This window comes from Cyphomyrmex costatus, unplaced genomic scaffold, assembly GCF_001594065.2.
Source record: "Cyphomyrmex costatus isolate MS0001 unplaced genomic scaffold, Ccosl1.0 scaffold26, whole genome shotgun sequence".
Lineage (NCBI taxonomy): Eukaryota > Metazoa > Arthropoda > Insecta > Hymenoptera > Formicidae > Cyphomyrmex > Cyphomyrmex costatus.
The window spans coordinates 1,084,686-1,156,774 of record NW_017276692.1 but is presented as its reverse complement, the minus strand read 5'-3'; the positions used below and the strand labels follow the sequence as shown (position 1 = coordinate 1,156,774).

General features: G+C 33.1%; 1 protein-coding gene across 1 annotated transcript; it reads left to right on the top strand.

Moving 5' to 3' along the window:
• The first annotated feature begins 26,068 nt into the window (after positions 1-26,068).
• On the top strand, positions 26,069-51,768 carry LOC108774546 (limbic system-associated membrane protein). The gene is made up of 5 exons (XM_018540686.1): positions 26,069-26,126; positions 30,310-30,482; positions 45,127-45,282; positions 46,526-46,862; positions 51,004-51,768. Exons 1-5 carry the CDS (start codon positions 26,069-26,071, stop codon positions 51,141-51,143), a joined length of 864 nt encoding a protein of 287 aa, XP_018396188.1. The 3' UTR covers positions 51,144-51,768.
• Positions 51,769-72,089: the final 20,321 nt, after the last annotated feature.

The following is a 72,089-nucleotide window of genomic DNA, read 5'->3' as shown; positions in this document are numbered from 1 at the left end:
CGATTACTTTTGTCTGTAAAAGTATGATTGTTACAGAGATTATAATTCTTCTCTTTTACATAATAAACAATTAAGAGAGATAATTACGTTGATAACTAGGTGACAGTCATATTGATATCTTGTTTAGAAGTCTGTAATTAATGATTCCATATTTCAAGATTATAGCTGACATCAATAGAACAAGAGAAAGGGTGGGGAGAGAAAGAAAGAGAGAGAGAGGGAGAACATTTAATTAATCAAAATTATTCTTAATTAGCAAGCAAGTTCAATTAAAATTTTAGTCCGATTAAGAAACATACATCAATATAGATCAACAATTGGTAACAACGTTAAACATTTGCCTCATGCGAGTGATAAATAGATGTTGCTATTAATCAATTATCCTCTCTATAATGGCTTATCAATGTCGAAAGCGATTGATTGCAACATGTTATCGATAGCAATTAGTTTAAGATTGATTAACGTATTGTTAAAGTCGATAATATGGAATAGATTTACTTTAATAATTGTAAAGGATTTACTTTACTTTAATTGCAAAGTTCTCATCAAATTTCTCTATGCTTGCTGTTTGCAAAATTAGATTGGACTAATTTGTGTAACGTTCACATTTCAAGTTACTATTAAATTGAATATGAACTATAGAATCTAACAATCAATGTGCTATGCTTAGCAAATATGAGAGAAAGCTGTAATAATAATTCATCAGGTATTCTAGCAGTTATGCTGCGCTGTATCAGGAAGTTCGAAAGTTTGAAAATTGCTGGATTGCATGTTCCCAACAGGAAATATTTTTTATAGTTACAATAATGTTCCTTTAACAATGTTAAAGTAACATTTAGTATCATTATATGTGTGTGTATTTTATTACACATATATATACTACATATCAATAGACTTTGTATATTATAGCGAAGTTCAAATAAGTTAAAAAGAAACAGAGGAGAATAAAGAGTTACCTCTTGAAATCTGAAGATGTTCAGGATCGACAATTAAAGAAAGTTAAAGCTTTTGGGAAGCAATATATAAAGATAAATTTGCTTTGTCGTGATACAAAAGTCAATTTTATCTTGTAATAGAAAATATTGAGCTATCAGCGAAGATCTCGGAGCCGTTTTGCGAAGAACGTGCGGCTTATGGGCATCGCTTTGGCGGACAGCCTCACGCGCGTACATAGATGGATGTTCCATGCATGTGCAGGTACAGGAAATAGTGTACGAGATTGCGAGAGGCGGTTCTCGATACTCGATTACGATACAATCTCATCTCTTCTACCTTCGTACAATCGGTCGCGGTCTGCATCGTTGCCGATGTATACACTGTCTGTCCTTAGTCAAGCTTCATCGTCGGATGCGAGCGTAGGTATTGCGGGAAATGCGATGATTAATAACGACGGTGGATGACCGATTATTGTACCCTCGCTGGGCCGCGGCGGCGCTGACCCTTCATTCTCGGATGGTAGCTGAGGGATGCAATAAAACCTATTAGAGCTTCTAGCGTCTATAGAACACCGATGTAACCCGCGATGACCTGCATATCCGCCTCCGTTCTTGATCCTATCAATCCGGCTATGCGTTCGTTCGATCGCACCTCCCTTAGTCTCCGGTGGCGCGATACAATGGCACGGGATAAAGACTTCAGTCGATGGATTATGAGGGAACTGGAATTTGAAATATCGGGGGAAAGTGTCGTCGACAGTAAAGGGAACACAAGGGAACGCTTCAAGCCGCGACACGATGAAGATCGTCATAGAGCATCGCGTAATATTATGCCGTTCGCTCTAATAAATTTCAGGAACGATGCCGTTGAAATTTGATTAATATTAGATGCTATGAGAATAAATCACATCTTAAATTTTACTTTAACATAGGAGATTTGCGAATAAGATTTTTATTATCAGTTACATTAAGAAAAAGATTGTTATTTAATATATAGTTATAATTGCATAGTAAAGTAATTATGGTCAGGTGTTTTATTTTTATAGTTAATATGCTTTAATGTTAATAATAATAATTATGTTTATGCTTTTAAATAAAAAAAATATGTTTTCCTTTTATATTGTACTTCAAAAATGATACAACTCCAAAATATGATTTTTAAATTATTACTATATGAATGAGTTAAGTAAAGATTATTATTCCATGAGTCATCAAAAGTAAACTAATTTAACTTCACAGCTGTTCATCCGCCAAATAGCACACATGATGTCATTCTGGGGAGTTTTTAAAGAGATTATATATAATAACTTTCATTCAAAAGAATGAAATATTTTGGCATCGTTTTTGTAGGTAAAATAAAGTCTTCTACACAGAAAACATTTACAATTATAATCATAAGTCATAAATACGAAACACTTTTCTCTCATCATCAGTGTATGGTTCTGAGAGGCAAAAGGAACGATGACAAATTCCGATTCTATCCTTGTAGGTCCTTTTACGAGAAATTATCTAAAAATATTGAGCGGATTTAACTGCAGAACGAAGAAACGTAGATAGAAATACCGCGCGATGTCCGCAATGACTATATTTCGAATAGCCTCGAATAGGCGAGTGTATTATACCGCCTCGTTACATCTCTGAGTTAAATTACGCTGTAAAAAGAAGCGTAATAAACCATGCGCTTTCCGTAAAACGTCATACGACGCTTTCTGTGCCCGGGTCGGGAATTGGCAACGCTTTCTGTGCACTCGCGCGCGAATACCTACCTCTTTCAAAGAATATCGTTTGATTACCTGTGCTGCATCAGCTTGCCGTATTCCGCGCATTTCAGTATACCTGTTTACAAATGCAAATTCGTAATAACGAGCCCCTATATCGTCAATTGTAATGCACCAACGTCGAATTAGGCAACACATTTGCGACCTGCGAAAGAGTAATGCAGATTCGTTGCGTTCTCTGATGCGCGGTAAATGCAAGCCCCATAAGGCAATTTCCACAATTTTCTTCATCTGCAAGTAATGTATAAACTAGCACTGTTGAAATATCAAAAGTGTCTGAGGTGGTCGTTTTGAAAGGGCAAAATTAAATAATTATAAGATTCGTATCGTGACGGTAAATTGAGCGATTGAGGTAAAGTGGAGCTATATAATGTATAGCTCGGCTTATATATATATATATATATAATTTGCGCAGCACTATTTTCTACCCCTATCCTTAAGCACAACAATGAGAAAGTGATTTATTTATTCTATGAACTAGAGCTAGGTCTTCGACAATTTTTCAGGACAGCGTTCATCGTTCTAAGGTCGTAAAAGCACGCGAATCACACCTAGCTATCGCTCTCGAATTATCCAGACATCGGTTATACGCGATCATCGTGAAAGATCAACGGACAGCATGATTTCAAGTGCGTTACACAGCGGCGATGGCCATCGCAAAGTTCACGCGATCGCCGGCCGACCATGCGAATGCGATATTCGTTTTTGCGTGTGTATACACATGACCTCGCAGCACCTCCTTTATAATGGATGAATTGCGCCGAGAAGTTGCTCAAATACTAGTTGAAGTATACGACCTGGTTTTTGAGAAGTTGAAATTTACCAAACGTGACTGGCAATCAAATTCGACATCGCGCAAGTGTAATTTGGCGACCGTCGTCTCAACAGCCGTCTGTGTTTCATCGTCGCGAGAGTTCTGCGATCGTGGAGTAGATATTTTTCCAAATGCTCTACGCTGAATTAAATGGAAAAGATAGAAAATGAATGCAGACTATATCTAAATAAATAACACGAAATATAAATTATTCTTATTAATAAGATATTGGAAATTATCGGATTTAAATAATAATTATCTACATACTTTTATTTTTAGAATAAAAATTCAAAGATAAGAAGATATTAATTAATAATAAATCAGTTAATAACTTTTTCGTCGCGCTTGACTCTCTAAATTAATGTTTATTAATTATTAAATTCTTGACGTTCTATTTTTATCATTGAAAAGTGATTTGGTAACATCTAAAAATATAATAATAGCAAGTAATATACTTTTTTATTTTACGTATATTTCCGTCGTTACGTTTGCTGAAATTTTTAAACGACATTATTTTTCACTATTATTTACGAATGTCAATTTGTGGATTAATAACAGGTTTGAAACGAGTTATTCGACAGAACGTCGTTTCTACAAAGCGAAATGTGAAAAATACCATCAGAATACAGTGCTTTATCAGCACCAGAATTTCATAAAGCTGATATTAAATAAAGCGTGTATGTTACAGTGCGAGGATCACAAGGAAATTATTATTTAAAAAAAGGCTTTTTCACCTGGTTATATTAAAGATTTTTTCATACGTATATTTAATGAAATCTCTGACAGCGCTTTTGATGTCTCTATCATTTGTTCGCTTGCATCAGCATGTTACATAAAAATACGCATTATAAAATGTCTCGTTTGCCTAAAAGGGTTGACAGGCATTTTATTCTGTCGCAATTTATCTATAAAGTCGTATAGGAAAGAAAAATCCTGTAAAAATATTTAAGTTTAAATTCCATCTAATAATTTATATGGATTTATTAAAGTATTGCAAAAAAAAAATGTACGACGTAAATGCATATTCTTTATTACCGTGTATTTCTCATTACAAATTTCACGATGAAACTGTCTGCGCTTGATATGTGCGGTTTTGTATTCCGACATCGCGATCGATATCTTTCGATGGAAAAACTGCCGTCAAATCTTGCGCGGTGAAAGAGTTTGCGCTTTACAATAAAGTTGCAGATTCATATCACGCAGAATACATTACATGCATTCACCGCACGGCACGTTTTCATGTGCCACGAAGAGAAAATATCAATACACTCAATGTATCGGCTGCAAGCATCGTGTACGTGCGCGCTGCTAACATTTCTAACTGATTTACACAAGAATCGCACGATAAAGGGTTTGTTATCATTTCTTTTAACCTTTTTGTATGCCATTAGTGAAAGAATTACTCGTCGTACGCAATGCTTGTGTGTCTTTTGAAAAATTATCGCTTTATTTAAAATATCTATAATACGACCTTTTTTTATAATTTAATATAATAGTATTATTTATATAAATCGTATTTCTATGTAAAAAAACAAAAAAAAACAGTAATAAAAATAAAATTATTTGTTTATTTAATTCTTTTTATTATAGAACTTAATAAAATTTCTGCAGAGGCAAAAATGTGTTTGATATTGATCACGAAAAAAATAATTTTGTTGAACCATTAAAATAATTTTACGCAATGCAAAAAATGTTGATATTCTAGTAACCAATTTGAGTGTCCTACATAATTATTTTAACAGTTCAACAATATTATTTTCAGATCTGTATCTACACTAGAAAGACTGTATGTGGTTGCATTAATTAGTTAGAGTTTTGGAAATGGACAAATCAGAATTTTGTGGTTGAATCTATTACTATAATATACTTTATTAATTTAAATTGAGATAGAATTCTGATTGATATAATCTTCTGGTTTGTTAAGGTTCAAAAATTTTTCTCAGTGTAGCTAAATTTTCAGATGCTTCAGAGCCAAATCATTTTTTCTGTGACATTACATTTTTGAACAAATATTTTAATTTTCCTTTTCAGACAATATATTCTAAAGATTGCGATAATTGGATATCAAAAGATGAATGATTAAAAATATCTTTTACTATGTAACGTTTTGCTGTATGTATATAACATCGGTGAGATTTTCGAAAATAGCTTTTTCGGTATTTTTTGATGTCCTGCACCACTTTGTGGCAACGTCATAAAGTGCAGAGTGCCCGACAACCACGGGAAGTTATTATAGCTATGGACGGGTTAAGCAGGACGGACCTCGCCTCGGTAGTGTAATCTTAACCTGTATGGGAAGGTTTACTCAGCCGTATATGTATATGTCGCTCGTATGTCGCAAATGCAAATCAGTTAATCCGCGTTCCGCGTACATCAGTCATACCGCGACAATTAAAAGGGATTTTTTAATCACGCGCGGTTTAGAATTGCTTAAAATGGAAATTTCGTCAGGCCACAGGGTCGCGTGCAGAGCTATCCTCTTCTCTTTCGGGTAATAGAGCTTTTACGAGCTCGTAAAGTAACGCTCGCAACGATGAATTTCATCGTGACTGCAATACGTTCCCTGGCTGTTGTTCATCTCGGTTATACTCCCCCTATCATCCACTTGTTAAGTCTAATTCCTAGGATGCAATCATTTCTCTTATCATCCGTTGATTGTTCGGAAGAATTTGAAAGAGCATTTATCCTCTCTCTTATTTACATAATTATAAGTGAAAATTAAACCAATAAGAATAAATCAAATAAACAGAATTCCTTTCAATCGGCGCGAATCTTGGTCCTAATAATATTCCTATGTAGATTTATAATATATTTCTTACATGTTCTGTAAATTTCACAATAAGTTTTTTGCAGTAATTTTCAGCTTCAGTTTATGATTACGTTTCAAGACCAAATAGAATCAATGAGCGGCTTATAGAATTGGAACAATGTTTGTAATTATAATATATTGTGATTCACTGAAGATTGTTGGGAAAGAAGCCGAAACTGATAATTTGATTCTTGTATTAATTAAAAAGAATACATCAAATAATTAATTTACGCTCCAATTATATCGTGTGCTTGACTTTTATTCGTGCTATTTCCCTTTATTTTTCATTTCAAAGAATTATTATGGACATTATTAGTATTTTAACTTATTTACGCATTTCTCGAAGGTAAATATAGATAGTCCCAAAAATTGTTATTTTGCGAAATTCTATATGACTGACACACTGATGTCAAATCTTTCATGGCTAGAAACAAAATTGCATTTCAACTGAACTTAAATACATTTTTTATCCATCAGAATAGAATTGCGAGATCGTATTTCTAAAGGCTATTTTGTACAGCATTGCCCTTTTGTAGATACAGACTTGCGAAACACGTAAAGCGATTATGACGGCATATCACCGTACAGAGTTGCACGCGGTTGATTGTCACATGTCGCGGGTGACACGCGACACTGGAAACGCGATATGAGCCTTGTAAACGTTCCGCACAGGCGACGGGCGAATGCTCGACAGCTTCTCTCCCGGAAAACACCAGCAGACATTCTGCTTTGCGGCTGGGCTGTGCTTTTGCCGGCGGCTTGGCGAGAATGCGCCGTCAAGTAACATATATGCAGCTTCCCGGTTTGTAATTAGTCCGCGAGATATCTGCGCCGCGTCGGTCTGAGAGCGCGGCAGCGAGAACATTACACACTGGAAACGCGCGTCGTACACATAACGTGTGTCATACACGCGCACACACAACGGTACGACATTTGTATATTCGAGATTATCGTACGAGCAGATAAAAGGCGAAAGAGCAGCAAGCGTCATGCGGTGTAAAATGTTTAAAATCTTTTGCAACGCAAGTCTTAGATTCCATTTCACATCTGTTCTTAAAAAGATGGATTTTAAATGTTCTAATGGTATTGATCTACTCTCATTGTAACTGTTAGTAGCGAGAATATTCTTAATTTTTTTATAACAAGATATAGATAACAGAGTAACAACATGCATTTTTATTTTTAAGCATATTTTCTTTCATTGCTACTTTATATATTCTTTTAGTAGCACACGATGAATACTGCTTTTTAACACATCTTTCCGTTTTATTTTATTTATCCTTTTGAGTTCACACATATTTTTTGTTTATTATTAGTACTGTTTTGAACAATGTGCCAAAAATTATTATTTATAATAGATACAAGGAATTTTAAGGATTACACACATTTTTTAATAAAATAAAGAATTATGAAAAAATATTATAGATTTTTCAATATTGTATTTAAAAATAATACAAAAAGTTTCGGCAACGATTTAGAATCTGGATTAAAAATTATTTAATAAAAATATGTTTTTAAAAAATAATTAAAGTGAAAAAATTCCATTTATAAAAAATTATATTATTAAATATAAATATTGATTTCATTGAACAGTTTTATATGTAGAAATATAATATATCTTTTTATAAGGAAAGAGTAAAAATTTTCTATAATATTTCAGTCATGTTTTGCAGAGATTATACATTTGATTATATACTTTTAAAACATATACATTAGAATTATTATTCTTTTATACGCAGACTTAAAATTAATTTCTCGTTAGACAGAAAAATTGTACCGTTTTTATACTCAAGTTTGTTGAAGATAACGTAAATAAATTAGAAGACTTCACGGGATATTTCGGACGTACTTTTTGAGTACAAAACTTTTTCTTACAAATCAAGATTTAAAAACTTGATATCTTCTTTTCCCATCAACAGTTGTCTCGGGAATAAAACGTCAATTAATTTCCTGCTATCGTTTGTTGCAAGAAACTCGAGACAATGCGCTGTTCACTGAGGCCCCAAGAGGCTCGCTTGTTATTTCCTGTTTTCATTCGTATTTCGTATTCTTTCGTCAAATCTTGGATGTCTCAAGATTAATTTCTACGAAGAATCGAAGAAACTGGTTTTCTCGTTAATGACAGATTAATCTGGAAAATGTTCGGATTCGCGCTCTATGACTACGGCAAACAAATAATGCAAAAATCGATCGATAATAGTCATCGTGCAGGAATAGTGCAGGACAAAGTTTCTCAAAGCATGCTTGAACGAACAAGGAATCCAATAGACGTCTTTCGAGTGTAGTATAGACGCTCTTGAGTATCGACGCGTCTTATAAGGACAGGCGAATTGTTGTCTGCTGAGTTGCTTAAAATTGTTTCGCCATTTATCTATGCCCATTTTCTCGCAACTGGGGAAAAATAAATGCAGCGGCATACTTTCGATGCAAGGCAGACAATTTGTCGATAGCACTTGAAATAATTCCGGAATTAATTAAATTCGCGCGTCTTTCGTCTCTTCTTTCTTAGTTCGGCCACCGGAAGGAAGACTCGCTTCGAAGTTCGTGGAGTACAACGTCCGCAAACTCTTTGCTTTCAATTCGCCACATTTTGTTTCCTCGCGGAAACTTGTCCCTTTAATTACGGGAAGCGGGGACGGGGCGGAGGGGAAGGGGAACCGAACGCAAAGTTCCCCGCAATTTCGAAGTCGCGGAAGCTCGGGCAAAGGTTCATCAGCTTGAGATTAATAGCCCATCTGTTTGTTTTACTTCGCCGACTCGCTCAAGTACGATAAAGTTCTTCCGTGATTAATCGTGCCCGAGTCCGCGAATTTAAAACCCCCGAAGCGCCTCGCCGACGACATTCCAGTTGTTTCAATGGTACTGAAGGGCGTACGGCATTAACGTAGCCTTAACGAATTTTCCACGGGGGAAGATAACGAATTCAGGGCTTGTTCGGAGAACCCGGTTGGCCCTTAAGTCCCCGAAGGATACTTAAAAGTTTCCAGCGCGCGCAACGAGAAGTTTGTCCTATTTGCAATAGCATTTTGATTCTCCTGCAGGTTCATCTACGAAGAACAAACATTGAGGATATATAAGTTCCGTAGCAGCTCGCACTTTCACGGTTCATCAGGATTTAGGACGAAGTTGTATTCTTATTTCGCGGCTACAATATTCAGCAAGAGAGATGAAGTTCAAATTCTGTATACTTTTTTTGTTGAATAATAGCGGTGTAGAGAATTTTGAGGAAAATGAATTTATCAAATAAAATCTAGCACCACGGACTAGATGTTTAATTAATAATTAGCAATTATGATAATTGTATAGTAATTGAATGTTATTTTACATATGGATTAATATGTATGATAATATATTATATATATATAATATATTAATATATAACAGTAATATATACACAATATAACATAACATAGTATTAACATATAATTAATTATATTTAATTACTCGTATTTCTATTGAGAAAGAAATACAATATTATTTTTAATAACAGAACTTTGAACTACGAATGTACAAGATAAAAGTAGAAGATATGGAAATAAATAGAGGTAGAGATGTTATTTACTGTTAAGATGAAACAATAAATATCTATCATAAGTTAGAAGCAGCTAGTGAGGTAAAAAACTGCACCAACTGCGCCCCTGTTGCGTTCAATAGTTTGTTGGCTTTTTTTCCTCTTTATTTACCTTTCCTCGTAATATGTTACGTCAATTTGATCGAGTCGAGTTTACGTAGTTCTATATGTTATATTTTCTACTTTATCTTCAAAATAGTTAGAGTCTGAGAAATAGAAATTTTCATAAACAAGATTTTCATAAATCTAATATTTACAAATTAATAATATATAAATAATTATTTTATGCTTTTCAGTCATTTGAGTTCTCTAATAAAGAAAATTAAAGTAAATCTTATTTTAGGGATCTTTAGGATCACTGAATTCGATTCTGTCCTTAAAATTCTAAATTTTAATTTAAAAAAATAATCTAACTGTTGTTTAAAAAAAAAGTCGGTTTCAGGAGATTTTTAGATTAAATAAGGATTACTTGAATAGGAAAGTATCTTGAAAATACCGAATTTCAAAAAGATATACAATAAGATATGTAAAAGATTATAGTAAAAGATATAAAAGTAATTTAATTGAAACAAAATTGCAGTTTCAAAACTTGATGCTATTCTGTTCATTAAAATTCTGTCTATCATATTAAATTCACCATTTTGAATTTATTTTTGATTTTAATTCGAATAAAGCATATTTATTATATTAAGCATATTATTCCATAAGCTGAACTTCAAAATAATCGAACGAGTAATTTGAGAAATAAAAAGGGATGATCCCAAATGGAGTCGTCCGTCCACAATGAATTATTCTTTAATAAAATATACAAATCACTTCAAACATACAAATAGACTTCGAATTTAAAATTATCAAAGGATACTGATTATCGTGAAATTTGACAAGATTTTCATTAAGAATTATTACATATTATAAAATATACAATATATTTGACATCATATGTCAAATTTTTTCTTGTAAAGATTTTTTTATCTACGTTTTTTAAATACTTACTTTATTACAGTCACGTAACAAATTGCAGCAATTTATCTTAATAGCTATTAAACATCTAGTTGTAAAAATGAAGCCATCTGTGTAATTCTTCTCTCTCTTTCTCCCTCCATCTCTCTCTCTCTCTCCCTCCCTCTCTCTCTCTCTCTCTCTCTCTTTCATGTGATAAATCAGCGTGATTTCCTCGCATTAGGAACTTCCTGAGGAAGCTCTCGGCCTTTTCGCTTCGATTTTCATGCAACTCGGAACGGGATTAAATCTACACGCTATCGCGCAGATTACACGCGGCCGGATACGATAATTCTCGGCAAAAATTGCAGATACGCATCGTATTCAAGCGTGGAGAATCTCGCGCCATGTAGTGTAGAAAGACGGTCATAAACAAGAGATTATCTGTAGTCGTATAAATCCTCTGATATCCTCCCCTTCATCTCATTGCGTTGATTCCACCGTGTATTTCAATCTTATCGAATCTAATCGTAGGATATAGGGAAAACGCGCATCCATCTGACTTCTCTAATCTATTAAAGCACATCCCTGAATTTTAGCTTTACCATGTTTCTCCCCACAAGTGTCAGCCACTTCACTCATGCGAGGTCATCCGATAACTTTATCAACTCACAGCTTGCGGTGCATAAGTTGTATCTTGTTTATGACTTCGCAGCGAAATCCATAATATACTCTCCGGCCTGTTTTCCTAGGACGTCGGTCATTACCAATTTCCATGTGTTTGGTCGTTGTGTAAAATCAGTATGATAATGTTAGTGAAACGAGAAAATTTCGCTTGCAAGAAACAATTTTCCGCGAATTTTACGCGTTTTCCATGTTGAAGCGTTTTAAATAGGAAATTGGTGCTTAGACTGGAAAAGAGTTTCGCAGTAGTACCGCTCAATTATCGTTTAGCGCACTCAGCTAAAAACAGCGCTCTACATGCACACGATGTTTGTGCAACGATTGCGTCGGGCTCGTCATAGGCCAGTAATATCCGCTGCAAAATTGTATTTTACGTGACTAGCTGGCGTGAATTGTTTGCTCTTTATAAGCTACGTAAAGGCAATATCTTTCTGATGGTTGTTAACACGAAGGTATACTTATCCTCTTATATTAATACTTAATCTTCATGCTAAAAACCATCTATTAATTTCTTTTATATATATTATATACATATATATATATATGTCAATATTCGATTTTTAATTTTATTTAAAATAGTTTAGAAAGTGGCCAAATTTTTCTTATCACTGATTATTCTATTTCATCTTCCTTAAAAGATATTTTATCTGTACAATATCAGTTAAAAAATTCATTCAAAGAGCCAATATTAGCCAAAAAAAGTTTTGAATACGCTTTAAAACTAATTGCAAAAAAATAAAACAAACAATTTGGCTTATAATGGCTTACGTTATTTTGCTACAGTATATAGATAAATAATTTTTAAGTGAGTAAGTGGATTCGAATAAACTTTTACACGAACATTTATGAGAGTTAATGTGTATGAAAAATTGATGCATAAAATTTGATTTAATTTATAATACTACACCCTTATCAAATTTGTAAATAAATACTACAAATTGATTGATTTTACATAGCAGTCGAGGCAAACAAAAATTTTTAATAATTTTTAATTTTTTTATGGAGATAATCTCCATGAATGATAAGAGAATTATGAACAACAAAGGTAATAAATGGCAATAAGAGTCAAAAGGAAATACTTAAATGTACAAAAATTGAGATAAAAGAAAAATTATTTTTTTAAATTAAACAAACAAAATAAATAAGTAATTAAAATATTACATGTTTGTTTAAAAAATTAAAAAAAATTAGTTTTCCTATATCTCATTTTTTGTACATTTAAGTAATTTCATTTGATTTTTATTACCATTTATTACCTTTGTTGTTTTTAACATTAAGAGTCCTGTATTTCTGTTCAAGAGAATCATGCTCAAATTTTGTACAGATATTTAGAAATGTAATAATAAAAGAGAGAATCTATAAAACTTTTATATTTTTAATAATATTTTTCAAAATGTGACACATACTTCCTTAATTTGCATTGTCACACTATAAATATCATCTAAAAGTAGTTAAATCATTTTTCATATAAGAGACTTTTCACAAGTTTCTACAAAAAGTTTGACATTTGCAGAGATAAAAGTTTCTGAATGAACGTGACATTTTGGGAAGATTTGAATTCCCGATTGTAGAAAGTGGGGCAAACAAATGCAGGTTCAAGACGTGCTATTTCAGCGATTTTGGGTATATGTAATTAACAAGAATAAATTTTGCACTTTATCTGTATCTAGCGTATGTAAAGAGAATTCAGGATACTGTTCATCGCTAAATAATATTAAAGCGCGCACGCAATTGTAACAAACGATAATTATAAGAGAGGTAATGATTGCGTAGCTTAGTTTGCGTCACCGCGCTGCGCTGAAGTCACGTAATTTCGGATGCCGTCTAGATTGTGTCGAGATACGTATAAACACGTAATTCAGAATTTCGTATATCTAGCGCGCGAAACGGCGGGTTACACCACAAGCAAGTACAAATTTAATTAGCTCGCAAGAAGCGATGAAAGCGCGACTGGTGTATAAAGCTTAATTACATTGAAACCGTGTTCTTCACGCTTTGCACGCGCTGGTACTCGTGAGAGAGAGTGAGACACATTCGAATATTTTAAATTGAATTCTTCTTTCAAAATTTTACACGACGCTAGCAGGTCTGTATTAATCACGAGGAGCACGCCGTGCGAATTATTATCGAATATTTTGCAGATAGTCGCATAGGAACGCTCTTATTCCGATCAATTTAGTACGGATGTGTAAACACACACACACACACACACGTACACACACACACACACATATATATATGTATAAATATATACACATATTCATATACGCACTTGATGTAACCTATCAATTTCTAAATTATATCTTTTGGGAAATTCAATCAAGGAAATTCAATTCAATTCTATTTAATTTTCGTCATATAAAGAATTAAAAAATTTTTGAAAATAAGAGTGGAGGGTGGGGGTATATAATAAATAAATAGTTCAAAAAAATTTTTTATTATATAGTTGTAAAGTACTCTTGTAACCATTCAATTTTTATTCTAGAAATTTTTTTCTATCTCTTATAGTTTTAAAGATATTCGCTTCGAAAGAAAAAAAAAAACGATTTTCTTCAAGGGAGGATTTCATCCCTTTAACATGCGACTCCGCACGTATAAAAAAATACGTGTCTCTTATTTTTGTCTATAGAACAACATACTAAAAGTTCATTTTAATCGGAGAGATACAACTGGTTGTGTTCCCTTTAGTTTATTATTTATTAACAGTAAGTGCATACGTTAATATATATGTTGCTTACTATTTTTTTCAAACAATTACAGAAATGAATACATCTTAAAATACATGAAAATCAAAAATAATAAAATGTTATTTGATTTAAGGTATTGGGTTACCATTGCTTCTTCGACATTTAACAATGTAAATCAATGAATATGTCGACACTTAAAAAGTAATAGCAATTATAATATTTCGTAATGAAAATTTATCAGAGTTATTATTGTATTATATTCTTCGTAATATGCGAATGTACGCCAAACAAGTTTGAAATTTATTATCTTCATTTCAATTTATATATTTGCATTTGTTCTACCTTTTAAATAAAAGTGGAAGCTTTTATTATCACAATTTGAATGGGTACAACGTAAATACAATTATAATATACACAATTAGTATAAATTAAAAATTTATATATAAATTTTTATTGAGAATGTTTATTAATAGATTGTTTGAACAGCATTAGGAATATGATTTTATGTATGAATTTATATATCGAGTTTGTTGGTTAATGGAATACCAGTAATGCGTGAACTTATTACAGTTAGTGATTTATTATTCATAATGCATATCGCTATAAGCGGATCTGTAAATCATTTGCACGTTCTATAGTCATAGAACCGGCGGGATATATCGCGGAAACACGCAATTATGGCAAAAATAGAGCACTCTCGCGATATTGCCTTATATAAAATACATTGTGCGAATCCGCAGCTAATACTCGGTTTGCACTTCCGTAGTTAAACGTAGTTAAACGCCTATTGCTTTATCGGGTTTTGGTTTTAATCTCCTATATATGTATATGTAACTGTATATATACCACAAAACTGCATGTATTTATATCTCGCAAAAGTTACATCGGCCTATATAGAATTAATATTTCCTCCGCTGTACCTCGCGCGATATCTGACGTTTTCTATAACATCGAGAAGATATATCTGTCAGGATTATTTAGGGATACTTATCACGAGAAAGATCTGACAAGGGCGGGTAATGGAGCCATCATGGTGGTAGCACAGCGAACATGATGTCGATGCGCGGAAACCACACAAAAACCGCGACGAGGTCGGGCGAAAGAGAGAGAGAGGGAGAGATTAACGTAATCCTACCTAACTGATGACGGTCGTTCCAAAGGTTTCAACAGATTAATTGGAAGATCGATCGACACTTGCGCTTCTTACCGTGACAAAAAAAGAATGTCGTGCTGTCGTGGTAATGTCGACGGAGATGCGGCATAACGTTGCTTCTCGAAGGCATTACAGTTACCGCACATGAACGGCAAACTTGCGTAATTTTTCGTTTCGCTTCTCAATTTTTTTTTTCTACTCCGGCTTTCATCGCGACGTTGTAAAATAACGATTACATGCTCATTATTACATTTGTATGCATAATGTAATAATATACATTGTATATGATGTACATTTATCTTTGTATACGTTTTAAAAAAAACATAGTTGAATTATATATACACATAAAAAAAAAACTGACAGAAAAAAATGATTGCAATTATAACGGAGCAGTAATTTATATTCATTTTCTTAATACCAACTTTTGACTGTAAAAAGTTTCCGACCAATTAGTAGGGAGTTTGGTGAAAGTTTCAAATGTTGAAAATCTACTTAGTTAATCATTTTGGATCAATTTTGATATGCTCCTTTTTTTGGTATATTATTTAGTTTAGAATTATAAGCATAATTACTATTATTAACACATTACAGCAATTATAAAAATATCCTCGTTTAATCATTTTACCAAACAACTATAATCACAAATACCAAACATTTTTCTCTCAGTGCACATTGATAACATTTATGTAATCTATCTTGAAATAATTATATATACAACAGAATTGCTTCAAATATAGTGTGAAATATTCCTCGAAATTACATAGCATAGAAGCATTGTACGCATGTGTACATGTCATTCATGCGATAATTGTCTTCTATGGAATCAACAGAAAAAGATGGAGAAAGCAATTTACTAAGCAGAGCGAGAGCATATTGTGGGCTAATGACAGTGCCGTGCTATTGTGGCAACGCGGTATAAGCGTCAGAACGTGATTTATGGATAATAATACTATGTTACTTGGACGTTTCGTCTGGAAAAAGGAGGGTAGATAAAGCGAGCGAATGCAAGCTCTGTTATAATCCTTGTCGTCGTGGCCTAATCGGTTTAAATGCTTGACTAATTTCGCATTCTATCACTTTCGTGGCCCAATGTAAAAAGACTGATCTATTGATAAAAGTATATCAATGCACTTACAATATTAATTACTTTTAATGTTGGTAAAATGAAAATATTATATATATAGAAAAATATATATAATAAAATAAAATAAAATTATGATAAGAAGAAAAGAGACTAGAGGAGCAGATTGTTACACTGATTATAATTATCATGAAATTCATCGCAATGATTAATAAAGCACGCCCTGCTACATTCTAACATTAGTATACTTAAATCTCAATTATTTATGTTGTAATATTATATAAAATATATAATAATTATATAATAATACAATAAGAGGACATAACAAAATAAATAATATAAGTATTGCTATTAATTGTCTTTATAAAATTATTTTAAAAAGATATAAGCTTAGTCATAAAATTGTTATATAATAATATATAATAAAATAAATATATATAAGTACTGTTTTTTTATTAATCGTACTGATAAGTTTTTCATAAGTTTAAAGAGAAATAAATTAAGTCATAATCGGTAGCCGCTATCACAGCAATGGATGGATAAAGAGGCATTCCGAGATATATTTATCTTCACAGCAATTAGATTTAAATGTTAGTCATCAAATATTTACAGTAACTTCGCCATTTCCTCCCCAATTGTTTTTCCGACAGGCTGGTGTTCTTAAAGTACATCACCTTCAGTGAAACTTCATTCCGCGCTCCTTATATACGCGCTTCCCTTAAATTATTCAGAGGGCGCGAAAAACCCACGGAGAGAGGGAGGGCTAATCCGAGGGCGAGAGAATTGCGGGGCTGCATCTGCACGCGTTTAAGGCGGCGGAAAAAGGGTGCGCGAATCGTTTAGCCCGAAATCAGCTTAGCGCGTTCTCTCGCGTCTCCGCGTTTCCGCGTTCGTCCTGCGAATCCCCCAGTCATTCATCCCTCCGCGGATAGATTTTATTATACATACGCTGCAAAATCGACGCCGTTCGTTCCGCTCTTCTCCTCTTCCTCGTCTTCTCTCTGTTCGTCTCTTCTCTCGCAAGGTAGTGATTACAGCAACTTCCGGTGTAATGTTTCATATCAGCATGCGAGCAACGTACTGGGGCGAAATGTCGGTGGAAGCCGCACGACTGCTCTGCTACAAGAGTTCCCTCGCGTTCGGCTCGCTCGATTTGGTGCCCCTGTTTGTACGCGCATGCATTATTCCCGACATTGTTTAAAATTTCGATGGCAAAGTGCGCGAGGCTGAGGCACGAAGCTATAAATCCCCGTCACTATCGCACACGCACTGAAAGTAATTTGGAAATAGTGCATCAAATTTTAAGCGCGATAGACACAGACGCCACAATCACCGTGCCAATTTTATGTCAGCCGCTCGCAATCTATTATCGCAAATTCCATTGTATAAATAATGAAATTTTTTAAAATGCACATAATGTACTTTGTAATTTTAATTAAAAGAGGACCTTTTCGTTATAGACTACAATAAAATTATAGCGACAACAGAGCAACACATATTATTTTACTTTACAATGCAAGCAACATACAATCCTTTGTTTTTTTTTTTAAAGAAAAATAATAACCTTGTAAAGTAGTCTCTCATGGAGCGTATTATTCGAAATAAAACTTGAAAAAAAAAAACAAGTGAGAAGGCGAAATAATCAGACAATTGTCATAACTTCGCGCTATTCTAATTTAGATCACGCAAATTACACTCTAGTATATTCAGATCTCGAGACCGTGAAGAACGGTAATTTACTAATTTGGAGATTTATGCTCCTGAATGCGTTCAAATAAAATATAGCAAGCCGACGAAAACATAATTAACGTAGTTATGACGACGCGCGACATCGTGATACGAAAGGATACGAAGGCAGAATAATCACCAGGTCTACGATGTTATATCGAGCGAAAAAATAATGAGTCGTGAATACGCGACTCGGGATCGAGCGATAGGAACGACGGGAAAAATGGAATATGTAGGAAACGACAATAAAACCTGGTAGTGGCAATATCCAGACTGTTAACGGGTGATGAGAAAAGAGACGAAATAGCCGGAGGATTCCACGATTAAGCTATATAGAGCATGAAAATTATTTTGTCTCTTTATTACACGAGAAATGTAACGCATGCATTTGATAAAGTGTATATATATATATTGGTTTAACATTGGGATATATGACGTAAATAGCGTGTTGATTTACCATTTAACGTTGGCGTCGATGATAACATTAATTATCATTACCCTCATTCCGAGAGATACATAACGGGTGGAATATTTGAAATATGTCGCGGTTCAATAGTTCCTGAATAGGGACAGTTGAAGTTGATTATCCACAATCTACCACTCCTGCGAGAATTGGAGCGCATAGAACGTGGGTAACATTTCATTCGACCTATTTTGCAATTCCCAAGGTTCTTAAACGAAGGGAGCGCGTTCAGTCAGACGATGCGCATTCTTTCAATGTACGTTTGGTTCTGAATAACGTAACAGACATTCTCCAGAGTCCTCATTGCAAGTACTGTTAAAAATGTCTGATTCGTTCGGTTCAATAAAAAATGTACGTGGTTTCCAAAAGTTTCTGATCAATAAGTAATTTCATTGTATCTATAAAATTGCTCAGATAAAGAATCTTTACAAATAAAGATCTATAGTATATAAGTATAATTTAATATATTCGAGTACTTGAAATATGATATTTTTCGTAATAAATTAATTAGTGTTTTAAGGATGCTTATTAGTATATTAGTAATATTAAATTGCTCGTCAAATTGTGATGTTACTTTAGTTTTAATCTAAGACTATTTCAAGACCAATAAATATATATAATAAATTGATGCGCAATTTGCTTGAATTGGAAATTGAAAAAATTTACACAAAAATATTGAGCAAAAAGAACCGATCATCTTCTTTACTCATTTGTATTAAACACATCTCAGTTCATTTTCATTTAATATTGATAAAATATCGTGTTATTAATCTTTAGAGGAAGTCCATTTTTAATATTTTACACACAGCTTTTCCTCGAATAAGATTGTTATAATTCATAATTCATTATTTCATTGTATTCTTTGCCTGTATTCTTGCTAAAAATATAATATAATAATACTGTTTTAACCTGCTTACACAAGTTGATTATAACAAGAATTTTATTCACTTATAATAAAAACTGAACAGACTAACAAAAATTATCGTAAAATTATATACGTAAATATATTGGAAACTTTCGGCAGCCATTGTATGTATACATGTGCATTAAAAATAAAAAGAAACTTGTGAAAGAAAGTTTTGCTTTTCTTACGCAATATCTAAAATACCTGTCGCACCTCGGTCGATGAATTTCCATTTAAAAGATCTCAATCAGCGATGTGTCGGCTGTTCATTGAATACCGTCCATTGAAGCGCCACGTACTCCGTTCGTGCCAAGCTGTCTATTTGCATACGGCTCTCGCCCCTTTTCTTGAAGTCATTCTTATGCGCAATCTTACTTGCTTCTCGCGCTTTTCATTGTCGATTGTCCTCGCGTATCTTCTTCTGAGTCGCCACGTCGGAAAAAAAAAAACGTAGAAATAGTACTTTTTGATTCAGAAGTCGAGCGAGAACTTATTCCACCACAATGTGCATAAAATCCACAAATTGAATTTTATTGTGTTCCATGTCTTTTCGTATGGAAGTAAATACACGTTTTTATCGAGCGGTTCTTTTGCCACCTCATCGCATAAATTTTATTATGTACACCGATATTATCATTTAGAACGTCAATCATCAGAAAGGAATCATATTTCTCTGCAACCGTAAAAATATTACCTTTCAAGTTAACATGAAGAAAATTAATATTTATTACAATTTTTGACAATATTAGGCTTTCCTTCAAAATTTTCAATCTTTAAACTGATCTTTTCTGTTGCAGTATTTTTTCATCATTTTAAGTATGTAATTTTACATCTTTTTATCTCTATTTTAATATTTTTCAAGTCTGATTTTTTTTATAGCAAAAAACTTCGCACTAATTAAATGGAAAGTTACGTCTCTCAGTAAAATTAATTAGTTTTTACGTATAATGTAATTTATATAATAAGTAAATAAAAAATATCTCAGGACTTAATAACTGATAATCTTTAAATTATGATATATCAAAGGTGCTTTTAAGCATAAGTTTCATACACCTTAGTTCACAAACTATTTATTGAGCCTTGTGATGTCTATAATATTTTTGCTCACCACATTACAAGCTACATTATATGTAAAAAGTAACCCATTTTCTCGGTACCTAATTTTCCGTATAATTAGTGCGGAGTTCTCTAAAAGAGGAACATATTTCCCTCATATGCAGATTCTATATGTATGTAGATTTGTTCTACTAAAATTTTTTTCTTCTTAATAGTATTAATCTAGAAAATAAACGACATGATGACTTCAGCAATTTTACACAACACTTATGCATAGCGTTTCACGACTACAATTGATATAAGAATTTATGACATAATTTCAGAAAAATCTAGATCCATATAATGTCTCTCTTTCAGTCGTACTAAATTTTAATAGATTTAATGTATATTCCAAGTAATTTTAGCACACATAATGAGTATTTCGATTAAATTAACTCGAACACGAAACGCGCAAAGCAGATATTCGTTACGATTTTTGTTGACTAGTCATCGCAGGATTGACGCGTCGTTACATGTAAATGCCATCAGACCAGTTCGAATAATCACGCACGGTACGTTGGGCAGTACCGGCTCGTCCGAGGCACGCGATTGCCTCTTGGAACGTCCTGTTAAATATTTAAATGCTAGTGCGGAAACAAGCCGCTTATTTCTCAAGACGAAAGATTGTTTTAGACGAGAGAATTTATAAGATTTCCCATCTGCCGTGAGCTCGCGTGACTTCCTTTGCGAATCCGGTCCTTTGGCATGGAGGAGGAAGATGTCACGTTCCATAAATCCTTTATCGATTATCGCTTTAGGCACAAGCACAATCGTTAATCTAACTCGTCTAAATAATGGACGTCTTAGTATGACAGGAAATAAAGTGTATAATGCGGTCATTTGTCTACGAGTAGCGCGTCGTAAGTAAAACACGCATGGGAGAGTAGAAACGTGGTCTCTTACTCGGCATTGAAACTAAGGCAGTTTTACGAATGAGAAAAGGAAAACATTTGTCTTCATGTTTCACAGTTACCTTCCTTAATTTCTATTCCACAAGAATGTATATTGAATAATTAGAAGAAAATAATTGATACAACCATAAATGGAAAATTGTGACAATCTTTATTAAAGTCAAAATTATTAAAAATTATTCCAATAAGAGATTATATAATTTTATTATTATTGTACATTCTTCAAAAAATTATTTATAATATGTATATTTAAATAAATAAATAAAATAAATATTGTAAATACTAAATTATTAATTAATGTCTAATATTTGTATAAATTTATCTGCTATAATATTTGTATAAAGCTAATAAATTATTATATGTATTTAATACATTATTTTTGAAAAAGCAGCGTAATTATTATACTATGTTGATTTTGAGTGATATGATATTACAGAATTCAGCTAAATAGAGAATTTCAAAATATTTCTCGTTTGTTGGTAGGAAAAAGCGTGAGCGTGGTGGTTGCTTTGAAAATTTTAACATATACGCCGGTTGAGAACATATGGCGCTCGTGGTTGGCCTACAAATGGCCGAATCACAATCTGCGAGAAGCGTAACGTATCGCGGGTCTGGCGTGGCGGAAGAAAAACACGAATATCAAATATCCCTCATAAATTAGAAAATCCGAAAATTCGATTTTCGTAAATCTAATATAGATTTAGCACAGAGTATCGACAGTTTCTCATTATATAAAATGTTAATCAAACGTTTAAATTTATAAAATGCCAACCAAAAAATCATTTTATCATATCTTTAAATTGTTTTTTTTAACATTACTTTTAGATAATCTTTTTATTTAAAATAATATATTACACGTTTCTAAAAGATTGCATACATTTCTAAAAGAAGTATATACATTTTTCAAAGATAATTATATTTTATATATATAGGCATTCGTGAATTTTAAGAAAAGAAATCTTATAAGTTATTATTACAAGAGATGTTTTTTCTGTGATTGCTGTATATAACATTAAACAATTTTTAAAAAATTATCTTGACTGTGGGACTCTTTCTATACATGAATTTTATAATATGTTCAAGTGAGAGAAATCGTTAACCGCTAAGCTATGCATTCAGTGATTATCAGGAAGTTCAATCTATTATGTTGAAAGTGTTATAACCCGAATGGCTATCACTTATTTTATTAATTATTTTATTTCAACCGGCATAGCAACCAGCACCGGAAATGCAAGTCTGCACATTCTTTAATCACGCGATCGCGCCTCTAGCGCGACGAATATTACCATATATGGTCCGATCGAAGACCAAAAGCGACATCATCAAACTCAATATAAGCGACCGCCTAAATGCCGAGCGCAGAGTCTTGTCTTGAAATCTAAACGTAACGATACGTTACGCGCGTCGCGAGAACCGAGTCAAGTAACATCCGCGATACCGTCGCCGACCGGTTTACTCATAAGTCACGAGCGATAACTTTAAAATATATTCATTTAACTAAACAACTGTATTAATTAAATGAAAGTTACAGTTACTAAAAAGCATTGTAATCTTTAGTAATAAATAATTATATAAATAAGGGGGTACAACATTTGTAATCAACTATCAAATTGTTAAATAAAAAGGGTTATTTTAAATAGAAGTGTGGTGAAGTGAGTGTTTGTTCAACGACCTTTTACTATCCTCGTCTTTCCTCGTGGGTTCCAACCCTTTGAGCGGATCGAATCCCAAAATAATATCTTGTTGCACCGAGAGGTACAACAAAAGGTAAATTATGTACTAGGACAAGCAGAGACGAGTTTCTAGAAACTTAAATCATTATGTATTATTTTGATGGTCAGTATTATAACAGAAAGCATGATAAGTGATTTAAATTTTGAAGCTGTTTGATGTTATTATAAATATTTATTCATAAATATTATAAGTGGATATATTATATCATACTTTATATCAAGATTACTCTGCTTCTTTTTTTCTTTTAAATTAATAATTAGATTAATTATGTTTAGAAAGATCTAGATTATAAATGTTTTTTCATTAAAGTGTGAAATGTATAAAAATTTGTTATATTAATTAAAAATGGCACACCTATTTCCTTCTATGTAAAATTTAAATATCGATAGTAATAATGTAAGTACCACTCAATATTAATGGCATTTCAGAGTTAAATAATAAAAATTTTATAGCTAAAAAATTGTAACAAATTTGAAATCATTTTAATTTGCGCGCATATGAGAGAAATTAGCATACTTTTTCTTTTTTTTTTTTCTAGAAATAATTGTGAAAGAAATAGCTCTAAATATACCAGTAAAACTGCATACATAGTACTGTCGTTAATATACGTATGAAACTATTTAATATTCTGTATATAATGATGTCGAGGATCAATAAGTATCTCAACAAGAGATACATTTTGTATCAGATTTATGTCAAAGGTTATTTCTTATCACAGCTGCACGTCTGTTACAAGTATCGATACCAGTAGACAGAATAACGAGTAGTCGGAAATCTTAATGGCGATCGCGATTTCCAGTTTCTATTTCGGTATTCGAAATGCACACAACCGATATTGTATTCGTTTTTTTTTTTTACGAATAACTTTGTATCTTTTCGTTATACACAAAATCCCTGGTCGGCAATTATGCGAATATATATACGTGAACCATCTAGGAATGCTCTTACTTCGCCGATCTCAAGAGACTGCGCCAAATCGCGATACGAATAATATTCGAGGCGAATATTTATCAGACTGACAAGATCTTCAGCTTTTCTCGGCGAAATATTATCACACTCGTTCAACCATTGCTTTGTCTTGGGAATTCGTCGAATACTCTTGAGGTTTTCGCCGGCGCATCTTCCGCATGATCGCGAATCTGCATTTTGAAGAACCTTGTTTCGATATCTGTTTCTCCATGGATTCCCAGGAAATGTTCAATATTTCCATGTTCTTAGTTTTTATATAGAGAGAAAGGCCATGTTACTGACAGCATTCGTATTACTGTCAATTAAAATTCAGATGCTTTTTAGAAAATAAATATTAATATATATTTTGTCATTTTTAAAATTTTAATATTTTTTTTTAAATATTAAAAAATTTATTTATCATTTTTCGAGTTTTTAATTTTTTAAATTCTTGTATTATTATAATAGTCTTTTATTGTAATTTTTACATTAAAATTTAATTTTTTCAATTCTTTAAATATCTACATATATTTGATTCCACGTTTTTGAACCTTTATATAGTCTTTATGTAGCTTTTTCATTTTCTATTTTTTTATACAATATTTATGTACGCGTTATATGAAGGACAAAAAAGATTATAATATCATTAAGAGGAGTTGTGCGAAACAAAGGGACAAAAATGGACAACAGCCTAGGGCAAAAGAATGTTATCCGTGTCCCTATCGATCTCACTCGATTCAACAAAAATGCTACATCTGCAAGCTAGCAAGCGTAGTTTTAAGAAAAACTTGCACGTACTCGCAAAAAAAGTTAACACTTTTTATTCGACGAAACTAGTTAATACCACGTTAGGGGCACCTTGTGCGTAGTTTTGGAACACGATCCAGTAGTACTCTCGTCCTACGTACGTTTTAGTCGTAATTCCTTTTTTTACTTTTCCTTTTCCAAAGGTATATATGGTCTTGCAAAATGAACGCACCGAGTGTATTGAAATGAAGAACTTGAAAAAGAAAATATTTTTTTATGTAATAAAATAAAATAAGGTTTCTGCAAAAAGGAAATTGTGCCGCAGTGAAGAACAATAAAAATATTTCTTTTAACATAATTTATCTTTAATTGCTATATTATTTTCTTCAAAAAAAAAAAAAGTAATTTGCTGCCGCTTCATATTTACATTCGCATTTTATAAACTGCTAGCATCACTTAAGTAGAAATGTCGTTAGTTTATCTCGCGCGTAAAATGGAGTTGAAATTTTCTGTTGGCGCGACACTCTATTTATATTAAATTCTTCAAGCTTGTTGGCACAATTTTCTATCGAAAAATACGTTGGCTTGAAGTTGACGGGAACGTATGATGAATAAGCAAGAAACGCATGGACCGCTGCCCGACATAAAATTAATCAACATTCCTCATCAAAATGATGTACAATGCATTTCACATAGTGCATTACTCAAAAACTATTGCTATTCTTTAATTAACATCTTAAATTTCGCAATTAAGTCTAAGTTTCGGAAGTTGCATGAAATACCATAGATTGAATACCTTGAAGAAAAGTATTAAAACAATGTAATATCTCTTTTAGATCACTTTTCAGTTTTTCTATTAAGTAATCTGAATTTTCATCTGACTAAAAAGGAACAAATTAGGTGACTGTTTAAAGAAAAATTAATCTCAAATGTATTGAATTTTTACATGGTGAAACAGTTAATTAAAATCATAGGAACAAGTATTGTAAATAATGAAAAATAATCTTCATCTTTCCTTTGAATTTCAGCTGTTTCAAAAGAAATGCATGTCTGAGGAAAGGAGAGGCACGAGTATTTGGTAATCATCATGAGGACACTCTGGATTGTGGTAATCATCCTACTCGAGATACACTTGTACTTCACAGGTAAGTTTTGAATTTATGAAAAATTATATTATATTACATTGTTGTATATTATATTTAGATATATTTTGAAAAACAATTATTGAAGAAACAAAAAAATTTGTAAGAACCATAGTTTTCTAAAAAAAAATTACATTACATAAAATGTGGAACGTTGTCTCATTTAAAATGTGTAAAAAAAAACAATCTTTTTAATTATTCGTAGAAAGAGCGGTGAATGAGAGTTTTAGTTTTGTAAAAAAAACGTTATTTGTTATTTAGCGTTACAAAATTTTGTGTGTTGCATACTATTAGCATACATTGCCATTTTATTTAAAGTTCTTCAACTGTTTCGGATGTAACATATTTAATTTTGTTAAGAAAATGTGTGGTATTTTAAAGATTTTTAAGATTAGAATTAGAAATTTTGACGGGAAACGACATGCTTATTCGTATTTCTACCTCGCACGTTTTCCTCTCGTAAATCGCGTGTTTAAGTGTAGCGGCTCTCCTAGCCTCTAAATAATTTTATTTCTAATTCTCTCTGCGCTCCTCCTCGTCGGCATTCGCTTCACGGCGGCATACAATTTTCAACGGTAATGATGCTGCCTGAAGAAACGCGGGATTCGACGGCGGCACGCCACACTCTTCCGTACTTCAGGCAAGTTATTTTCGTGCCGGCAATGGAAAACACTTAATCCGATGGCTGACAAGCAATTTCCGGTTATCGCGTTGCTGAAAACCCACGGCTCTTACTTTCGCCTCGTTAGCGTTGAACCTATCGACGCATCGAAATCGTGTCGATCGTTCATCGATGTCTTACATCTCGACGATTCCCTTCTTCGGGACATCGAGACTTTCGACGCGGATATGTACTAACGAACAAATTCGTAGAACGTCTCATTCCCGAACGAGACGATGCCGTTCTGAAAATTTAGGTCACCGCTGTAACACCTCCGAAGCTTTAGAGCTAATTGAAAGTTTAATTAAATGCACACCGGCCCCTATTACCGAGCCGTTTTACGATTCCCGATTCGGCAAACTTTCTGAAATTATGCCAGATTAATCTTCCACTATGTGCTAATACTAATCATTGATAAATTCAATTTAGAAAACTGTACTAGTCTGTATTTTTACTTTGTCTTTATTTAAGTTAAAGACGGGCATAAGATATAACGTATTTATATCGAGTTAATTATTTCTTGTTATATCCTATATCATTTTTAATAATTCCTTTCCACGAAAATACATCGTATTATAATTGCCTATCGTGCATCTTAAATATTAAAAACTTGCAAAATTTATATTGAGAAGACTGTGTCATCGCAATTAAATATATTCATGATTATACATGGATCATTCTCGATGATCCTACGAGAAAAGAATATCTCATGAAAAATTGAGTTCGTGAATGTTGAATAATCAATTAGATAACTTAATTAGTCAGTAAATGCATCAATTCGAAAGTTCAATAATACTTTAGCATGGTAAAGTTCATATTTTAATATTTTTATTACGGAGTATTGATGTTTATTGCATTATTAATTGCTATTTTCCATATTTATAAATTTTGCGTGTTATAAGAAAAAGAAGCTTTTAATATGCAAGAATATTTTGTTTTAATTAAAATATACTATTTTTCTTAAATTTAATGTTTCATTAAAATTATAATATTTCTCTATCACACGATATGAAAATCTCTATAATTTTTTCACACGGTAGAAATACTACTCTAATAATCCCTTAGGGTGTCATTCGTTTAACGACCTCTTCTTTCCCTTTTTATTCCGGTCATAGAGAATTCGAGTATTTTTCCCGTGGGACTTTCTGGCAAATAATCACTTTGAAATACTGAACGCTGACGGTGGCAATGATGTTAATTCATTTTGACGAGAAAATTCAATTGAGATACGCTGGTCAACATCGAGAGAGTGGCCTGTAACTGTCTCTTGTATTATTAATTACAAATGCACAATACACTCACAAAGATTCCATGCTTTAATCGAGCTTTTTCCAATGTGCATGAACAAGGAACTGAATTCATCGTTCATTATATATTACAAAAATTAATTGAGATTAATATTAACAAAATATGAATTCTCTACGTTCCTTCTTATTTCTATTTATATTTTATTTATTCTAAGTTATCATTTTATGAATATATATGTTTATATATGTACATTATCTATTGTTCAATAAAGAATTTAAGTAAAAGCAATAGTTTTTTACACTAGTAAGAACTTGAAATAAATGAAGAAATATGCCATAAACATGCAGATATTCTGTATATCGTAACATTTTAAAAGCGAACTTTGCATCGTCGGCGCGAGGCGTCAAGTTTCGTTCGTAAGCTCGAGCTTACAACTCGTTGAACAGAAATAGAAACTTTCCAGATATTTGCCGCCTGGAGTTCTCGCACAGGGGCGCTTATGGATAAAATCTCTCTTTTTTTTTTTTTTTTTTTTTTTTTTTTTTTTTTTTTTTTTTACTGTCAAAGAAGTCTGAGATGTGCACAGGGACAAGCGAACGATCGCGAGAGGTAAGCGGAATGCGAGGCACAACGAGCGAGAAAGTTTCCGGCTGAATATCCATGGAAATTCGCCACGTTTGGCGCGTCTTGGGCATCGGTAAACGCCCGACCAAACCATCGTAATTGCCGTGACTAAGTTATTCACTTAAGCCACTCGAGCGATGCTCGGGTTATGCGTTATCGTTGCGAAGGTGGCTGCATTAATCTCGGAGCAAGAGGGTGCTTTGTCGTCTCTCGCAATCTCTGCGCCGCGCCCTTCGTCAACCATGGAAATCGTCCTTAATCCTTGATCATAGTCGACCTTAGAACTAACAGCCCTTAGAGAGACAGATATTATGAGCGCGGAACTTTCTTGTGCAAGAAAATACATGGCGTAATTTCTCACATTTTGTCATAGCACTCTCGTAATTTTCATTTAATTGAATCTTCTGAGAGTCTTTAATTAATCGATCCTACACGTTTTGCTACAACTTATAATGCTAAGATGTGAGAATTAAAAGAAAAAAAAAAAGCATTAATAGATAGATTTATACAAAGTTCCTATTTTTATAATTATTATAAATTCCGGATGAATTTTTTTTACACATCATTATTGTAATGAAACACACGGCATACGGCATCCATAAAAGAATCCACTCTGCAACTCGTTTTATATAATTGCATAGACAAGTAGAAAGAATATTAAAAATATTTTTGAAATGTGTGCTTTATGATGAAAAGTGATTTTCACGTGAAGAATATTTTTATAATACATCATAGTAACAAATGTAATCATTTTTTAATTTATAAACTTTTTATAAATTTTATTATTAAAAATAATAATATACAATCGATAATAAATTATTCAATTACTTTATATCTCTTAGAAAATCTCCATTCTGCACATTGTCTTTACACTGTTGTACTTACATTGTTGTTTCATTGATACTCAGCTATTTTTATTAAATACTGCTTAAAATTGATTATTTGATTTATTTCGAAAACAATCCATGTTTCCGAAATATTTTTGTACAACCGATATCATTAATATTATACGAGATTATCAGAATTATCTGTGCATGCGATGTTCACTTCATTGATTATGTATCATTTTTTCTGTATGATGGTTCTTTAATACTTGCATTTTTTAGTATTATGCTTCATATTTTATGCGATTCCTATTTTCTTTCAACTTTATGTACTATTTTATGACTCAAATCGAAAATCAAAACATTTATATCATTGTTATATGAAAATAAATTGATATACTTAACTAATATTAGAAAGATAGATATAACATTATTATAGCTAGGTATGTTACGATTAGATGTTTTTAATTTATAATTTTTCATAGTCTATATAATTATTCACATTGAACTACTTAAGTCTATTGCGTCATTAAATGATAATAACGTCAAGAAGAAGAAAATTATTTATAAGAATTTATGAGAGTCAACATTCCAAGTATCGTAATACACAATCTTGAGATTTTAATTTTGATTTAATTTTGTTTTAATAGCAAATATATTTGTACAATAAAATATAATAATTATGAGAGCAATTTTCAAATTTATAATTTCTCGAGGAAAATTGTTACTAATATTAATTTGTTATACGACGCGTCATTCACAGATGTTACTTGGATCGAGCAAAGTGGTTCCTATCTTCAGGAAGCATTGTTGTAATTTATGTTCGCAGTAAGCCAGGCGAAGCATCAGCAGAACTCAAGTGCCAATAATGCAATCGCCCCATTGAATGCCCCGGAGGGTAAAAATGAAGATGTTCTTGAAGGACCAATTGCAGAGGTGCTTGCTCAAAGTGGTACCACGGCAGTCCTGCCGTGCAAAATTACTGATCCTGGAGCTGGAACGGTAAGTGTCACATAGTTTGCGTAATAGTACCTATATGTATATTTTATTTTAGTTTATTTATACAGAGTAAATACTCGGTAATCTAAAAGATTTTAAACAGTGATTTCTCACATAAATTTAAGACAAAATTTCTTTTTCAAAAATTTAAAAAGTCACTCGGGTTATTTTGACGAAACTTGCTAGAATTTTTGAAATTTTTAGGAAAAATGAAATTTTCCTTTCATAAAATTAAAATATTTCGGACATATATATAATCCTATAAAGTTTTTATTTTTAATCATTCTTTAAAATTTTTTTAAGTACTCAGCAGCCACACACACAACACACACACACACACCCTGTATACAAATGTTTCACCCAATTAGAAGTATACATATTATTTATTTTGTTTACTGACGAAAATAATTGCCATATGACCAAATTTGTCAGCTACATCATTTTTGTTTCTATTGAATACACATAGCTAAAAATAATATTATATAAAAATTGAAAATACGATTTGTATGCTCGCGTTGTATTTCACTAACAGTACACATTTGAACAGTATAAATCGAATATTATGTTCAAATACGGCTATTAATATCGTGCTGTAATAAAATACGACACACAAAAAAGGATTAAAATTCCTATCCATTACATAAATGTGTAAATCAAGCTATTGAAAACGACATTGTTCACTACATTCAAATGCTTAATTGGAACACGTAAATGAGTAATTTTTCAGGAAATTATTTCTCTGAACATACATTGTGTGAAATATTAATGATCCACATTTTTTCCTACTTGATTTCTCGCTCATACCATTTCTCAGCCCATCTCAAAAGCCGCTTCGTCTTCTTCCATTCACACCAGATTTTCCAGATTTTCATTTCCGTTATACAGACAGGTTCGAACGATCCTCATTTAATTTCCGTTTCCTATCGTGCACATGCCAAGTGCGAATGATCCATAAAGAAAGGAGTATTCGCTATTTCTAATATGGTTGGCGTTCGTGGCGTAGCTATGAAATGACCATTCAAATATAAACAGTCGGGACGTGAATGACAAACGCGAAGATAAAATTTGAAATTTCAAGGAAGTTTTCTGTGGAAGAAATCTCTTCCATCACAGGCACCATTAAAGTTGAAGTACAAATTTTCTCTGGTAACGTGAATTATCTCGACAATCGCATGCTGAGAATATCTTCAGACACGTTTTATCTTCATCGCTTGTGCCTCATAAAAGAAGAATAAAACGGATTACAGAACACATTAAAACAACGACATGCGTAACTAATTTTCGCTATCGTGTGATGATGACGTTGATATATCTCTACACATCGTCTATTTAATGAAGAATTACACAACTCTGTTCTTTGAAAAATATAATTATTTTTGCTAAAATATTGTATCAAATGAAACAGTATATTTTATAGAAAATATATTATAGAAAAAAATACGCATAGATCAGAAATAATATAGAACTAATATAGAACACTAATATAGAAAATTCTAATAAAATAAAATAGTAATGCAAAAAGAGAGGGATGCAAGAAATCAATAACTGTCTCATACATTTGTCTCATAATTAAACTTGACGTAACGCATTTTAATAACTCTTTATGAAACTCAGGTTTCTCTGATTTGTCGAGTCCGCGATTGAAAGCACAAACGAGTACATATCCCTTACGGAGATATTCTGCGTAACCATGCAAACATGTGCGTCCTGAATACAGCACACGGTATTGAAAGCGGAAACGAACGCGACGCGCCATGTTGGAAGTATAAATGATAAGTCGATACAGTATTTTTGCCTGTGAATTGCAGGCCGTTTGCTTTTTTCCTTCTCTTTTTACTGCGGCCCTCGCTATGTACTTTAATGCTGTAGCCGTCGGTCCAGCAAATTGCCCCAGTTTACGGTCTACAACGGCGCGCTACTCCAGTATAGCGTATGCTCTTTGTCTTATTTAGAGTGCCATCCCCGAGAAAAAAATCAACGGACAATTTGCGTGAATAGTGAACGCATCTGCATTCGTACTTCATTTCGAGTTATTTTCATCCATGTCGGATTCTGGCGTTTCAGAAACGGACGGTAAAGTACTAATTGACAACACCCCAGTAAAAAAATCGATGTCCAACGTGCACTACTACTAGTTAGAATTCTTTTCTATGAGACTTCATCCCATAAACGTAATAGGTATGAACTGCACTTTTCCTGATCCTAGCACCTGTGTTCCGTTAAAAAGACGCTGCAGTATATTAACCTTTGGAGGATGGGAGCTTTTTAATAAAAAAAACTTAAAGAAGACCTTATTTTCCAAGGATCGATTCTAATAACATCAGAATTCTACTTAAATTAAAAAAATAATCTGATTCTCGCTAAACTCGATTTTAGAAAATTTTTGATATCGCTAAGTTTAGATATAATTTGAAATTTGAAAATGATAAAAAGCTTCAATAAAGGAAGATCTAGTGTTACATAGCTCGTAATTAAAGTTTGAAAGTCAGTTTAAAAATCAGTAATAATTGATTGCACAACATTGATGAGCTTAACATAAAGCGAAACTAGAAACTTGATGTTACTCTCTCTTTACAATTAAATATTCCCTAAAATCAATTTTTGTGTGTGTGTGTGTGCTGCGTGTGATAATCAGATTATTTTAAAAAATTATATCCGCCATATTGGATTCAATATTGAAAAATTCTTATTTCTGATCTCCTAGATTCGAATAAAGCATTATCAAATTATCCATAAAGCTAAGTTTCATAAAAATCAAATAAGCAGTTTATAAAATAAAAAAGCATGGCCTGTCAACAAAGGATTATTTGTATTAGTCAATCTCTTCAACTAAACGTTTTAGAAAAGGAGAGAGAGAGAGGGGGAAAGTGATAGCAATTAAACTATCTCATTCTTTCTAAACTAATAACTTCATAGGAATGTGCAGTCTATACTGACTATAACGCTTCCTCCGTACTCTCGCGTTTTCCATATCCCTTGATGTTAATTTGATCCCTTTCGGAAAATTTGAGATTACTCTGCGTCACTGGTCGATTCAGTATTTGGAATGTATTCTCTCGTGAACTATGCCAAATCCCATACTGTAATGTCGCGTAGTTGGACGGAATGCCTATTACGCACGCCTCCGCCCTCGCGAAGTCGAGAAGTTAGCTCGGGAATATTTTAGAATATTTTAGCGGGTTTTGGCGTTAAACCGATGCGACGGCGCGCCAGATGCCGCGTGACTGTATTCCTCTTTTTTTTCATCCTCCCTTATACGAAAAAGGGGAAGAGAGAACGAAAGAGCAATCCGCGTTATGTGCATACGCAATCGAGACGGTGGAAACATTCCTCCTCTCGATACTCGCTAGCGGTATACTTTAGAAATCGGAATGGAATTCCGACAGACGATTCTCTCTGCGCGACAGGCGATGCACGTTTCCATAAAATTCCGACGAGAGTTTCCCGTGACGCAGACGTAGCGACGTGAATGAGACGTAAGCCGACTTTAAACGCGCATTTTCCGACACACCTGCTTCGTAACGTTTGAAAACGGACTTATATGTACAATAACTGTCGTATTTAGAATTTATAGCATGTCGAAAGTTATAAACTATAGTATGGGCGACATGGGCGTATTCAGAAGGTTTGGGGACTCGACCTTTCCCTTTAGAAATTTATAATTAAAAGTTACGAGATTGTGTGACAAAACTTAATATTTTTTTTTATTTATTTCAAAATGAGAAACAAAAAGGAGACATTCTATAATAAGTTCTAAAATGTCAAAAAAGCAATTTATTAATGCAAAAAATTACTACTTATTTGATAACAGAATTAATAATTGTAAATTCCTTGATAACTTGTGTGATTAAATCTCGTTGCGGATGTATTCTTCATTAAAACGGATTTTTCAATAAAAATCTCGGTATTGTAATTTCTTCGGCGGTTTCTGCATTTATAAACACGATCCTGCAGCGGCTTTTCTTCAGCACTTCTAATAAATTACATTTCTACGGAGAAAAATGTCAGAGATTCTTTTGACTCTGTACGCTTATTTCTTGAAAAGAACAGACGCTTGCTTTGACACAAATCGAAATTGCGTTTCAATAAGCAGAAACAAATCGATACGCGCTGCGTGTCACCGCAACCGCTATAAACGAGCACAAGACTTGCGAACGCTCTCGGGGGATGCAGCATGCTTGTACAAACTCTATGGAGAGTTTACTTTTCTCCCTTTGATTTCTGAATTTTACAGCTCCGTTGGGCACGAAGAGCGGAGACTTCAGCTCGTAATTTACTTACAGCGAGAGTATTTCAGGTCTCTTTCCATTGCACGCATTGCCAGAGTTATGTGCAAATTTATCGGCAATAAAGCGATTTATGTTTTTAACATCATTTCTTCTTAAAATACTCGTTTCTAGTAAGATTATTACTTAGAATTAATTAGAATTAATTAGTCTTTAGAATTATTAATTGTTTTTGTCCTCATTCAATTACGGAATAAGTTACATACATGGCCTAAAACCATCCACAAAAGAATATTCTTAAAAATTGATTAAAATATTGAAGTACATTCATATTTTTCCCGAATAAAATTTCAGAAAATTGACCTAGATTTACTCTCATTATTTGAAATATATGTGAAATAAATGTGCTGTTTGTCTGACAAGTTGGTTTTGCGGAAGAAATGACTAAAAGCAAATTTGTTTATAATAAATATAAATGTATAGAATGTATATTAATAATGTATTAACCCTTACTAAGTAAACACGATGATTTTCTTCACACGATGGATCATTCGTGTTCTGGATTAATTTTCATCACTTTTAAATAATCAGACTAAATCAAATCGGATCAATTTTTGTTTATTAATAAAAAATAATCGAAAACAAATTTTGTTATTAAGTTTTATTATAAATTTTTAATTTTGACAACTTTTTGGCTTAGATTTCATATAACAAAATAATATGATATATAAAAAAATATATAATATTTCCTATTACACAACGAAAAAATCAAAGAGGGAATTATTCATCCTAAAATTGAAAGACAAAGCGGTTTAATAAACTAATCTACTAAATTATATATGTACTATCGAAAATCGTTATAATTCACATATGTTTTAACAACATTCCTTTTCCATCACAATAAAAAAATTAGGTAATTTAAACAAATATATAAAATCTACAGTGCTTTATTATTGAAAGGATAGATAACAATTCTCACGTTGTGCCAATAGTACTTGGTGCGTAAAACTGCTGTGCCTTTAGTAAGATATAATTAATGATTAATATATTCAATCATCAATAAAATATTAATAATATCTCGTCGGTGTATTTGTAAATCTAGTCAAAAGTATACAAAAAAGTTGTATTCTTTAGAAAGGGAAGATTAGATTTTGTCATTCAAAGATCACAAAAACACTCCTCAATGCAAATTTTATAAACGTGGTCTTGATTAAGAATTAATAAGTAGTGTTACAAATATTACATGAAGAAAAAAACGCAGTTTTAATTTTGTTAAAATCTGAAAAATTTAGAAGTGAAAAATCTCGTGACACTTTTCTATAATTTGAGAGATTGATATATTTATGTATAATATTTATCGTCTGTAAATATATGTATAAAATGTATATATCGCTACACCGATCGCTCGCTGGCAAGATTTTTGTTCTAGATGATACGAAAGTTGCAAAATCTAAGACCACTTATGCAAAACTCCCTGTCACGAACCGCATATAACCTCAGTGGATCCCGCGCGTCGTCGTCGACCATGAATAAAAGATGAATTCATGCGCGTCTTGTGTACTACAGAAATACAGAAACAAGGCTGCCCCAGGTTCTTTATACCGCTAAAACCAAAACAAGTAAAAAAGTGCTATCATGGATGGTAAAAAGGGGAAAGGTTGAAGAAAAGGGGGTAAAAGCGCATTACATCTTATCTATAACTACCGCCATATGGAAGTTTATCTTTTCCGCGATGAAGTAACATGTCGTGTATTTGCAAAGATAACTAGGTATAGACGTCTCAAAATTTGTTCAAATCGTGAATAAATGATATTTGTACTTAAAATTTCGCTTACTAAAATACACTGTAAAAAACATGCAAAATTACAACAATTTTAGTGAGTGATTTTGGGACCTACTATTAAAAATTAGGTATATATTTACATACAAACGTAAAGTTAGTACTTATAGGTATGATTATTCTTCTTTATAATACCTAATTAAACAATTTTTATAAATTAAATTTATAATTGAAGTTAAGGTTATAAAAATAATTATTTATTAATTTGTTAACAAAGTACGTAGAAATGGTAGAATCCTCATTAAGATATGTTGTGTGTGTACGACGAACATAGATATGCAAATATAATACGTGTGATTTAATATATTGTTGTAGTACAAAAATGGTCTACATTCACATGTAAAATATACCGTTATATTTAATTAAAATTATCTAATATATAAAAAAATATTTATATAATTACAACTGATTTTCTAGAATCTATTCATTTTCACTTTCCACATTTTCAATTACCGGGATTCCTATTTGTTTACTTTGATACATTAAAATAACATTAGATATAAATAAGCAATAAGTTTATAAATATAAACCCAAAAATATGAATAGAAGATAGTATCATTAAATGTACATTACCACACGAGTTCGTCCATTAAATGTCCATTAAACGTGTTTTTATTCTGGAAATATCTTTTAAAGCATAAGCACGAACTTTTTTAAGATCTTTTAAATTCCTGCGCGTATTTTCCACTTAAAAGATATCGTATTACCGCTTATAAATTATCGGCAGACTTCTTTTTGTGTTTTATCAATGAACTCCGGGATTCTTCAATTTAAAACCATCGTTTATCTTTCCTTGGAATGCGTCGGAAAAGTTTCGCGTAAAAGTTGAACGGTGGAAATATTCAAAGTCGTTTTTTATTCCTGGGAGGGGGGTTCTTTATTTTCAGTATTTTCTCAAATATCCGGTGTTATTTTAAAACCAGAGAAACTCCTAAGGTATCAAATGTTTCACTTACAACAGTCTGTATAAACCTATATACAGAGAAATTTTCGCTCTAATATAATTAAGACTTTAGAAATTGAGTACTCGATGGTTAAAAAGCATAATAGGCAATTTATTTTGTTGCAAAAGGATCTATGATCGTTCCTCCGGACGGAATCCATGGAGGCTGGACGTCTTGAGTATGCTTTCCGCATGGTAATTAATCATTATTCCCACGAGTTGCGATTCAAACGCGAATTATGCAAAGCACTGCGCTCGATCCTTTGAGTTCGGCTCTCAAATTTAGCGCATAACGTTATATGACTGTGCGTATAATGGAATTAACATATTCCGCCAAGATCTACTCACGTACCGGGCGTACTTATCTCATCCTAAAATGCGTCGACGCCGTGTTGCGGAATAACGTCGTGGTGTATAATAGAAATCGTCGACCGGAAAGATCACCTGCCGGAAACGATGCTGCAAGGGGAAGAACATCGGTAAATCACGCGATAAATGTCAAACTGCTGAACGATAAAGGACGCGCCGCTGTCGTCGAAGTATCACGGACATCGATATGTAGAATGAACTGACAATGAGTATTATAATAAATAAACGCTCATTTACTGTAGAATGATAATCATACAAAACAGATCTCTGAGGAACATTCTAAAGATGTCTAGAAGACGTTCTAAAAACATGCCTAAAACGTCCTTCGGATAAAATATGCTATGTGAGAGACGTGCTACATAGGTGATCTGTTTTATTTTTCTCGTTAGCATTTCACATAAGTGATTGTGTCCCACTAGAATTAATCACCAATGAGATGCTAGCAAGAAAGATAAAATCAGGTCTAAAGTCCTAGAAAACCAGAGATGCGTTATTAATGTCCGTTTCTATCAATGTAGAAAACTTTATAATTTTAATCTCAATTTAACTTGTTCTTCATCATTTTCATACTCTTTAACTTTTTTAGACAGTAAACCAGACCATATTCTGCTAATAACAAATCTATAGCAGAATGTGGTCTAATAACAACCTATTATACAGACTGTGTTTTAAATTAACCGCCAGCGCTAAAAATCTATAATTTACGCACTAAAGATTTTTAACACTGACAGTGAATTTTGGAAAATAGCCGTAATAAAAGACTGGCATATGTTGTTAAATTTTTGATCGGTTTCATACGAAATGGCGGAACCAATCAGATGATGACTGAAAGAGCATGTGAAAAAATTGAAAAGCAGACATGTGAAATGCGTTATGTAGTCGTGTAAACGCACGTGTATGTGTATTGCCATTTTGTATACCCGTGTGAAGCTGACCCCCTCCCCCAAAAAATCGATTTTTTTAATATTAAGGGCTAGTGTACCATAAAGTTGGCCCCCCAAAACATAATTTTCGTATATCTTTTGAAATAAGGGTGAGTAAACGAATGCATGAAGAAAAAAATCGATTTTTTAATATTGGGGGGGCCAGCTTTACACGGGTATTTTGTATTAAATTACTAGAACATATGCCAGTCTCTCAGTTCTAAAGATACTATTATACTATGTTTAAGTATCTGGTTCTACAGTAACCAAGCGTTTGGCCGCTGTCATATTCAGTCCGTTCTATATGTCGGTGATTACGAAGAAGTCGAGTTTTGCGCTACGCGTTCTCTTCCTCAACGTCATCGCCGACAGAGAAAATAGATATGCACGGGTTGCTGCCGAGTTGGAGTGCTTCCTCGAGGAACGTCCTCGGCTACGATGAGTCGCGGGATAAGACGGGCGAGGGTATAATGGAGGATATCCGGATGGTTGAGATACGAGGGATAAAGTGCGGTGGAGTGGGACTCTCTCCTTTGAGAACATGATGGAGCGAATGAGAGATTGAGCGGAATAGGGAATTATCGGAAATGAAAAGATTCGAGCGACGAATTCCTTCATAGACATAGGAATACTAAATTTCTACCTTTGAAGTATCTTAGACATTTTCACTTGTGAAATTATACGTGTTTTCTTGCTATTTCGCAGGGAGTTTTCTGTTGGTTTCAGACGTGCATGAGATATATGAATGAAATAAACAGCTTTTCAAGAGCTCGGATTTGATACCGCAGTGCTTTGGATTCATTTGGTCTTCGGCTTTCATTCCTCATGCGTATGATATAATTTGTTTTATGTCGAATAGGGAAAATGTGTTCAAAAGCGTTGCCTTCTGAAAATTGAATGGAATGTATCACGGTGAAACGTGATTGATAAATCACAAACAGGTCTGATTGGATGGTACGAATGGAATCGATATCACGAAATGATGAAAAATAAATTAAGCGTTTTTAATACTTCCGTATGAAAATTATGGAATATCCATTTACACAGCTAATGTAACGCAAATCTATAATATATTATAATGATAAGCTGCGACTTTTTATTAAATTATATATTTTCTGCCATAAACTAAAAACAATTGCATCGCATCTATGTTGTATTTATTTATTCAATTACAAGATCAACAGTTTGATTAAATTTATCTAGAGTGTTATAGATTCAATTCGTAATGATACATCGTGTAGAACTCCTCTATGCAATTGGCCAACGTCAATCATTTCTAAAACGATAACATAAATGTTTGGTTAAATAAAGTAACAGATACAATGATTGAGCGATGTACAGCAATTGACTAACACACTTACGCATCCCAATACGTCAAAATCGACATATCGATTATAATTGTTTTCAAACTAAACTTCGTACTGTGTTTACTCTTGTTGCTATAATCAATGCGCAAACTCACTGTCATTTCAAGGTCGCAAGACGAAAATTAATTTTTATTTCTATAAGTCATAAAATCCTGAAGTTATTCGTATATATTATGTAAAATAAGTTATCTTTATAAATATCCACATAAAAATAAAATTCCACAATAAAAATAAACGATTCGATAATGAATAAAATATCAAATATTTTTGATAATTTTGGTTTGATATAAATTATAAGATTTAATATATAAATTATTGAAACACTTTGGTCTAAAAAGGCAGATATATATTCTATAAATATTTTTATTTCAGGCAAATTTATTCTTTTATTAACTTTGTATGAAAGTTTAATGTTAAAATTAAATTGTAATATCAAGTTTGAACCAATCATATATGTAGTAACATAAAAGAAATTAGCTTGACAGTAAATAACATGGTGTTTAATGATATTTATACGTCAATTTTTCAAATACATTTTTCAGTTATATAAACCGCGTCCCAATTCAGATTTAAAACTCAAATAAACTGAAGCTAAAAGTAATATCACAAATCACATTGATCATCAATCCCCCAAGTAATGATGCCAAACATCTTAAAATATTATGAAGAATTTATTGTGAAAAATATCACCTCACCCAGATTGCGTTTCAAATTTGATAAATCGAATTAGAGTATGCAATTTATAGAATTAAAAAATATATATTTGAAAAATTTACATACGAATATTACTAAGTACCAAGATCCGCTTTGACTGAATATAGAATTCTTACTCTTAAACTGTGATATTTTTTAAAAAAGGAAATGTCAGGAGACGCGGTAGTGTTTCTGGCCATGTTCAAAAAACTACTAGTTAATTTTACAATATTATTTGTGTTGTATATAGTGATCGCTATAAAAAGTTTAATACGAATTTTCAGAACTTAAATAATAATTATTTTTAATATTTCTCAAGAGAAGAAATTTCATCTCTTCAATCTTATGAGTAATACCGTCACGAGGCAGCTTTAAGTTTCCAGAGTTGTGACGCGTATATAGCGCGGCTGTGTAATGGTGGTTGGCTTCATTCCTGCGCAGGGCGGATAGGTGAGGGAACTTTCCTCATTACAAGAATACTTTTAAAACGGTTCGGCTGATAAACGAATGAACTTTCGGTGTTCCTTATCAGCAATCCCGATGCTTGCTATCAAGGAAGAGTTGAAAGCGATCGCAGGCGTGCAGTAGCGACGGGCTGTCTTTAATTTCCTTCCTGCCGTTGCTACAGAGTCTCAGTGCGAATGGAAATATGCTTATCACTGCGAAAATGATTTCTCTTTTTTATCACGCCATGTAAATTCTTACGATGAGATTCTTTTAATCTTTATTTCATTATTATTTAGGACGCACTTCAATTAATTGTAACTCTGTGATATCGTGGATTTAAACGCTGCTTCTGTCCTCTTGTGCTCTATGTCACTCATTCTCGCAAGATATATCTGATATGTAACTGCACAAGTCACTGATCGCAGATGGCAATTCCCGGTTGACAGATAAAGAATGTGTCGGCATGGCATGCTGCAACTCGAGGTATTTCCCAATTAAGCTCCCGCGCGTCTCACAGTGGTGTCAGCTCGACTTATGTGCCACGTGTGTACACCTCTCGCACAAGTAGATGCCATTTACTTGCCACTGTACAGTCTTTTCCACCTAGATCAGCAGAAATCCCCACACGGGTCGCGGCTTAATAGCTTCCCACGGGAATGCTAGAGCCATCGGTTACCTAACCCATGTCTAACAAGACTGATGATGATGATCGAGTCAGGCAAGACGACGTAAGAGGAAATTAAGTACAGAGGAGGCCCGACGCAGGTCGGACTTGCTACTCCAATTTGCATTTCGTTCCAAGTTTTAATTGGTTTTAATCCTTTGGCGGACTATACCCACTCGCTTCGTGCAAACTTTTAACCCTTTCCGCTGGAAAGCCAAATAGGCCCACGCGCCGCTCGCTCAAGCTTCAACAGTTTCTCTTATAAAGTCGATATACCATAATATCTTTTCGCACGTTTAAGCTAAAAATAATTAGAAAGGATACTGCAGTAACGTGTAGTTTATTGGATAATTTAGACGTCACGAATCTAAAACGAGTAACGTATCATGTCTGAGTTATAAGAAAGAATACATATATGTACACTTTCTAAAGAAAGATAATCTAAAAGCGGAAAGAGGTATAATTTTTTTATGTATTAAATGTAAATATTTAAAAAAAATTAACATTTCTGGAACATATTTTTTATTAACAATTCTTATTAATTCTTATTAATATAATTTTGTAAATATAAAATTTTATTTAATGACCAGAATAGAAATTTTACCATTTGAAAAAGAGTAGCCATACTCTTAAAAGACTACAGTTAGGATTACAAAGTAATCCTAAAAACGGGCTATTTTATGTATGTAATATATGTTATAACGTGGATTAGTTCAAAGATTTCATCGTGAATTGATTACTTCGACCTCTTAATGGCCGTTCTTAGGGAACCTCTTAATTGACTACACAAGTATCTTGAGCAATAAAGTCCATCTACGACAGCAAAACGGGAACATTGTTCATCCTAACAATCCTTACGTGTGTGTATTAATCGTATTTGGAGTTAGTTGAAACCGAAAGACGGACGTCGGGAGGCTTTAGGATCTTTGTCCTTCCGGCTGCTCGCGAAGACACCGCAAAGTTCTCGTAACTTTGCGCCGATTGAGGCAAACTCTACTACCCGATAACTTCCACCAGTCAAAGACTGGCGACGTGCAAACACACGTACACACACTCTCTTGCTCTTCTCTCTCACACGCACGTCCCTGCCACATTGGATTCGCTGTTACACGTCGGTGAGCCGTAGATAGGTCCTTTTCGTGGGACCCAGGATTACAGCAAGCACTCAGGATTACTGGGGTTGGCGGTACCAGAAATGTCATATCCTTGGAAATTGGTTTCTCCGGGATGTATTACGTGGAATCGGCCTAATTATGTTTCAGTGGGAGTATTAAGACATTTACGGTGGATTTCGTCTCGATGAGGATGTAAATAAAAAATAATTGGCATGGCAACGTGACGTCTGTGATCTGTGATCGAAATTCCAGGAGGCTTCGTAACGGGGAATCTCCTAATCGGAAATAAATAAATTTCACTAGAAGCTGTTGATTAATAGGCAACCGCGTTATTTAGGAAAACGCGTTACTGTTAGAAAACGTAATTACTTATTTACGTCCCTAATAAACAGAGAAGTGCTCGGAGCTGTATATTCAGTATATCAATTATTTACGACTAAAAATATTTAATGTTTTACTTGATATTTCATATAAAATGTATAAATATGCAAAATATACAGATAGTCCCAGGATTTAACGACCAAACTGCGAGAATATATTTACAAGTGGAAATAACAAAAAAATGTTACATAAAGTTTAGCTAGGAATGCTTCATTATAAAGTTATAAACAAACATTCAAACGAAACATGAAATACAAAACAACGGATTTTCCATTGTACAAAATATGAAAGTCTACATTTCGTAAATGGAAATGTTGATATTTATTTTGTATGTAGAGAGTGTCCCACTTTGTATATACATAATTTTTTTAAATAATGAAATGACATGGTTAGTTATCATAAATCTTGCGACAATTGTAATATAAAGCCAATGTATATGGCCTTTTGGCTGTATAATGTTTTAAGATAACATGCTAAATTTGAATCGGACGCTAAAACATGTACATGCATAAAGAATAATAGTAATTTGTATATCTACATATGATAGACATCGAATAAGAGAAAAATTCTTTATTGTTATCGTAAAAAGTATTTAAGAGTTTCTTTTAAGATATATTATGTTTCTTTTAATAATATTTTTCAGAAAGGAGTTTTTCAATGTTTAAGAGTAAGTGTATAAAAATTAAAAAGATTCTAATTATAATAACATTTTTATAATAAAATTTTTTTAAATCAGTTCTCTTTTATCTTTTAATGATTTAATAGATTCAGATTTACGTAAACGATTAAATAAATTGGTTTTCTTCGTGCCCAGAAATGGCACAAGATTGATGATATTATTACATAATTAAATACCATGTAATGTAACCACTATGCGATATATTGAACGTAGTTTTGTGGTCTGTTCTCTGGGGAACGAAAATTACCTTGAAATTAGGATGCTCTAATGGCTATGATAATTGATATTCGATGCATGTCGAGACTCCTGTCACATTGCCTCATAGGACATACATTACTTCTCATATATATATTGTTACTATAAATAACCTACTGTTTTCGAGCACTATGCCATATAAACAACTTTCATTATCCAACTCAGCTATAATCCTAATTACTTGTTTAAAGATAAATGGTACTCCCGTAATATGTAGAAAATAATATCTATTAATTTAAAAGCAAGTTTATTTTTTTATTCATTTACAAATGGTTTAATTTTATAATATAATAAGAGAATTAACAATTTTAATTTTATACAGGGTGTTAAAAAACCATTCAGTACTTACATGATGCTACATACCATTCTGAGAGTTAAAAAGCCTTATGGCGAATTCGATTGGATTGCACCAGTGCAGTGTGATTGCACCAGTTCATCTTTTTTCCTTTTCCCTTCTCCTGGAAAGAAAAGGAAGAAAGATGAACTCAGGTGCACTCAGTGCGCACTAGTGCATCCAATCGAATTCGCCATTAGTGAACATAACAGAAATGAATATTCTGCAATTATTTTTGAACAAAATTCCAGCTGCAATTTTTTCAATTTTAATATTTTAGTATAAAACATGTTTTAATATCTGATTAATTGAATAATTTTCGAAATAAAATTGTTACATGTAAAAATTATGTATCATAAGTAAAAATAGTGACATATGTTAACAGTTTTTTTGTCGTTTTATTTGTTATAGATTACGTGGGTGAGACGGAGGGACAGGCAATTGTTAACAGTCGGTACTAGTACACACTCCATTGACAAGAGATTTGTCGTCAGACATTCGAGCACCGACTGGCAACTCACAATTCGTACCGTAACAGTAGACGATGCCGGCATATATGAATGTCAGGTAATTCGACAAATGTTTTCAGTTATATTTTTTTAATTTTCACGTATTTATTTGGTTTTGTTTATTTATTTGTATTTAATTATGATGTTTGAATTAATATATTTTTACTCGTATTTCTGTAATTTAATATTAAGATATCACATTAAACTGACATACTTTACTGTATATCAATTTTACCTTTCATTATATGAATCGTACATCTCTTCTTTTTTAGCTCTGTGTATGTTTAAATAAATAAAATAAAAAGAGGTCACATATTATTATATAAGTGCGATAATATCTACTTTCACTCAGTTTGTATCATCAAGCTTTCATACTAATGAAAACACTATACTATCTCATCAATACAGACTTAAATAACAAATGTAAGGTAGATTTCATTGCGTAATAATTAAACAGTGACGCTTTTTTTAGAACACGAAATATTATAGAATTCTTTAGAATGCGAAATATTATAGAGTTAAATTTTGAGTACCAATTGAGTAAATGTTTTAAGCTAAACCTGATTAATTGAATAATTTCTAATGTACGTGACACTTCGTTAAAGGTTTCGCATGTCTAAAATGTCAGCTGAAATGCCAAAGCGGTTGGTCACAAACTGTTTCAGGTCGCAGTGATTAGCCGTAGCTTTAGTCCCTGTTGGGTTCCATAAAGGACAATCAACATTGCTTTAACGATGTGAATACAATTTATAATATACATTACAGTGTAAAGCGTCGCTTATTACAATTTGAAATTGGTCATTGTTTTACGGAAAATGCTCAAGTTACGGTATAACCTAATTTTTTAATATTATTTTGTATATAATATATTTATGTGTGTTATTATTCCAACTAATGTATAACTGTGTTTGAGTACAAACTCATTTATTTTAGACAATTTAAAGGTAAATTTATGTAAAAACAATTTTTATACATTATATATATATATATATATATATATATATATCTCAAGCAAATCTACAGGTTGGCAATAGGAAATTACTAAATAGCTATTATCTTGTAACAAATACATTCTTTCTGATAAATGTTATGGATAGTTTATAGATATATGTTTTTTTACACAATATATTAGAAACGACAAATTTCTTTTAGTATAACATTTAATTTCTTCTATTTCAATCATAAAATAACAGCTTCTTTAGTTTTAATATTTCCTGATTATTATCTGAATGTTTCAGTTTTTTTAAATTTGACTTTTAATATACTATGAAAAGTCAGATATTGTTACATTACGATTGTAGGTGACGTCGCATCCGGTGCAGCGAAACTTCGCCCGTCTCAAGATTACGGAGGCGTACTCGATAATAATACCAGGTGCGCCTGATCTGCACGTGAAGCAAGGTTCGAACCTTCGTTTGGAATGCCAACTTATGGCAGCCACGGAAAAGCCCGTTTATGTCTTCTGGTATCGTCAGGGTCGTATGATAAATTACGACGAGGAGACCGGCGTTGAAGTCAAGCTCACATCAAACGGCTCCATTCTGACGGTGAACAAAACAAAGCTTACGCACGAAGGGAACTACACGTGCGTACCTAGCAACGCCAAAGTAGCGTCTGTCATGGTTCACGTGATCGAAGGTGAGAAACATAAAGCGGTACTTTCATTAATTTCAGCTTTTAGCTTTGCGGACAATTATAGGATAATTGAAAGGTTTGAGGTTAATTAAAACAAACTTTTGAATGCGAAACTAGTCCAATAAAGTATTATTTCGTTCCAATTAGTGTAGACAAATATATTTACAGTTTAATATAGTAATTTAAATTTTTATTTGATAAAAATGCGCAATATCATGAATTTAATCCATTTTGTATAGAACAACCAATTTATTTATCCTTCAACATAGAGACAACGATTCAATAAATAATATTAAATGCTATCTGAATAATATATAGGTCTACAACTTAATTCTCGGCTCCTATATTCAATCGACTACAGCACTTAATTACATTGAAATCTTTTTCTCGCCATACAGTTGTTTTGAAGCGTTATCCTTAGGCTGGAATCACATTGAGCGGAAATCTACAGCGGAACGGAACAGCGAGACCAATCACAATCGCAGAAAGTAAAGTAGCGGAATAATTGTAGAGTTCTGATTGGTTTCACTGTTCCGTTCCGCTGTAATTTCCGCTCAATGTGACTCCAGTCTAAAGCTTTAAAATAAGGTATGATAGGTATTGGTACTGCGAATCTAATCTCACAAAATAGTAGTAAAAACTATATCATTTAAAAAGCCCATTTAGACCTAATAGAAATCTTTTCTGCGAATTGCATTACAGCTATAGACATTAGAGAGGATTAAATTATGTTTCCAAACAGGTGCAGATCTATCTCGTAGTAGTATCTTTTACGTTATCAATATGAAATAAAACAAATGATTAATGCTTACTGACCATACACAAGTACTCTGCAAACAGCTATTTATGCACTGAAAGAAATCTAATAACGATATTTATAAGCTAGATACGTACACATATATCTATACATAAAATATTATAAACGATTGCTACAAACGTATCGCGAAATTTTATCGTGAAAATATTCATAGAACATAGAACGTTAAGGCTCCTGTCCATTTATTATTACAATGTCAGATTATGATGACAAAAGTAAGAAAACATACAATAAAAATTCTTGCAAAACAAAAAAATTCAAATAGAATATTTTTTTAATACATTTACGATCAATAGAGACTCATAAAATATGCCTAATTATCTTTTTGTTTCAGAAAATATCTGTGTGTGTGTGTGTGTGTGTGTGTGTGTGTGTGTGTATTAAAATATATTTTTATTTTAATATATTTTTTATAAGAATTTTCATTGTATATCTTCTTACTTCTAACGTTACAATCTGAGATAGTAATGGTGAGTAAATAAGAATCTCAAATAAAATAGAATTATTTGTTAATAAACTATCTCGATTTCATTGCACAAACAAAAAAATTGTGCGTAATATAAATAAAACATGCATTCACTTTTATATTATTTAATGCATAATGTAAATGTTACACAAGTCGAGTAATATGTTATGTACATACACGTTATGGAGGGAATCTTTAACGTTTCGCGGTGATTAAACTTATAATTATATATCCCCTAAATTCCACTATTGTGCGGCAATGTCAATCGTAAATTAAAACGATATGATCGCCAGAGATCCAATTTTAGAAAAATTTCTACAGTATAAATGGCTTGTGGATTGTGTCAGTAGGCCGAATTTACGGATTAAAACGCAATGGTAATTAACTCGCTCTAGTTACTTCTGGGAAGAAGAGATCATCAGCCACCGATCAGCCGGGAAGAACTTCTACGAAACTTGAATATTCATTAGAGTAAGTGCCGAACAATTAAACGGCTCGTAGGGAGCTCGTTACGATCGGATTTAACGCGGCTCTCGCAGACGCATTCATCCCGCAATCCCGCATAACTCGCTCGCGATAACAGAAGGGCGCTTCAAAATTGTACGACCGTCCCTCTAACGACGAAACTTTTACAAAACCCCCAAGTTTGTTCCGTGAAGACGAAAGTTCGAACGCAATTTTTTGAAAGTACAGTGTATAACTTTGGGTCGGGTTTTACTTACATTTTAACGCGCTCAACAACTACGTAACAACGCGATAGTGTCCGTGGGGCATTATCAAACTTATCTATTATTTCCTCCTTACACGAAACAATACCCTTCTCCCACACGATTTTGTTTTAATCTTTTTTTTCATACTTGTGTCGCGACATGGCTTCAACATCACCAGTCGTCAAAAGTTTTTCCAAGGCGTTAGTGCAGATTGTATCAAGTTCTCTCTTTACATTACAAGTTTACGGCTTTCTTTAACCAAGTACTTGTTCTTATAAAGAAATAGAAATGGTATTAAGTTAGAAAAAAATTACAGCAGTTAAAGACTAAAAAGTTCCGTATGGCAGATAAATTAAAAAATGTATTGGAAATTATGATATATATGTGAAGAATTGCAAAAAATGAATTAAAAAAATAAAATAATCCCTTTTTTGTAAATCATAGTACAAAAATTATAAAAAATACTGCAGCTTACTGAATTTTATTAAAATTAAATTTTAGTTTTTAAAAAGTGGCTTTTACTTTGAAGGAATTTAAGATGTGAAAAGAGAGAAATGCCTTTGGAAATTCGAGAAGTTCGACAGATATTCGTCCACTGTTTGCCATGTCTGCTGATACTGTAGCACATGACAACTAGAAAGCGTCACGTACGTGATCAGATTGTCAAGTAGTATTTGCTACAATAAAGAAATGTGAAATGATCCGCGTTTTATCTTATATCTCAACTAGAAACGTCGAACCTGGGATCGTTTAAAACGCTGTTTTTCCATTCTCGAGGGAAGATTTTACTGCTTCGTATGAGAAGGATACTTATTCATTTTTCTTTAGAATTTCTGCTCCAGTTTACACATGAATATCTTTAAAATATCTTCTATTATTAATACTAGAAAGGCAGAATAATGGTAATGAATACATCTTTGTTCACTGTTAATTTGATTTATCCCGCTGTTATTTATGCAGTTATTATTTCTAAAATTTACGTACAAAGTGAGGCATTTAAAACAGGTCACCTGAATAACTCGCTTGTTTTTTATAACAGTAGAAGGAAAAGTATCAAACAAAAGTTACTTGGTTTCGAGGGGCACATATGTGATATCAATAATTGTTTTGTAGATGAAGGCGTAAAAGATAGGCAAAGATTAAATCTGTTTTTTTTTTCAAATGGAATTGCGAAATGCGTTATACGAAAAAAGTCGATATGATTCTCATCTATGGTGATCTATATATTTCGCAAGACACGCATTTTGATTGATAGATAAATTCAAACTGATCAGTAAATAAATATGGATAATGCTATGTGCGATTCAATGTTTATTTACATACCGTGATACTGCACTTGAATGATTAGCGATATACCAACAAGCAGAGAAGACTCGAAATTATTCAATGAGTGCCTTGAAACAATTAATTTTCCATTCAATTATTCTTCATTATTAAAATCTTGTTACCTTGCGTAACTTTAAATGATCTTCAATTATAGGTTACTGTTTTCGTCTTAAAATTCTCTATCAGAATGTAAATAAAAAACATTTTATTAAAAAATACAGATTTGACCTTTACTTATCCTTTACGCCTCCACCAACAAAACAATTATTGATATCACATGCCTCGAAACCAAGCAATTTTTGTTTGATACTTTTCCTTCTATTGTTAAAAACAAACGAGTTATTCAGGTGATCTGTTTTAAATGCCTCACCCTGTATATACAGGAAATCTGTTATCCTATACTTTTTTATTAAAGTCAAATTACCATTGTTGAGAGAGTAACGATTTGCATTAAAAATATTCATATTCCTCAAGGGATGTGTGTTTATAAAGTATAACATGTTGAGTCGTGTATAGCAAATATTACATAAGGTATATCAAAAAACAAAACCAAAGTTAATAATTAGATTCTGTAGCCCGCAACTTTCCAGTACATTCCTTAATTAACGATCCCTAAGGAAGATGCGGGAACTTTTGTTGGGATCATAATCGATCCTGCAAACAGGCGCAAATGTGTCGTAGCTTTATTTCAAGCGCTTTACTGTGCATAAATCCAACAAGCCTTTCCCGTCCACGAGTGATAATCTAAAACTGAACAGCATAAGGCTCGTGTCCCCGCCACCCCTTTCGACCGCGTATGAACGTAGCTTTCTAATCTCGTTGCAGAGGAGGAGAAGCCAGCGGCGATGCACGGGGGCGACAGAAGGAACCTCAGCCCGGCAATTTTGGCGAGCAACTTTCTCGTGTCCCTCCTGGCGGCCGTCAGCTGGAGGGTACCCAGTTTCACGAGCCTTTACCCGACGTGAATTACCGCCGCCCCGGCGGCATACTTCGGCCCGTGTGTCCTCCGTGACCTGACGGCGGGCCCGGTGAGAAAACGAGTTCCCGAAGTCGTTGTTCTGCTGCCTGGTGTCGGCGCGAATCCCGCTCACTTCTAACCTGGGAAGAAACTCCGGTGTGTGCCGAGGATGATTGTGCGCGTGATACCATGAACTCGGTTTACCTTACGTGTGTCTCTTTGCGTATACTATAGATAGACGTTATTCGGGGTTGATAACCGCGGTACGCGCGTGCTCGATGTGCTGCCCGACGGTGTCTTGTAGCTCAAGGACAGAAAGTCACCAGCGAATCCGTTTGTCTCGGTATGGTGCACACCTGTAAAGCTCTTCAATCCTTCGCACCTTATCTTCCATCTTGGCCCGTTCTCGCGCGAGTGCCACGTAAATGTGTTTGCCGGGACGACTGTACTCCATTTCGAAATTGAGCTAGCGATTTAATGTAGGAGATACGTTTTACTCTTAAATTCTTGTGTAATTCTACGTGTCTTATTGCGCGCGAAGTTACAGTCCAACTTCCGCTGTCCATAATAAAAATGAGAAATATTTCAACGTGTAAATACGACTGCAATTTCTCTTGCTGCACTTAGAGATTTTGTTGTGATGATAAATTGTACAAAACAATGATATTTCGAACAAGTTTTGAGAATTGTAAAAAAAAGTCAATAATTTTTACTAATATATCCGGAAATAATAATAAATTATTTTACATATGTATATGAATATAATAACAATGCCATGATAAATTTCATATTAAATTTGTCGTAAATATAGTATATTCTCTAGTGCAGAAATATGTTTTATTTTATTACATTATTTAAACTGTGCAATATAATTTTCGTATAATAAAATTAGCAATTACTTTGGATGTAACTACGTGGATCGCAATGAGACCAGAGGATTACGGCATTATGGTACTAAGGTATGTCGTAAGATACGCATTGGTGAAAAAGTCGCGTAAGCGGAAAGGGAGTCCCCGATTTGTTTGGACAGGAAACTCGGTTTCTCGCAGGAAATTTGTTTCCCGATGGGAACCATTCCGCTCGATATGCGGCTCGTTGATATCTTTCGGTGTGCGTGATCGGTGAGTCGTTTTCTTCGTACGTGCATTCTACATATATACATATATACACGTATACATACGTACAAACAAATGTATGTACACGGCGAAAGCTCGATTTATCGTTCTTTCAATTAATCGTGGTATTAGTCATATTTTCGAATCCTAAAGTGATTTGTACCGCCTATCGTTTGCCGCATTCGTTGATTGCATATGTTTTTGTTTAATCCCTTTCATGGTAGCGTTTGATCGAGCTTTCATCGTATATACGATACGTTATTGCATAACGTAGAGATTTGCTGCGAAAATTCTGTTTGTCGTGACCAGCAAAGCTGTAATAATGATGAATTGTACTCTTCGATTAATATCCGTTTCTATCAATATATATCAACTTTAATTTTGGCTTAACTAATTTTTTATCTTTCTCCAGTTCTAGGAAAATAATTAGAAAAGAATAAGTTAAACCACGATTAAAGTCAATTTACATTGATACAATATAAATCGATATTGAATCTGCTACCGTAATGCCGTTTTTATTTCATATATCAAATTCGACAAAAAAACAAAACTATTTGAAATATGCTCTGATAGATAAATAAACATAGAGTTGAATAAAAAAAAATATTGCGCGACGGTGGAAATGTCGTACAACAACAAAAAATATATTTCAAACGTGTGAAAGCTGTAAATCCCGCTCTAGAGTAATCCTGTTGTCTTTTGCCGGTAGCAGAGAGTTTAAGTAAATCTTCTTTCGAGCTGGTGTACGTTTCTTCGAAATCGCGACAAGATAAGACAAGCAGATTTCTCGCGACAACTTGATTACGCGAGCCTGAGGTGGACGAAGCGACGTTCTTTCCGCGCTGTAGAAGCCTTACCTCAATTCCCGTCGACCTCTCGCAGTGCCATCGCCATTGCGAAGAGGTTTTTTCTCCGCACCTCGCGATTCTCCGGGTGGGTATACACTGAAGCATTCTCACTGTTTGTTCGCCCAGTATATGTCTATCTTTAAATAAATGATAAATGCAAACGTTCGTTCAACCGACCGAATGTCCGATGTGAATACAAAGAAGAAACGAGGAGACGGCGAACATGAGAGGGTTTGCTCTCCGCTTGTTTGCCTGATCTTTTTGCGTTCCTCTTCTGGTGTATACTCACCTTCATACGTCCTCAAGATTGATGAATAATCCAGCCTCGAATGGCGTGCGTCACACGAGCGATGCGAGCAATCGAGACACAAATTACACTCTTTTAATTATTTTTAACAAAATCGGGTCTTATACATTGTTCTATCGATGGTGGAGACTTTTCCCATCAAACAAAGCTTTTTGTTTCTTATTTTATTAAAAGTGAAGATAACGTAAATGAAGTAACAATCCAGAAGACAAGGTACATACTTAAAAGACGCTTAGGTATAAGATGTCTTCTGGATACCTTTATGTCTTTTAGACTTTTTTCCTCCGAGTATTTAGCGTCAGATTTTGGAGTGTAAAATAATGGAGGTAAAGAAGGAGATGACTAAATAGTGCACTTCAAAAGGGTTTTCGCGTTTCCGCGGCTACCGGTGTTTCATGAAAGCTCGATACGCCTGATATTCTGCGATGGGAAATGCAATGAGCGCTCACGGTCTTTAATTATACATCGAGTTTTATGCGCGGCACGCACAATACGTGGCGATGCGGCCGCGGATTCGCGCTCATCAACGTTATTTATCTGAATACGTGGAATCAATGTAAATACTAAACATTCTAACTACGCATTCAATAAAACATTAATCGTGACACTATATGATTGTAATGAATTTATTTCCTAAATCTTAGAAAGTATACTCGTTCATTAGTTTGAATGATTCACAAAGTAATTTCGATACATTATTAGGAAGAGGATCATGTGATCTTTTAGAATACATATTGTAAAAATGTTTAAGTAAGTAATAGTAAGAAAGATATAAAAGTTTTATGAAAAAATAATACGATTAAGATAATTTCTTTTCATAAACTTTCACTTTTAATTATTCTTTTAAGTCACATTATGGTACTAAAAATTTAACACCATTTAAGATAACTGTTCTTTCAACGAAAAAATTATTTTGAAATATTATCATTAAGTACCTAAAGCTTTCAAATTTTTATAAATATTATATATATATTTTTTTTTCAGAAATATCCAGTAAATTTTATATAGGATTGCTAACATTTGGACCATTAGTTGTTTTAATATAAATAACAAAAAATACAAATTACATAAATATATATAATTCTTAGCCATTTTATATTTTGTAAATAAATATTTTATAATTTAATAAATATTTCTTGCGGATACACACAAAATCAACGAAAATCTACTTTCACAATACAGTGTGAAAACAAAGATAATTTAGCGTATATTTCATCAACATTCATTGACTTCTTGACAGCTTTATGATACAGGTAAGAGAAAAATATAGTTTCATTACATGCAACCAGATGTTTTTGCAAACCACTTAGCATTTCTCCATACAGAAAATAGAATCTCGATGACGGATTATAATTTTTCACGTCGTAACTTACATGCAACCTATTACAATCTATTACGACTTATTTTGCGTTAACACGTATGTTCGCGTGTTTATTCTCTTTAATCATTCATAACGACATTTATGTAAATGTTGCGAGTTCCGTGTCTAACACACAATAAGTTAAACTTTTAATTATTATAAATTTCAATATTTTTACCGCAAATATATGTTTTAATGTATGTAAATATTATTGCAAATACTGCGTTGAATAAAAATTATTATAAATGTTACAATTATCGTTATAACTGTTAACGATAATGGAAAATAAGTTTGCATGGTTTTAGACTGCATTTTAAAATGCATTTTAGTAAGATGAAACTGGGGTATCTCATTTAATGAAATCTAAAACTTTTTAAATAACCATTGTATAGCTGATAGTAATATAATTATTTAAGAGAGGAATTAATCGAATTAATATTTCCTGTGTGTGTAATTTTACTTTATTTTCATGTTTACTAATTATTTTGTATACACTACAAATAAAACTGTTTTATTATTTAGCATTTTACAAAAATACGATAGATTTTTAAAACTGAACAATTGCGCAAACAATATAAAATGCTCGTCAGCTATCAACTAGCAGTAATCGTGCTAAATTTGAAAGCGAAAACGGACAATAGTGAACGCAACATGGAACGTAACAATTACGGTGAATCCTTTGTCGCAGCGATAGACCGTACATCTACGTACTGGAAACACCTGGTATCTTCGATGTAACAAATGCGAATTTCGATCTCTGTTCCCATTTACATCTGACGTAAAAAAGAATCCACTTAATCTCGCATCGAGTTCAACAGAAATAGCAGGACAAAGTTAAGGTCGATACTAAACAGAATTTGACTCACATTAAATTTCTCGGAAAAAAGTGGAAAAAATGACAAATACTCGATGAAAAATCGTCAACAAAACTCCACTTTCGTTGAATACGGAACGATATATGGTAAGCTAATTATGTTCTATCTAGAAACACGGTAGTGCTAAGCCAAAGGTAGCAATTAATAAAACAAGAGAACAATTAAATGACGATGACGGATATAATAATCTCGTTTCATCGAAAATAACAAATATATGTATATATATATAGCTACATATTACTTTTTTACATAATTTTTTTTTTTTACTAAAGAATCATAAATAAAGCAAATAGATACGCAAAAGCATTTAGAAAAATTGCTCATCATACACACGCGACTATTTATACAATATCACACATATAACTTATATGTATTTAAATACCAGATACTAATATCGCTACGCGGTATTCGTGCCTGGTTGCGACGTCTCTCGTTTTTATATTTTGCCTAATATTTCGGCATGATGCTTCACGCCCCTCGACTCGTCTTCCTTTTATTTACCACCCCCGTCGGATAAAAGTTATGCGATAAAAGCTCGAAACCCTTTGCAGCGGCTGCTAAATTGAAACACCGTCGAAATAGAACGACGTCCCTTATTCCTATCGTAACCGTCGAGTAGCAGGTATATTCGCACAGGTGCACTCAGATTTGTAATAAAGATTCCGACTCTTTTGCCATTTCGAGACTGCACTGCGTAAGTGTATACTCACGTGTTTCAACGAAGAACTGTTGAAAAAAGCGCCTCTGCTTGAAGGAATAAAGCAAAAGATTGCCAGAACGTCGCGAAAAAAAGAGAAGTAGATGCGCGGACTCATTACATGGACGGAATTATTCAGTCGTTCCATTGCGAATACATGACTAGCTGCTGAGTTTAACGCAACGGAAGGAGAAACGTCGATATTCTAGTATTATGAAGATCCTCCCAAGTAAAATTTTAAATGCAAATTCAGCAATCTTTTCGAATTGCGTTTCATCGTGATTGAAAATCGTGGCAACATATATACAAAATAAACGGTATTGAATATATTGTAATTTACATATATACCATAGATTAATTCCTTTTTGCATTATAAATATACAACGATATTTAAAGTTATTCTTATATATATAATATAGGTTTGATATAAAATAGTTCTACATTCTTTCCGTCTTCTATAGAAAAAAAATATCTCTGTTTCAAAGGAATTTTATTATTTATGGAATTTAATATCACGGACATTTATAGCATTACATCGATATTTTAGTTCAATTGTTTACTTTTGCATATGCAAAGATTATATGATACATAAAGCTCGATATGTGTTCCAACCTTTTTAGAAAATTGGAAATAATATACTTTATTGGCAAAGCACAGGGCAGATCAATATATCTTAAGTATGTTCATTCGCATTCTTTCTCTTCTTTTCTTTACCAAAAACAAAAGTAGATATCCTTCTTGTTGAAAAAATGAAAAAAGTAAAAAAAGAGAAAAATAAGCAGGCGTATAAGGTAGGCTTCCACTACAATGCCTTACTGATGAGTCCAGTAGTGGAAGCTGGGACGAAACGCCATAATTACGTGATATTCTTCGCAATATATTAAATTAATTTAAAAAGATTTTTAACTTAATTTATTGGCTCATTGCCCTGTTTAGTTGTTTTAGAAAAATAAGCAATTATCAAACATGATATAGAGTGTCATTAAAGCTAAAAGGGCATATATATATTAGGATTATCGATCTTAGAATTAGTAATATATTTCAATGAAAAGTATACTGTGTATTCTAGAATTATTTTCTGATATCACTACACGTAAAATAAGAACGCGGTTATAATTGTTATAGACACGCACCAATTATTTCATTAATCGTTATTGTGATATTTGAACAAATAGAACCGAGTACCATCGTGCAGCGTATTGTATATGCATTGAACAGGTTTCGCGCGTTGATCAAGTTGCTTACGAAAATGTTAAAGCTGTTAAATTTCGTATAAATTGCGCGCACAAATCGGAAGAGATGCTATAAAGCACAAGTGCGCAATAGCACTCGGTACTGTCGACAGACGATTCCAACTTCTCTGATATCGTCTTCTCGAATTTCAAAACTATTGTGCTCACCGGCGAATTCGATATTGATAACATTTCAATCGCTTCGCATCATTCTGTTTGAAGCCGTATTATGTTTCTAGTGTTTCTCTTCCCTATGGCTATCATGCTCGTAAATATACTAAATAGTTCGACAATTAGCAATATCACCGAAATTTTGAGCAAGTTAATTGAATTAATCAACTGGACACACCTAATTGCTTATACAAATAGTAAATGTCAAAGAATAAGAGAAAACATGGAGAGCGAAGTTAAAGGGAAGACGATAAAAGTAAAGGGAAAAGTAGTAAAAAGAGAACAAGATATTGAGTTGAGACTCAAGTGCCGTGAGAGAGAAGAAATTGAGCTCGCGATAGTCACGAGTCGACACGTGATCTCTTAGAATCCTAACGAGCTCACAGAATTACACCACGGAACAAGTTTGAAGTAGAACAGTCTAAGAATTGGGAGTTGGAGCAGAGATACGGAACGGTAGTCCGCCGCCGCGCCGTCTAGATAACAACATTTGAGTTAGGAGCAGAAGTTTGGAGCGGAATCCGTCCAAATGTGACCTGTGGTGTTTGGAATTCGCCGGTATTGGAGGAATACTCTCTTTCGTCTGGATCATGACAGACTTTTAACTGGAAGTAGCAGCCAGAGCGATTTTTCTTTCACCTTCATTCTCTTTCCTTCTTAGATTGCAAGTTATTACGTAATTATAAAATTATAACGCGTATTGTGATCTCCAAGAAGATTTACACACACACACACACACACACACACACACACACACACATACACAATGAGATTTTGAATAAGACCGAACTAATTGGACTTATTAATCGAATACACCTAATCGCTTACATAGATAAAATATCACCTTCACAATGAATAAGTCAAATCTTAATTATAATATTTTTTGTCGCATTATTTGAATTATTTGAAAGATTAGCGTTAAAAATTCAAAATATAATAACACTCTTTTAATTGTAATGGCAACAACAGGATTTACGAAATTTACAGTAAATCCGAAATTCACAACCATCACACTGTTTTAAAAATAGATTACGATTTAATCATACTAGCTAAACAGATTGTGAAATAAAATGAAAATCTAATATCACAGATCATGAGAGAATAATGCAAATGTTGCGCTCGTGGTTAGACATAACAACGGAATTTTGAGACTGTGAATATCAAAAAATGAGAGAAAGCACGAAGAGATAAAAGGAAGCGAAGATAAAGAGAAAATAAGATATCAAGTCATATTAGATGCCGTGAGAGAGAAAAAAATTGAGTTCGTGAATCCACGTATAGTCTCCTAAAATCCTAACGAGCTTGCAGAATTACATAGCAGAACAAGTCTGAAATATAACAATCTTTAAGGAAATACTAGAATGACTAAATTGTCGACACAAATCAATGAAATCCCTGGATTTGCTGAAAAGAATAAAAAAATCCTTTTACAGAATTCAAGTAGAAGCAAAATTGGAAGGTGCTGCAATGAACTTTATACTAAAATAAAAAAAGTTAAAACCTTATTTTCAACTTGTAAAACGATAGCGCATCACCCTTTGGGTAATTGAACGAACAATACAGAGTTCATGAAACTAAGATTAAAAGCTTAAAAAAAGCTTTATATTGATCTGCAAATTACGTATATATCATACGTATGCTGAGCGAAGACTGAATGATAAATAAAGCGATAATTGTATCTAGCAGTAAATGTTCGATCTTGCAAGAGATGGCATTGCAATATGTTAGATAAGGAGCGATGTATATATTTGAGTTAGACAGAATGATAATGTAAGAAATGAATTAAAGATGTTACTACTATCGATTCTTTTTATTTGAAATTTAAAGAGTTTGTACACAATCGACATCGATCAAATTCGGCCGTTACTCTAGCATCGCCTTAAGAATTGGAAGTTGGAGCAGAGATGCGGAGCGGCAGTCCGCCGTCTGGATAACAGTACTTAGGAGTAAAAGTTGGAGAAAAGTCCGTCCGAACGCAGCATTTGGCATTCGCAGTTGGATTCACAGCAATTGGACGAATACTCCCTCTCGTCTTAACCACGACAAATATTTAATTGAAAGTAGCAGTAAAAAATTCTTTTTCCTTTCTTCATTCATTTCTCTTCTTTTCACTTCGCTTCGAAAGGTCATTACGTAATTATAAAAATTATAATACGGTCGCTACAAAGAAGAATGTAATTCGAAGTGTTTAAATTTGAATACACTGAGAAAAAGAAATTGTTAACTCAACTAAATTAGCGGTCACGGGCTGTCAAGCAAATATTTTGTTAATTCAAAAATAGGTCCTGTCGAAATAAATAAGTCATTGTTCAATGTACTACTGCGTATTTGACTCAAATACATTAATATTTCGACTAACAAAATATTTGCTTGACAGCCCGTGACCGCCAATTTAGTTGAGTCAACAATTTTTTTTCTCAGTGTATAACAGCAAATTATTGTCAAATTATTTTTTAATAAAGTAACCACCCACAAATCAACTCTCTTATTTTACTATATGTATTTCTTCTTCTTCAAATTTCCTCTTTTTTTCCATTTTTAATTACTCTAAGTCAGTAAAGTGCTTCCGTATTTTGAATCGGATTTGAATCGGTCCAGATAACAGCTGCTAACGTTTAATCCGACCAAGCCACTACATCAGGTCCACACTACGTCATTTAGGTATGAACTACATCACTGTTAAGTGATGTAGTGAATTTGTTGTCATTCAAGCGTCAGCGTAGAGTGCAAATATTACTGATGTGTCACCCATATCTCAAGTGTAACAAGTGAACTTACATTGTGGCTCGAAATGAGAAATGTGAATGTCACACTGAACTTTCACTTTCGGCAAACCTATAGCATGTCATCCAACTAGTTTTACAAACTTCTGTATCACTTACACACAATGTGGAGTTTATTACCCTCTCGAGAACTGCGCTCTTCGAAATGCCTGTTCTCTTGGATACATGTCCTTTATAAGTACACATGTATGTGTTTCTTTTTTTGTCTATATATCATCTTTATATATTTTCTATAACAAAGTGTTTCATGTTACACTATCATTCATCCGAATTGAACATGTCACAATTCATGGATTTATTAATATGATTATTTGCTCACGTGTAATAAGCTTAACAACCCTTTTTCTTTGGCATGTAAGGAATAATAAAGACAGAATGACGTTTATCTACATCACGCGTGAGCGCACAAAATGAACACATAAATTATGTTTTAATTAATAGATATTATAATTAATAATGTAAATATAACTGTATAAATTATAGTTAGCATTATCCACATAGCATTATCCATATTTATTCATCGATCGAAGTACGTGTCTTGCGAAATATATAGATCACCATAAATGAAAATCATATCGACTTTTTCCAATTTTGTATAACGCATTTCGCAAGACACGTACTACGATCGACAGATAAATTCAAACTAATTTCCTTTGTTTAGCTATACTAGCTAATTTCTTCTGCATAGATGCTTTTGATTTTGTCGCACTATTTTATGTTGCGATATGCAAACATGATCAAATAATCTTTTCAATGACGTTTCTTGTGTCATTTCACTTTCAATCGAATCTCATCTGATTATAAAGCGAGATTATTGTATGTGTACGCATATCGCATATTTCATTCTTGAATAAGGATGACGTTTGCGGCCTCTGATCCACGGCAGGACGCAGAAAACGGTAAGCGCTTTATAGCGACAACTAAATCTTGTATGTACAAACTGGTAGAGAGGTGACGCTGAGAAAGCAGTGTTTTGGTTTACTGGCGCCCGGGCTTTGCCAAACTTTCTTCATAGCTCGGGACAGAAATACAGGTAGTAAAGTTTCCCTACTCCTTAGAAGTTACTCATTCCGGTCGTGTACACATAATACATTTGATGATGGGTTAATTATGGAAAGATTCTTGCTTGCACATTAATTTCTATTATATCAACGATACTAGTCCGAAAGAAATCAATTATTTACATTATGAATGATGCTACAGTGTTAAGAGTAGTTATGGTAATTATTAAACTATACTTTTAATTATATATTATATACACACACACACACACACTTAATTAAGGCATTTTTATACTCCACTGCAAAGTTTACTAAATCCTAATACAATTTTTTCAAAAGTGCTAACTGAACATTTATTTATAGTAAATAAATACATATTTATTCCACAAAAATAATAATTAAATGAAATTAATGGTTCATATACTATATAAATATTGTACCAAATAGAAGTTTATGTTTAGCAAATATTTAGTTAATATTATTATTCAAACAAATATTTGTTAAAATTTAGTATATTTTTTTCTCAGTGTATATAGAATATTTGTTCTCATATAACGAAAGCAATACTGCCATATTGATATTTATATACCGAAGATAGTAAAATATATTAATATTCAGAATGTGCATGCAAAAAATGGTGAATAACATCCGCATCTTGACAATATAGGAGCCTATAAATGTATTATATAAAAATATTTCTCGTACAAGTACAGTTGTATCTAATTGCATCACAACAGTTAATAAATCGCGATTCACAAAAATATCGCGATATTGCTTAAATATTTTAAAGAAAACGAACCATGAAAGAGATTAAATAAGCCACGTTAAAAACTGCTAAAGCGTTCACAGCGCAGAGTTATTTATTCGCATTTAACAACTTAAATAACTTGTAACGCAGTCGCTGTGTAAAACGACATTGTTAAAAAAGACTTGTCAGGTGCCAGCAAATCGATTACTGCTCAAGCATTAAAACTATTTTTAAGAACATACATTTATAACATTGATGTGTACTACAGTAGATTTAAATAATCGTCTCTGTGAAGTTAGCACCTCAACTGTAAAAATCGGAAATTTTAATAACAGTACTGCTTGCACCCGCATAGTTCTAGAGTTCCTGATAGGTTTCATCAATAGTACTGTTGACTTAGGCCAACAATTTTAAAAAATAAAAATATGCGGTGCTAACTTGGCGTGGCACCGCAAGATTTGAAAAAGCCGATTTTTATGACGGAATCTCACAGTACTCTAAATCGATCGTTCTAGTAGAAGCTGCCGACGTGTAGTTAGGCCACGTGCAAGTCACTCAGGACCGCACTACGTCACTTCGTGTCGAGTTACTTCGGTGTTATCTCGCTGTAGTGAACTCGCTGTCATTCGAGCGTTATCGTGGGGCGCGAGTATTATCGGCGTGTCACGCATATTTCGAGAGTAACGGGCGAAATTGCGATGTCGTGGTCGTGGATCGAAACGAGCAATGTCGACGTCGAGCTGAGCTTTCACTTTCAGCGTGCCTACAGCAAGCTATCGGGCTGGTTTTACGAGCTTCCGTGCCACCCACCCGTAATGTGGTTTATCACCCCCACGAGAAATCTGCTTTTCCGAAACTTGCCCTTGATGGAGTTAGTAACTTCGAGTCTGCCTTTCGATGGTCCTCGCAATGCTGTGTTATTATTAAAACAAAAAATGTAATCAGAGACTTCTATGTCGGTAAGTTCACACATTAAATCCCACAAATAATCATCGAAATGTGGATATAATGTAATATAATGTACCGAAATTTAATTGTTCTTCTATTCAATTATCTACATTTCAAATCCGATCTCTAATAGGACTTCATATGAGACCTCATATAATACATGCGATTTAATTTTCAATAATTCTAAATTTTCTTGTTTTATAGAACTAAAATTTATATTTGCGTAAACATTACCAAGCAATCAAATCAAGATTTGCTAAAAACGAGATTATTCTTTTATTTGATTTATTCTTATCGATTTATTCAAGTTTCACTTATAATTATAATTGTCCGTGATGTAAAAAGAACACTATACTACACGTTTAAATGTACAAATCCAATTTTAAATATTACAGTGTGTTATTTTTAAATGAAAAAGTAAATCACACATGAATGAAGTCACTTATTACACACTCAGATTTACAGTGTACTTTCTATATATAATATTTAATTTATTTTATCTATGCGAAAGTAGAGAATTTAATTAAAGTATCAATCGAATACAAAATAAAGCAAAATTAATATTAATTCTTCTTATTTTTCTCTTATTCATTTCATTATTAATTTGAAATATAGCGGAAGAAATTTTTTACTTTTATAAGTTCAATGTTCAGTGAATGATAACAGTAAATTATCCATCACAAAACGAGATGAAGTGATACACTCTCTAGCTCTGTCGGCTAGTTTCCGTAGATAGCGTAGGTTATATACTGTTACTGGATTTTCGGAGAGATAGTCGTTTGCTCAACAATGCATGAAATTCGAAAGTGGACCGGATTATCAGTGACAGCCGATGCTTCTTCCAAATACGAAACGCGATGTACGCCGCTAAGCTCGTGCGGTCGAATTACACGGTGGCGGATGATTGTTAAACGAGAAGTGCGGTGAATTAATCCACTATATATAGCTTAAGATTTATTAATGGAATATATAATACACATGCAAATAGTACGCCGCATGGCAAGTGATGTAGCGCGTGCGTTTTCGGAGGAAATTATTTAGATGGTGTTGTCAAACATTCGGTCTGACACCAATTATTACATAGATCATTAGCTTCCGCATATTAATCTTTGTTACCTAGCTGCATTTCGTCTCTGCTTCTGCGCACAGATAACGTGCCGTAATAAATTTATGAACTGATGAAGGGATTGGGTGCTACGCAGGAGGGGATGCGAATGTGAATTTGTGCAAATAATTACGGCTTACTCAGAGTTTAGTTATATTCCATGCTGAGTATACTACGATTATTTCGTTTTAACTAGAGCAGTATATTTCGATATTATTAGAAAGGAATGTTAAGATCTATACAGCACAGACCTGCAAGGAACGTTCTAAAGACGATCAGAAGACATACTCCAAGAACTCTAAGAACGTTTCCAGGACGTTCCTCAGTTATAATAAAGTGTAGTGTGAAAAGTATGGTCGAAGTCATATTATAAACACTTTGAAGCATTTGGTTGATTAATCAAAAGAAAGAAGTTTATTAAATGATAAATCAAAGCATGTTTAAAGCAGTTGTAGTACCATTAACCGTACTCTAAGATGTCTGATAGAAAAGATGAAGGTAATGCAATATGGCAGTATAAAATTATCCATTTTTTATTTACTTATCGTGCTAAATTATTATTCTCTACACTCTCAAAATATGGTACTCTCAAAAAGCAGTCATATTTGTGTGACGTGTATCATGTAGTTGTAAGCTGCATTACACACATTACACAAATTTACACATTACATCACTACAAAGAGGTAATGTTTGCTGCCATGATTGATTCAAACCAATTAAAGATGAAACTGACAAAAAAAGTAAAGAGAAAAATGCGTTAATTATCAAATTTAATTATTAATTGAATGTAAACAGCTGAAAAAACATTGCACGATTTATCTTAAGCGTAGATATTGTATTTCTTATAACGAACAATGCACATATTGTTGTAAATAACGTCATCGGGTATCCATTTGTTGCATTATGAATGCTAAATTATAAACTAAATAAGGACAAAGAAAAACATTGTTTATCAAAATGGATGCAAATAACTGAGAATATTGCGTTATATTCCTAGGCGTACATATCGAATCTCTTGTAAAGAACAATGTACAGATTGTTGTAAATAGTATCATATTTATTCGTGCTATGTAAGACAAAAAATACCCTTTTATATTGCATATAAAAATATTTCTGAGATGTATTAGTATAATATTATATTTCATATAAAATATTTAACTAATTAAAGTAGCAAATTGATTGAATTAATTCAATAAGAACATTATATTATGCAATAATCATTTAATTATCTCTCTCTCTCTCTCTATTTTTCAAATTTTATTATTTTATTTCAGCAATAATAATTAAGATATTAAATATAAATATTTTAAAGCATCATTTAAATGTGATTTAAACAATTTTTTTATTTTCAATTTTTTATTTATGCTTATATGCAATAAATTAAAAACAAAACCAATTAAACAATAAACAAATATTTCATTTATAAAATTTTAATATAATAGAAGAATGATTAATATATATGTATAATAACTAGAAATTTAGCCAAAAAGTCAATGAAAAGATCTGCATTAAATAAAATTCAAATTAATTTGCGAAGTGGAAAATTAATGGAGAAAATTTAACTAATTTTACAATTCCAAATACGTAATGAAATACATTTGTATTAATAATTTAGATATAAACTTTTTTTATTTAATAAAAAATCTTTCTAAAACAAGAGACGCTGTGATGTACATTGTTATATTTTTTTATTTAACAGAAAAATACTTATGGAGTATATATATACGAGTACACACAGAGTAAAGTGCTTATATATTTTTTATTTGTATGTACATATATATATATTGTATATCTGTGTATGTGTTTGTGTGGGCGCTCGCGTGTGTACTTATAACCATGAGTTCAGATTACATACAGCGCGTGAAATGTTAAATACGGTACATCTACTGTATATTAGAACATTTCCTGCATACGTCTCGTATGTATACGATATGTGTTTACACGTGTATTCGTCGAATATTGAGGTATATGCATTGTTTAGAGATGCTTCGGAACGTAGCTGGTTATACAATACAATAGTAATTACCTTTCATGCAAACTATGCGTTCCTCTACAATACCTCGCGCGTAATCGATAGCCGCGCTGCAACAAGTAGACATATACAAGCCAGCCAAACGAGAGCGGTGACTTTCATTCCGATACACTCGAGGATCGTTACTGTACGGCCAATCTACCTCCGAAACATTAATAACCACGTGCATCTCCATTATTCTATTATCATATTCGTCTGACTACACATAGTCTTCTCTTCTCGTTGAATAATACGCTAATTAAATATGAGATTAAATAATATTGACGATCCACAGTATGCTCGAAATTTTTACGAATTGGAAGTGTAACATTATCTAGATAATATAAAAAAAAACTTGTAATTAAATCCGATATAAGTAATATAATAATTCATCATAATGTAATTGAAACTTTATAAAATATATTCAAAATTATGCATATTTCAAAATGTAATATTAAAAGAAATTAATATCAATAGATAATTATTAAACAATGTAAAAAATTAACTATAAATTATACAACACAATAACAATAAGTATTATAAATTACATTGAATCATTACATGTAAATAAATCGAGTAGCGCTAAATACAATGAATTGTAACTGAACCTCAATGCTTAATATTTGTATGTAAGTCTGAATATATTATATATGTATATACATCTTTCAATTATATAAACTGTACATCAATTATTGTAGGGTTTAAAATGCAAACTGATATTAAGATCATAAATTAAATTGACCGTCAATTTAATAATAATGCTAATAGGCATCTTAAAGAATCTGCAAAGAATTTGTATTGCGAAAAATATATCAATTTAGCCAAGATATTTTTCGCAAAGAGTTCTTTACAGTGTTTTAAGATACTTATTAGCATTATTGATGTTCAATTTAAATTGTTATTTCATATTTTATCTTCAGTTTGCAATTGAGCTTTAAATCTACAATCAGCAGTTTACATAATTAAGAAATGTATTTCATATTTAGAAAATGTTAGAAAAAATATTATTAAATAGATCCAATTTTGATCATAATTGGCGTTTTTTTAATCATCAAAAAAATTAATATTGTTTATATGTGTCTATTTTGCTTAACAAAAAGAATACTATTATTCCAGAATTTCTAGATTTTTTATTTAAAATGATGTAAAAAAAAGAATAATTTACAAAAATATTTTAAATACTTCTATTTTAGAAATATTTAAAATAAAATAAAATCTTCGTAACTTGTATTTAACAATAAGGTATAATAATATAATATTAACTCTCATGGCGGTAAAGTTAGACGGTTTATCGCTTTTAAGTGCATTATGCTTACGCGCAAAGCACACTGTCCTTGTTGGAACTTGTCGCTCTATAAATTGCAGATAAAACTCAACTGGCTGCAGAAGAAAGCGAATAAAAGTTTACTCGTAGCGCAAACTTTTTGCATTCGTCGTTGCGACTACGTTCGATTCAGGATTTCATTTTACAGCCTTTAACGCTATTATTTGGTATAGTTGCTATTAGTTAAGCGGTATTTACGGCCAACTTTGGTAATAACGTGTTCAAATATCTCCCTAGAGTCTTTCAAAACGTTCCTTCGAGCAATTAAAATACGCACAGTTGTCACCGGATGGTCCTTTTTTACGACTAACCGTTCGCCCATTACCACAATTCCACCAGAACGGCCACCACCCATTCGTCGCGTCGTTCGTCGGCGTTAAGCCGCGTGCGAAAATGGCTTTTCTTCTCGCCAGTTCTCCCAACTTGCTAATTAAATAAAAGGGTCGACAAGAGAAAGAGGAAGCCTACCTTACCCATCCCCCTATCAGCTGTGACCGCGCGCACGGAAAGAACTCAAATGAGGAAGTATCTGCAAAGGTGACTTCCACTCTTCTCCTTTGTTCTTTCTTCTCTATTCTTCACCATATTATTTAACCTCCTATCCAGCAAGCTCACAATAGATTTTCCTGTTGCTGTCGAAAGCCTTTATCTTTTGTGATCTTCGTTTATTTCTTTCTGTGATTCTTTGCTCAATGCATTGCTTCTTAATGTACCCAGATGATTTCAGTATAGATATACATCTTGATTCACGATAATATTGCTATCTCTACATATATAAATCACTATTTTCAAGCTAGCAATGCTTTTATGATCTGAACCTTCTTATCCATCGATTTATATGGAAAAGCTACAAATATATATCATTCTTTGCCTTCTGTATCGAAAGGTAACTCAAACAAAGAGACTTTTTATTTGAGAAATATCGTTGGAAGATCTTACAGAAGATATCAAGAAATGAAGTTTTTGTTCTTGAAAAAAATTTTCTCTTCCAACAGACTTGCGTATTTACCATGAATCTAATCGTGCATCCAATCGTACTTTGGATCGATGAATTAGGATACGCGCAGAAACTGAACGGATAGAACTATGCGAGATATACTTGGGATAACTTCTCGCTCTCGAAATCCTCTCTACTTTTTCTTCCAATCAATCGCACATGAATATTTCTACATTGCTACGAGACAGGTTGAAGGGAACAATATATGAACCATTACGTGGTGCATTTAATATTCATGATATCCCCGCTTAGTAAAGTGGACTTACTTAGAAGTAATATAAATGATAATTTGTGCCATTGTTCTTGCTTTACAGCTCAACCGACTTGCAGCATTAACAATCATCAACGTCGAATGAGGAGCTCGCGCGCCAAGTTCGATTCTGAACAACCGTTGCGCATATCCGAGGAGAACATAATTCCTCAATGAAAATTCATATAAGGAGCTAGTCACGGCGGCAAATAATATTCAGGAAAAGTACCGCCGCGCTGAGAGCGCGGTAAGTAATTTCTCGCCCGGGAAAACTGAAGTTGCGGTGAGACTTGCCATCGAAGTACCTATGTTCTACTTACGCGAAGCACCTAACTGTACGAAATAGCATGGTAAGTACAAACATTAGCGAGTAAAATTCGTACCGTCATTATCACTGAATTTCGTTTACGTTGACATAAATGTATATGTAAATTACATATGTTGCTCGCGAATTCCATAACTCCCTTGTTTCGCGTATCGATATAATGGTAAGTACTTCGCCAGATTTTTATACTTGCAATTCTGACATACAAAAAAAAATAGAAAGAATTGTGACAATTCTTTTTTGATCAGTGGAACATGTATCCTACTATAGGAATTTCTCTTAATAAGTTCAATTGATTGTTTCAGCCCCATCTATGATTCATTGAGATTAATAAACATTATTTCTAAAAAGTTAAATTGATCATGTAAGATTAATAAAATAAAGCATTATTCTTTCCAGATTCACTCAGAGAAAATGACAACAATAAAAATGACAATTGTACAAACTTAGTATATATGTAAAATTAATGCACATAATTAAATAAACTATTTTGTAGTTATATCCTAACTGTAAAATAGCTTATTCAATGATGTGCATTAGTTTATTCAATCAAGTACATACATTTACTCTTCATAAGAAATTAATACAGTTGTCACTTTTATAGTTGTTATCAATTTGTTTATCTTTGAATGTATAAACTCTATTAGTAAAAGAAGAAAAATCGTCCAAACTTTAGGCACAAGACATCTCAACTTGTGAAGTAACGAAACATGTATGCAATTCGCAAATATAATTATACGCTCTTAAACCTTGAACTACTCCACTAATGAAAACACGACGAAGTTGACCACGCGATTGAGACCACGTAATATTAATTACACTTTCTCCTTAATTTCTCCCTTAATTCCAAAGCCACCAGCAATAAGGATCACGTTATCGTAATCGTGGTATTAACGGTATGGCATTAACTCCCTGGTGCACCAGCTTTTCCGAGACAACTCACGTGCAGCTATGATTCGACTCGTCCACGAAACAGGCTCTCCTGCCCTCAAATAATTCCTTCCAGTTTGGGCGAAGTTAATCCCGCCGGATCATATCATATTACCTCGCTTGAGTTTAAGGGACTATAGCACCGCGGAGTGCGGACTCGTGGTGACAGTGGTACCAGCATACAGTCCGAGGAGAGACTCAAGAAGGAAGAAAGGGAAACGGCGCCGACGACGACGGCAGAAGCGAAGAGGGAAGGGTTGAGGGTGGCGCGGTAGCGGCGGAGAAGGAATTCCAGAAGATCCACGCGGATTACGTACGTGATTGTACGACGATGACGTCACTGTGGCCATTGTTCCCGTTGTAATATACGAGCGGGCATAATCCTCAAATTACGTTCCCGTAACGCGGTGCTTCCGTCTGTCCGTTTGCGCCTGTCCGGGGCTCACGTACGCACGATAATAGTTTCCTGCATAATAGTTTACTAATGACGCCTTCATTATCATATGCGAACCATCGTCGGTCTGGTTGTACTGTCGCACGCACATATATAAATTAACGCTCCGATCTCTTCATCCACGGATGCAATCGTGATTCCTGATCCGCGCCAACATGACGTCGTCTGCGACGGTTTCAGATCGTTTCACGTGAACACGCGCATAGAACACCGCTGAATGTCTTAGTTTCTAATTCGCGATACGGTTTAGTGACCAGAGCTCCATTTTCGGTAGCTTCCAAGTTAATCCTTGGACCATTTCATTTATCTACGACAGCGTAGATCCGTATCTTTGATTCCGCAAATAAAGATTATTATTAAGCCCTTCAAAATATCTCTGCATATCCCTTATCAACAAAAAGTTAATAATATTTTCTGATTCTATAACATATTAATTTCATTTATTATGCAATAATCGATACCCTTGATAAAATCAGTATTTGACAAAATTGAGTTATTAGATTATCACATTATATCGCATTTGTTAAAATTTTTGTAAGGGGGGAGGGGGCAACGTTGTCAAGAATATTTATACATTTAATATAAAGGAAACTAACGTGATTTTAATTTTAAAAGCTGTAATCCGTCAATGTCTTCTTCTATTATTCATTTATCTATTATTGATGTTTCTAATAGGTACTTGTATTAAGTACTCTTTGAAGCTGATTGAAAGCTGCTTGCAGAAAAGGTCATATCAATCACGCGAAAAAGTGCTTGGAACATTGATTAATCGTCTATGGATTTTTATTTCCTTTCACCTTTCATCTCATTAATTTTAGTCAATATGTTGCTCTTATGCTACTAGAACAGTGCAGTGATATAATTTATGTCACGATTAACGAATTTTCCATTTCGTACAGATTTATTGTGAAATAAAATCATATATGGAAGGAACGGTTTGATTGAAGTATCTAAAAATTTCACTAGATATGAATCTAAAAATAATTTTGTTAGATCATCAAAGTAATGTAGAGAACTGAGTCGCTAGAATATTAAAACTTTTTACTGCATTACTCATGATGCCTGAATGTCCTATAAAATTATTTTTGCGATAGTCCAAAACAAAATTATTTTCAGATTTGTATCTAGCTAATTTTTAAATATTTCAGCAAAACCGTACATATTAAATTTCATGTACGTTAAATATGTAATAATGAGATTTCTCCATAGCATAGAGAGCACAGATTTTTCATAGACAGATTTTCATAGAAATTGCACGGTACGTGAAATCTAATCTTCATCTTATGCTTCAGCTTTTTTCTCATACTTTATTAAAATTCGCAAACGCGACATCATTTCCGTAGGATCTACTAATTAAATGCACAACATTTTCATGTTAGACTCATATACCCCGTTCGCATGATGTAATGGGCGCGATAAAATGGGCCATTCGTGTTTGCGATTTTACCAGTCGATGCCCATCGATAGCGCGT

Coding starts and splice junctions, on each gene's coding strand:
- LOC108774546 (XM_018540686.1), top strand. CDS start 26,069: ATGAGGACACTCTGGATTGTGGTAATCATCCTACTCGAGATACACTTG. Junction 30,483..45,126: donor CTGATCCTGGAGCTGGAACG/GTAAGTGTCACA, acceptor TATTTGTTATAG/ATTACGTGGGTGAGACGGAG. Junction 45,283..46,525: donor CCGGCATATATGAATGTCAG/GTAATTCGACAA, acceptor TTACGATTGTAG/GTGACGTCGCATCCGGTGCA.